The 62,052-nt window shown below is 41.8% G+C and overlaps 1 protein-coding gene across 3 annotated transcripts; it reads right to left on the bottom strand.

Moving 5' to 3' along the window:
• Window positions 1–32,928: 32,928 nt before the first annotated feature.
• LOC110341214 (hepatitis A virus cellular receptor 1 homolog) lies at window positions 32,929–53,597 on the bottom strand. Of its 3 annotated transcripts, XM_040747976.1 has the most exons (9): window positions 53,549–53,597; window positions 50,705–51,043; window positions 44,242–44,265; window positions 44,032–44,166; window positions 41,061–41,129; window positions 39,770–39,822; window positions 36,579–36,687; window positions 35,270–35,306; window positions 32,929–33,128 (listed from the first exon to the last, which is right to left on the bottom strand). In XM_040747976.1, exons 1-9 carry the CDS (start codon window positions 53,595–53,597, stop codon window positions 32,978–32,980), a joined length of 966 nt encoding a protein of 321 aa, XP_040603910.1. In that variant the 3' UTR covers window positions 32,929–32,977. The 3 variants fall into 3 exon arrangements, 2 of the variants coding, with proteins under 2 accessions (XP_040603910.1, XP_040603911.1); XM_040747977.1 differs by lacking the exon at window positions 41,061–41,129 and having other exon boundaries at window positions 39,770–39,819; XR_005878036.1 differs by lacking the exons at window positions 35,270–35,306; window positions 36,579–36,687; window positions 39,770–39,822; ... (3 more) ...; window positions 50,705–51,043; window positions 53,549–53,597 and adding an exon at window positions 33,327–33,418 and having other exon boundaries at window positions 33,051–33,128.
• Between the last annotated feature and the right edge of the window lie 8,455 nt (window positions 53,598–62,052).

Here is a 62,052-nt window from a genome sequence, read left to right as displayed (position 1 = left end):
GACCATTAAGTTGGAGATGGTACCGTGGTCAAGAGCACTTGCTGCTCTTGCAGAGGACCTAGGTTCTGTTCTCAGAACCAACATGGCAGCTCATAACTCTGTAAATCCAATTCCAGGGAATCTAACACCCTCTTCTGGCTTCTTTAGGTACCATGCATGCATACAACATACCATCCTCAGCTGTCCTGTATTCTTCATGTCTTTACCACCTCGCTTCTTCACGTTGGAAGATTTGTGTCTGGATTACATGCCCTTCCTTGTTTTCAGTAAACATGGTTCAATTGCAGTTGATTTTGACTGGGGTCATGGTGATTGGCTCAATGCTAGACAAGTAGCCCAAACTGAATTAATTGTGAGACAATTTGGGGGTCTCCTGGGAAGTTGGGATCCCTTTCATTTTCTGCTTGATCTTTGATCTCTGAGGATATGAGTCTAAAATACACACTAACCATTGTGCCACCAATGAGCAAAGCTGCCAAACAGAGAACTGGTCAAGCAGAGAAAAGGTGGTGAATAAAGCATGGCTGGTCTGATTTAATTCAGGCTCCTTAAATAAGGACTTCAATGAGCCAACAAATTCTCTTTAGAGTTAAGGCAATTTGTGATAGATTCTGTCCTTTGGAATTTCAGACCCAGAAAGTCCTTTGCACCAAATCCTAGATTTTCCAGGTATTGCTGCCATGTTTCTGGGCTCACTTCCCCTGCAGTCCTCTCCACTCTTGATGCTTCTGTGAAGGAGGAATAGGTCACTCATCATTTTCACCTCCTATCATTGCTCCTCTTGGGTCTGAGAAGAGAGTAGAAGAATGCCCAACCACCTCTGTGCAGGGTCCTTCCTGCAGGTTGTTGGGGGAAGTCCTGTGCATTTGTCAATAAAGCACTGTCTGGCCAATAGGGAATCTAGATAGGAGAGACTAGGAGTCCAGAAGGACTCTGGGTAGGAGAAACACAACGAAGTCGAGATGTAACCACCATGGGGTAGGAAGCCCGGAACTATTCTCCAGTAAGAAACATACTTAGATTAGCAATTATGGGGTAATTACTTAAGTCAGAGCTAGCCAGTAAGAAACAAGCAAGGCCTACAGCTTCATAATTAATATAGCCTCCTGTGTGTTTATTTGGGACTGATGTGGCTCTAGAACCAGGCTGGCTGAAAGGTTTCTCTCAAAGAAAAAGCTTCTCTTTACAGTATGGTGTCAGAAGTGGGATTGAATTTCCACATAGAATGACAAAAGCTTTAAAGGAATTTTAGAAACAGAAGAATGGAGAGAAGCACAGATTTTTGATAGCAGCATTTTTCTCAGGTGTTTTGCTAGCGACAAGCCGAGATTCACGCGGCTTGCTTACCGGAGTCTTCCTGACTCGGCATAAAAAAAAACAAAAAACAAAACAAAACAAAAAAAAAACAGCCAGCAAGGTTGTTTTAAGAGACTCTGCTAACGATTGAAAGGTGTGTACGTACAGCTGGAAGTGGCAGCTTTTGCTGGATGTCAGCATGGACTGAGGCTGTAAGTTGAAATCACGCTTACGCCCGCCATCTTGAAAAAAAAGGCAGTTTAAACTGCCACGGTTTTAACAGATAAGACACGTGGCCAGAAAAACATAAAGATTTACAGTAAAGTCAGACTTGGATGAACAAAACCTCTAAAGGTTTACAGTGTGTTTAAAAATATAGGATTGAGAGAGAAAAAGAATCGGGCATAGTGGTAAATATATAGAAAAGCCGGGCATTAGTGGTGCACGCCTTTAATCCCAGCACTCGCGAGGCAGAGTAAGATTTGCTGCAAAGGCAGAAGCAGGCGCATTTCCAAAGAGAAACCCTGTCTCAGAGAAAAAGAAATAAAAGTAAAAGAAATAGAGTAATAATAGATAAATAAGCCACGTAAAGATGGAAAATACACAGAAAGTCTGGATACTGTCCGCTATTGTGTTTTTCAGTTTTTTCATTGCTAAGGAAGGAACAACTGATAAAGTGCACTTGCTTATAAATGCTGCTAGATTAATTCAACTTATATCTTTTGAAAATACCTTGACTTCAAAATTTAAGTATAAGGACATGTTACTTGGAAAAGGACTTTTTATTTATGTTTCTACAGAAAATGAAAAGCTGAGGATTCCTTCCAGGCTTCTGTGGTTTGACGAACCAAGACCCCCGGAAACAGTGGACCAGGTGTTCCAAAAATTGAGACAGCTAAGATGATGCAGCTTTACAGACCCTGAAAATACGGACTTATACAGGTTTCTGAGTTTTCTCATGATCCCCATGGTATGAACAGCGCCCCCTTCCAGCAGGAAGCAGTTTAGAATGAGCGACGTCCCAATTCCCATCTTGTTTATAAATCTTTGTTTTCATTTAAATGGGATTGTTTATAATTGGTTAATGATCACAACCAATTTCTTTTTAATGGTAAAATGGGGAATTATGGTATGGGTATGGTTTTTCATTTATTGATACAAATTCAAGGTCAACTTTGTGATGTGTGTATTTCTCCTCTTGATTAAGTATTGTGCTTATACTGATCTTTTAAAACGTAATGCATAATTGAATACAGACTATAGATATTTATTGATAATAGAATTTATAGTTAGGTGAGTTAGGTTTTCTAGATATACAGAAATATATTTGAGATAGATAAACAGCCTTCAAACCTCTCAAAGACCTTCAGAAAATGGCATTTAAAATGGTTTAGGGTTTTTCTTGACAATGAGAAATGTCTACTCCTAGCAGTACCAATTACGTCTGAGAGGAAGATGGGCATCAAAGAAACTTTTTATGGAGTTTGCTTTCAACATGGCAAGATTAGCCATTTGGGCAAGAAACAGCTCTTGCCTGTACTGCTTGACTGTTGTTATATAATCTGGACATGCAGGACCCACAGGAAAGTGACTGCTGAACTCAGTCTTACAGGGTTCCTGCTTCATGGAAGAGTCTACCACACTTTCTACAGGACACAGAAAAATGACTGACAGACTGCCAATGCAGATGGACAGTTTGAAATTTCCTGCTTTGCTGAGAAGTGTTCCAGACACATTGTGGCCTATGGGCTGAAGATGGATGCCCCAACGTTACAGAGGAACTTCGGGTGACTGTCCAGGCAGTAAGATATCTCTGTCAATCCTAGTGTTTATATATTATCCTTCTGTGGTCTTTGATGGAGTTGAAGACAGATAGTTATAATTATAGTTTTCCTTAGTTATGATAAAAGATAAGCTACATATAGGACTTTGGACTCACAAGAATGAGATGGATGATATTTTCTTTAAATCTTGCTAAAATATTGTAACTATGTTCTTATTTGATAACTGTTCTGTTATATATAATTTGACTATGTTAGAGTTAAGACCTTTCTTTTTGTTTAAACAGAAAAGAGGAGATGTTGGGGAAGTCCTGTGCATTTGCCAATAAAGCACTGTCTGGCCAATAGGGAATCTAGATAGGAGGGACTAGGAGTCCAGAAGGACTCTGGGTAGGAGAAACACAACGAAGTTGAGATGTAACCACCATGGGGTAGGAAGCCTGGAACTATTCTCCGGTAAGAGAAATACTTAGATTAACAATTATGGGGTAAATACTTAAGTCAGAGCTATCCAGTAAGAAACAAGCAAGGCCAACAGCTTCATAATTAATATAGCCTCCTGTGTGTTTATTTGGGACTGATGCGGCTCTAGAACCAGGCTGGCGGGAAGGCTTCTCTCAAAGAAAAAGCTTCTCTTTACAGCAGGTAGAGCGGGGGAAGGGCCAGTTCAGCCAGCCTCTTCCCAGGGGCTGAGCTGAGCAGGATGGTGAGTGTCGACTCAGACCCTCCAATTAGTTACGTGGGGGGGGGGTGAGAACACACACTGAGTCAGGAGTCTGTCGAAGCAGGATCTCGATTTATTCCAACATGCAGGAACTTATATAGGACTGAGGTAGGATATGGGAATCTTAGGATAGGGTAAGGTGACGTGAGGAGTTAAGGGCCAATAGTATTCCACCAAGCAGGCAGATAGCTAGGCAGGGGGCAATCTTGCATCAGATCTGGCTGAGTCACCCCCATGTGGAGGTTACAGGTTAGAGACAGGTCCCTAAACTCTAGCCAGGCTCAGGAGCTTACACTGAGCCTTGCATCCAAGCCTTTCTTAGGCCCGACACCTCTGCAGTCTGGTGTTTGAGACAATATAACCACAGTCACCAGCTCCACTCAGCTATCCACTGTCTTTGTGACTCTTACCACATAGTCCATGTCACACATGGCCTATTGTACAGCCCAGCTTAGCCAGTCTACTTCTGCATGGCACAGGGGTCAGTCTCTGCCTCAGAAACCTTTAGGAGTAAGCACCCTGCTTTGTCTGGTGGGGCTGAAGATCTTTTCTCTCTTCAAACCCTGATGCTATCTGCAATACAGATAACACTCAGTAAATCTCTCAGCCAAAGGTGAACCATCTCCAATTTATTTCTGTATGTGTCTCTCTGACTCTGTCTGTGTTTATGTGTGTCTGTCTGCCTTTCTCTGCCTTCTGCCTTTGTCTCTTTCTTTCTGCGTCTCAGTCTCTATCTGTGTGTGTGTGTGTGTGTGCATCTCTGTGTGTGTAATATTGGGAAACAAATGCAACTAAAGGATTTACTTTAAACATCTATCCTAAAGCTTGATACCTACAGCCAGTCCTCCACTTGCAGACTTCCTCCCAAGGCTATCTGATCTACCTTCCCCAGACCTAGCAGCTAGAAAATGCAAAGGGATCTTGTATTCACTATGCTGTGGCTATATGCTCAACACAGTATCTTGTTTACATATGAGCCCCAAAATAAACTTGTAAAGGGTATAATGGCCTCTCCATTATACTTACATGGAAAGAGAAATCAGAGGAGTGGGCGAATGGATTCATTTTCTGAACCACTGGATGGAGGATATGTCAAAGCAGGAAAGTCAAGAGTGACTGCCAGGAATTTTGGCAAGGTTTGATCTCACCTCCAAAACTCACTTTATTTCAACTGTAAGATACAAATGAATAATCTCTTCACCAGAGAACCAATTTGAGAATTGGATGAAATTACTGATGGGTAAATTCGAAATCCTAAGGAATTGGGGAAATGTTTTGATTTATAGACAAAGGAAACAAAGATGTGCGGAAATGGCTTTGAGTCACGTGGCATTAAAAGCCAACTTCAGAGAACAGGGGCCACCAGCTGAAAAAGAGAAATGGAGCCTGGGTGGGTCCATTTCTGGGTGGTTCAAAAAGTCAGGGTTACATCTATTTTCCTCTCTGAAATGAAGTTTCTATTTGAAGGTTTCCAGAAAATGCTGAGATCTCAGAAACTGAACTCTGATTCTAGACTGCTTCAGGAAATTGGAAGTGGGAGAATAGTTGTTAAGAATGAAAAGGTATGGCATTCAGTTCCTTTGCTGTGATACTAGTTGGTACAAATATGGTGAAATCACTTCCCATGTCACACAATAGTGAGAAACCTCAGAATTTTAGAAACAGAAGAATGGAGAGAAGCACAGATTTTTGATAGCAGCATTTTTCTCAGGTGTTTTGCTAGCGACAAGCCGAGATTCACGCGGCTCGCTTACTGGAGTCTTCCTGACTCGGCATAAAAACAAAACAAAACAAAACAAAACAAAACCCAGCAAGGTTGTTTTAAGAGACTCTGCTAACGATTGAAAGGTGTGTACGTACAGCTGGAAGTGGCAGCATTTGCTGGATGTCAGCATGGACTGAGGTGGTAAGCTGGAATCATGCTTATGCCCACCATCTTGGAAACGGCAGTTTAAAACAGCCGTGGTTTTAACAGATAAGACACATGGCCAGAAAAACATAAAGATTTACAGTAAAGTCAGACATGGATAAACAAAACCTCTAAAGGTTTACAGTGTGTTTAAAAATATACGTGAGATTGAGAGAGAAACTGAAACGGCAAAGTGAAAATAAATAGAAAAGCCGGCGTTGTGGTGTGTGGTGGCACACGCCGGTAGGATTTACTCTAGAGGCAGAGGCAGGCGGATTTCCAAAGAGAAACCCTGTCTCGGAGAAAAATAAATAAAAGTGAAATAAATAGAGTAATAATAACAATAGATGAATAAATAAGCCACGTAAAGATGGAAAATACACAGAGAGTCTGGATACTTTACGATATTGTGTTTTTCAGTTTTTTGATTGCTCAGGAAGGAACAGCTGCTAAAGTACACTTGATTATAAATGCTGCTGAATTAATTCAACTTATATCTTTTAAAAATGCCTTAACTTCAAAATTTAAGTATGAGAATATGTTACTTGGGAAAGGAGATTTTGCTTATGTTTCTACAGAAAATGAAAAGCTGAGGATTCCTTCCAGGCTTCTGTGGTTTGACGAAACAAAACCCCCGGAAGCAATGGACCAGGTGTTCCAACAACTGAAACAGCTAATGATGCAGCTTTACAGACCCTGAAAATAAGGTCTTATACAGGTTTCTGACTTTTCTCATGATCCCCATGGTATGAACAGCGCCCCCTTCCAGCAGGAAACAGTTTGAAATGAGCTACGTCCTAATTCCCATCTTGTTTATAAATCTTTGTTTTCATTTAAATGGGGTTGTTTATAATTGGCTAATGATCACAGCCAATCTCTTATTAATAGTAAAAAGGGGAATTATGTTATGGGTATGGTTTTTCATTTATTGATACAAATTCAAGGTCAATTTTGTGATGTATATATTTCTCCTCTTGATTAAGTATCATGCTTATACTGATCTTTTATAATGTAATGTGTAATTGAATACAGATTATAGATAGTTACTTATAATAGTCAGAATTTATAGTTAGGTGAGTTAGGTTTTCTAGATATACAGAAATATATTTGAGATAGATAAACAGTCTTCAAACCTCTCAAAGACCTTCAGAAAATGGCATTTAAAATGGTTTAGGGTTTTTCTTGACAATGAGAAATGTCTGCTCCTGGCAGCACCAATTATGTCTGAGAGGAAGATGGGCATCAAAGAAACTTGTTATGGAGTTTGCTTTCAACATGGCAAGATTAGCCATTTGGGCAAGAAACAGCTCTTGCCTGTACTGCTTGACTGTTGTTGTATAATCTGGACATGCAGGACCCACAGGAAAGTGACTGCTGAACTCAGTCTTACAGGGTTCCTGCTTTATGGAAGAGTCTATTAGACTTTCTACAGGACACAGAAAAATGACTGACAGAATGCCAATGAAGATGGACAGTTTGAAATTTCCTGCTTTGCTGAGAAGTGTTCCAGACACATTGTGGCCTATGGGCTGAAGATGGATGCCCCAACGTTACAGAGGAACTTCGGGTGACTGTCCAGGCAGTAAGATATCTCTGTCAATCCTAGTGTTTATATATTATCCTTCTGTGGTCTTTGATGGAGTTGAAGACAGATAGTTATAATTATAGTTTTCCCTAGTTATGATAAAAGATAAGCTACATATAGGACTTTGGACTCACAAGGATGGGATGGATGATATTTTCTTTAAATCTTGCTAAATGTTAATAGACAAAATGTTGTAACTGTGTTCTTACTTGATAACTGTTCTGTTATATATAATTTGACTATGCTAAAGTTAAGACCTTTCTTTTTGTTTAAACAGAAAAGAGGAGATGTTGGGGAAGTCCTGTGCATTTGCCAATAAAGCACTGTCTGGCCAATAGGGAACCTAGATAGGAGAGACTAGGAGTCCAGAAGGACTCTGGGTAAGAGAAACATGAGAGTCAAGATATAACCGCCATGGGGTAGGAAGCCCGGAACTATTCTCCAGTAAGAAACATACTTAGATTAACAATTATGGGGTAATTACTTAAGTCAGAGCTAGCCAGTAAGAGACAAGCAAGGCCAACAGCTTCATAATTAATATAGCCTCCTGTGTGTTTATTTGGGACTGATGCAGCTCTAGAACCAGGCTGGCGGGAAGGCTTCTCTCAAAGAAAAAGCTTCTCTTTACACAAACCCATCTGGGAAAAACATCAAGCACAGCATCATCACGCCCCCCCACAACCCTTAAGGGAAACAAGAAAAACAAAGACAGGGCTGTGTTGTGGAATATTATTTTAAGGTGTGTTACCTTTCATTTATGCCTTGGAATATTTGTTTAATGATGCAAAGATGTTTTACATTCTTAAATGTTGCATTTGTTTAACTCTGCCTAAAACACCTGATTGGTCTAATAAAGAGCTGAATGGTCAATAGCTAGGCAAGAAAGAGAAATATGTAGGGTTAGCATGCAGAGAGAATAAATTGAATGAAGTAGGAGGAGAAAAGGACAGGGGAAGAAGATGCCAGGGGCCAACCACACAGACAGCAATGGAAGAAGAAGTAAAGAAAAACATAGAATAAACAAAGGTAAAAGCCCAGAGGCTAAAAGTATTTGGGGTTAACTTAAGAAAAGCTGGCTAGAAATAGCCAAGCTAAGGCCAGGCATTCATAAGTAAGAATAGTCTGTGTATTTATTTGGGAGTTGAGTGGTGGGTCCCAAATGACTAAAAGAGTTTCTAATGCAGGGCTGCAGCAGTTAAGAGCCTTTGCTCTTGCTGTTCTCTTGCCAAGGACCCAGCTTCTGACCCCAGCACTCACATGAGTCAGCTCAAAATTGCCTGTAACTCATATTCCATGGGATCCAATGCCTTCCTTTGGCCTCCATGAATACCTGAACATATACAGTGCACATATATGTTGCAAAAATATTTGTTTAGTGCCACGTCTGCTGCGCAGCCTGTGTCTGAGAACGTGCGGAGGGTGTCGGGGATTTACAACACAGACCAGAAGGCTCCTCAAGAAGGCTCTCTTTTATTCCTACTCTGGCTGGTTATTATATACCCTGACACCAGAGGGATATGGGTGGGTCTGAGGAGGCAGTTAGTCTTTGGAAAGGTCGAGGTCAGGGCGGTTCCCCTGGGCCAGCCCTTTTCAGGAACTTATTGCCCCGGGCATTGTATTGTTTTTAGTAAACATGTTTTTAGTAAACATTGTCTTACAGCTGCCTGGTCCCAGGCTAATGGGGAAGTGGGTCTTTGCTCAAGGTCTGGTGTCCCCACAATTCCCCCTTTTTTTATTTTCTAATGAGGTACTCCTGGCTTAGGTCAAGTAGGGTTACCCTCCCTTGCCTATCTTCGGGGGACCTTGAACCCCTGTCTTAGGTGGGAGGGGTCTTCCCCACAGGTTGCCCTTCAATGGAAGTACCTCATCCTTAAATCATCTGTAACCAACCTTTATGGCTATTGGGATTGCCATGGGCTAAGCTAAGCAATACTTGGTTACGGATCTCTTGCCTCTGGAACAAGGCACGTTTGAGCTCGGCATAAAGCCAGAATGCCTACCACCACTGCCACCATTTCCAAGACACCCATTGACATAGCGCTTCTCCATCACCAAGTCTGGGCCATAACATTCTACCAGCCTTCCTCTGTTACAAGGGTAACCTGCATGTAATTTACAGTTACAATTTGATGGTCAAAACAGTGATAAAGTTTACAATCGTTCCAAGATCTACTTAGGAAAGCATTAGAAAGTGCACTTGCACAGATACATTAGGGACAATCATTGATATTACACATGTAGCATTATAAAAAATATGAGCAATAGGCTTGTTGCACTATCCACAGAGCACCAATTTGTTCCTGTGGTGATGCAGTTTGTTGAAACGTCAGTAGCCTTAGCTGATTATGGATTTGAGTCAAAGTCTCCTTTTTGTCACATTATGACAAGTTGCATTTCTCCAGAAAAATACACTGGCATAGGCGCGATTCCAGAAACAGGAACCACCAAGTCTGATATTTCAAGTGACCATGTCCTGTTCAAATACTGAAAAGAGGCTTTTGCCACTCATCACAGTCCATACCAATGTCCAAATGTTTTAAATGGGTCCTTTTTTTCCCCAGAGGGAAAAACTGGCAAAATGAATTCTGTTGTTTCAAGGTGTGTCAAGGGCAGACAGTTAGTCTTTCCAGTTCTCTGTTGGCTTTGGGATGAAAACTCACGGGTCCAGAAGGTTGATGCAGCAGGTCTGTTGAGAAACTGGAAATCTCGAACCGACTGTTTTCTTTCTTTCTTGGGCTGTAGATTTGATGACATCAAGGGTCAGGAACACTGATTTAGGAGATCTCACTCAAACTGGTTTAGGTAGGCTCCCATGGTCTCAGGTCCAGTTTTTCTCTGCTCCATCCATCTCACCAAATGGTCTGACAGCTGCTGAAGCTTTCCTGCAAGAAAACACAAACATGCCCTTGACCCCAAATTAGGGTCTTCTCCACAGTCTAGTGCATGGATGTCTCCATTTGACCTGAGCAATAGTTGCTCAAGTTACATCATGCCAGATTGCTCACTGGCATTCACATTTAAAAAATTTTTAAATGAGGAGTGTATCATTTGATGAGTCATGTGGGGACTGGGGACATTATTCCCCCTTTTTTATTTTCTAAAAAAATTTTTTTTTGAACTGTTGAAGCTGGACGATAACAGTAGAATGATTTGTCTACCCTCCTTGGTTAACTATCTAGGTGAATTGGGATCACTACTTAGATTATTTGTAGATGCCCTTTAAAAAGGACATATCCATTAAATAGTTCCCAAAAAAACTTCTGAAAATCACTCAAAGATTGTAAACTATACTGTGTCCAAATAACTTTTGAAAATTATTTGAAGTCTATGAGCAGTCTTTCCCAGTCTAACCTGTAGAGCTCTCACTAGCTGACAAGGACTCATTTGTATCCTAACTTTTCTGTTAAATCATAAACAGACTGGCTGGATGTTCCTTTTGGCTATATTTAAAGCAATCTAGGTAGCTTTTTAACTATTTTTGAAGGGATTTAAGTATCCTTTTAATCATATAAGCAGTTCACACTCACACATTCACAATCACATTTCATACATACTGGTGTGGCCACACCATACATTCAGAATATACATGCTTCTTTCAGTCATCCTTTTTCCCTAGGTCATGATTAGTCTGTTGAAATGAAGCTCCCCTAATTGAAATCTCTGTAACAGAACAACTCCAGCCAATCCTTGAACTAAAAAAGTTAAAAAGTCCTGTATGCCCTTCATCATTCCTCCATTTGAGCTACAGTCATGGGGTACAGCCATACCTACTCCTTGTAACTCTGTAGATGCAAGGTGGAGAGGCCAGGCTTTTGGCCAAAAGTTTTTAGAGATGACTCACAAAATAGAACTTAAATGCAAACAAAATTTTCCATTCCATATACCTTTTTCTTTTTCTTTTTCTTTACTTAATACCAGTACCTCTTTACTGTTACCAAAAAAATTTTTTTGATTCACCCATTTTTTTTTCCAAGACAGGGTTTCTCTGTATTATTTGGAGGCTGTCCTGGAACTCGATCTGTAGACCAGGCTGGCCTTGAACTCAAGACATCTGCCTGCCTGTGTCTCCCGAGTACTGGGATTAAGAGCGTGCTGGGATTAAAGGCGTGTGTGTGTGTGTGTGTGTGTGTGTGTGTGTGTGTGTGTGTGTGTGTGTGCCACCAATGCCCGGCTATTCACCTATTTTCAACCCATCCTTCAACCCAGGACCTTCCCTCATAAAGGCGTGCTGGGATTAAAGGCGTATGCTGCTGGCAATCTCTTGGGTTCCCCTTTTTCCTGACCTTGGTGTCAGGCTAAGGACTAGAAATTTAATGTAATCCACCCTCTAACTGAGGGCAACCTCTCAATTTTTCTTTCTTACTGGAGATTTAATCCAATCCACCCTCCAACTGAGGGCGATCTCTCAGGGTCCCCTTACTTTCCTGACCTTTGTCAGGTGAAGGCCTGGAGATTTAATCCAATCCACCCCCCAACTGAGGGCAATCTCTCAGGGTCCCCTTACTTTTCTGACCTTTGACAGGCGAAGGCCTCGAGATTTAATCTGGTACTCCTAGTTTGGTACCCCTTTTTAATACATCTGCATAGCCTTACTTACTGGCTAGCCTTTTAGATCTCTCAGTTCCCCTTTACTTTCCTGACCTCAGTGGATCAGGTGAAAGACTGGAGATTTTTAATTTTATTTCTTATTTTCCCTTTTTTTTTTTTGAGACTGGGTTTCTCTCTATCCTTTTGGAGGCTGTCCTGGAACTCACTCTATAGACCAGGATGGCCTCGATCCTACCTACCTCTGCCTCCGGAGCGTTGGAATTAAAGGCGTGTGCCACCAACACCTGGCTCTCTGAAAATCATGGCGAACATCCTCCCAATCTGGGGCATTTAAGCCTTCCCCAGTAATGAACCATGGACTTGCACGTTCAATCCATTTTAGAAAGCCTTCCATGGTTGTAGTCCCTTGTTCTTCAAGTAACTTTTTTACATGATACTGTAATTTAAACTTCCAGGGACTATTTCCCATCATTTCTTTACCTATTTTCCCCCATCCGTCCCTGGCTGGCAAAAGGGACAACCCCGTCCACATACCTCGCTTTCACATCTCAGTGGGACCTCCAATTGCCGCTTCCGCTGCGCAGCCTGAGAACGTGCAGAGGGTCTTGGGGATTGACAACACAAACCAGAAGGCTCCTCAAGAAGGCTCTCTTTTATTCCTACTCTGGCTGGTTATTAAATACCCTGACACCAGAGGGATATGGGTGGGTCTGAGGAGGCAGTTAGTCTTTGGAAAGGTCGAGGTCAGGGCGGTTCCCCTGGGCCAGCCCTTTTCGGGAACTTATTGCCCCGGGCATTGTATTGTTTTTAGTAAACATGTTTTTAGTAAACATTGTCTTACAGCTGCCTACTCCCAGGCCAATGGGGAAGTGGGTCTCTGCTCAAGGTCTGGTGTCCCCACAGTTTAACTTTGTAAAGATAGGTTGCATTTGTTTAGTTATGTTAAGATGTTTTACTGTGCTGGCATTGGTGATGCACACCTTTAATCCTAGCACTCTGGAGGCAGAGGCAGGATGATTTCTGTGAGTTCAAGGCCAGCCTGGTCTACAGAGTGTGTTCTGGAACAGGCCCCAAAGCTACAGAAAAACCCTGTCTCAAAAAAAAAAAAAAAAAAAGATGTGTCACTGCTTGCCTTAGAGACCTGATTGGTGTAATAAAAAGCTGAATGGCCAGTAGCAATGGAAGAGATATACCAGGATTTCATGGCAGGGAGAGTAAGTAGGAAGGGAAATTTAGGCTTGGGGGAAGAAAACAAAAAGGGAGAAAAAGCCAACTACACATACACTCAGTCATACATCTACATACAAAACAAAAAAATCCTTATAGGAAAAAGTGTCTTAAAGATCTCCATTCCATTTTTCTTTGTAACACCCAAACTAGCACCATCTCTGTCATGCAGAAACAGTCATGGGGAAAGTAAGAATGTTCTTTGAAGTGATCCATTGTGGATGGGAAGTTCTGATGCTTACAAGTTAGTCTATATCCATGTGTCCCAGCTCTCTCTCCTCTGATCACCCAGAGCTCCAGAGCTCAGACACAATGTACCTTACCTTTAGGAGAGAAACTGCAGGTTCACCTCTGGATGCTGTGGTTTGTCACCACAATTTGGGGACAACACTCAAATACACACATAGAGGCAGGAACTCCTTCTCTAAGAATCAATTTTACTAGTTTGAGCTATCCTTCACCATTTAGAGTGTACTGTTCCCCCAAAGCCTTCCTAAATTCTAAGTTCCTACTTGCTATCCAGTGGCAACCCAGGAATACCTTATCCCTGTTTCTTAGGGTTTCTGTTGCTGTGGTGAAACACCATGAAAAAAAGCCAAGTTGATGAGGAAAGGGTTTATTTGACTTACATTTCAGAATTGCTGTTCATCACTTGAAGGAATTTAGGATAGGAACTCAAAGAGGGCATGATCCCAGAGGCAGAAGCTGATGCAGAGGCCATGGAGGGGAGCTGCATACTAACTTGCTTTCCCTAGCTTGCACAACCCACCTTCTTATAGAACCCAAGGACCAGCAACCCAAGACACCACCCACCATGGGCTGGGCCCTCCTCCATTGACCACTAATTAAGAAAATGCCTTACATCTGAATCTCAAGGGGACATTTCCTCAGCTGAGGCTCCTTCCTCTGATGACTTTAACTTGTGTCAAAATGACACACAAAACCAGCCAGTGCACCCTGTTACTTGACCGTCACATCAAGATCATCCATTTCAGCTGGGCATTGGTGGTGCACACCTTTAATCCCAAATCCCAGTACTCAGGAGACATAGACAAGCGGATCTCTGCCTTTGTCTCCTGTGTGCCTCCACTGTCTGCTCTCTATAGCTTGAGGCTACCTTTTCTTTCTGAATCCTCAGGCAACTTTTAATAAAAGATGTCTCTGTCAAATCTAGAGTTTATATATTATTCTTCTGAAGTCTTTGATAGAGTTAAAGACAGGTAGTTATGCTTATGGTTTTCCTTAGTTATGATAAAAGATAAATTACATATAAAATTTTAGACTCACAAAGATAGGATATAAAATATTTTCTTTAAATTTTGGCAAATATAAATGGACTAAACATTGTAACTATAATTCTTGCTTGATGACTATTTTGTTATGTACAATTTTGCTATGTTAAAATTAAAGCCTTCCTTTTTAGTTATACAGAAAAGAGATGATAGGGATATCCTTTTGTATGCTGTGAATATATGTTTCTCTTATTGGTTGATGAATAAAACTTTTTCAGCCAATGGACAGGCAGGATTTAGCCAGGTGGGAAATCCAAACATGGATAGATAAAAGTAGAAGGTGAAGTCAGAGAGAAGCCATGTAGCTGGCAAGGAATCAAGAGACCCAGGGATCACTGGTAAGCCAAGACCATGTGGAGATACATGGAAGAATAGAACTGGGTTAATAATTAAGAGATAGCCAGCCAATAAGAAGCCTGAGTTATTGGCCAGTTTATAGTTAATATAAGCCTCTGTGTGTTTATTTTGAACTAAACAGCTTTGGGAATAGGTGGGACAGAAACTTCCATCTTCGGTGAGATGGCTCAGTGAGTAGGACATTTGCTGTGCAAGCCTGGCGATCTAAATTTGATCATTTGAATTCACATAAGGGGGAGGGAGAGAACTGACTCCCCATAGCTGTCATCTGACTTTTACATGGGTACTTGGGCATATAAGTGTATATTCATAACTAAACATACACATACATGCACACACAAATTACACATATAAATTTATGTGTTGATTTGAAACATAGTACACAGTAAATGTAACAGTGTAGAAATAATTTACACATGATAAATAAAGAGCTACTAAAATAATTATCTTTTCCATTATATATTTTCTAAATACAGTGTGATCTCTTGAGTGCAGGAATCGCATTAGAATCACTCTGCAGTCTCAGCCCTTGGCACAGAACTACATATCAGGCTACATAGCAAGGCATACACCCAATAAATACTTACTAAGCAAAGAAAGTACCACTTAAGAGAACAGCTTTAAGGAAAGAGTGAAAACAATTGGCAATCATTCTAGACTGAGAAATTATTAGGAAAGTTTGAAGATGGAGGTTTCTGTTCCTCCTGGTCCCGCAGTTAATTCATCCCAAATAAACACACAGATTCTGTATTAATTATAAAACCTTGGGCCAATGGCTAGGCTGTTGACCGATAGCTAGCTCTCTCTCTTTTTTGGTTTTACGAGACAGGGTTTCTCTGTATTGTTTTGGAGACTGTCAGTCCAGCCTGGCCTCGAACTCACAGAGATTTGCCTGCCTCTGCCTCCTGAGTACTGGGATTAAAGGCATGTGCTACCACCGCCTGGCTTAGCTCTCTCTTAATTATTAACCCATTTCTATTAATCTAAGTATTTCCACGTGGTCTTATCTTACCAGAGAAGGGTCTGAGCCTGTTACTCTTTCTTTGGCTACATGATGTCTCTCTGTGGACTCCCTTTCACTCCTCACTCCTTCTTCCCATAGCTCTGCCTATGCTTTCTGCCTGGCTGTTGACCAAACAGTGTTTTATTCATCAACCAATAAGAGAAACATATATACAGAAGGACATCCCCCATTAAAGTTGTTTCCTCAAAATCTTGAAGACATTGTTTAAAGGTAAGATATACATAAACTTTTCATTGACATTGAACAGCCTCACAGGTGCCCATCAAGGAGCTGAGGAAGAGTTTGTTAGAAGATTGTATCCAGATGGGGAATGATTAAATCGTAAGCAACTTGCACACTGGTTTCAATAAGTGTTAGCAAATTTCCCCATGGATAATTCTAACCCATTTCATCCCTACCACCTGTGTGTGAGAGTGCTGATAGTAATCACTTACTGTACATCTGCCATGACTGTGGATGTAATATGCTTTTTCATTGCTGATCTCTTTGAATTTCTTTGTTCAGAAGCTATTTTGCTCATCTCTTTACAAAACTATTCACTTTTTGTTTCTCCTTCAATAAATTGATTTCTCACATCTTTACCTAATTTTCTATTGGTTGTTACCTATGATATCTTCATTGCCAACTTGACTAGATTTGGAGTCATCTAGGAGATATACCTCTGAGCATATCTGAGAGGACAGTTCCAATGCCCTTAACTGTGGGTAGAAGATCTACTCTGAATTTGAGTTAAGAACTGTAAAAAGAGAAACAGTTGATTGTCAGAATTACTCTTTCTCTCTACTTCATAACCCACTCAGCCATCAGCAAGCAATCTCATATTCTAGTCACCACAGCTAGGGAAAAAACCTTACCACCATGATGATCTGTACCCCCAAATCACAAGCCAAAATGAACCGCTCTTCCCTTGAGTTGCTTTTTATCAGGTATGTGGACACGGCTGTAAGAAAAGTAACTATTTCTTCCTCCTCCTTCTCTTGTTCCCTCACCTGAGAATCTAAATAGATTGTAGATTATTGATTGATATACAATACATGAATAAATAGATGACTAGATGACAGGTTATAGACGTATTCTCTAGACATAAAAATAATTTCTACTCTTCCATTATCCCTCTCCCAGTTTCTTCCATTGAGTACTTTATTGAATTAAAATCCTTAATGCTGTCATATTAAAATCAATGAAGGTCTGGGGACATAATTCCATAGTGGAATGCTTACCCAACAAGTACGAAGCCCTGAGTTTGACTCCCAGCATAGCAATTTTTTGTTTAAGTTCATCAAGATTCATTCTTATGATCTTCCTAGGAAATCTTGTTTAAGAGACATTTTCTCACTCTAGAATTATTATAATATTGCCTTTTCTTACAAACATTATAGTTTTACTTTCAACTGGGTTTTTAATCTCTCTAAAGTTTGTTTTTAATCTGTGCTGTAAGGGTCCACATCCAACATCAGTTTTTTTTCTATATAATCTAGCTTTCTACTAAAAAAGCCATCTTTCTTTCATTGATATGTAATACCATGCATTTAATGTAGAATATCGGGCAAGTAGATAAACATTGTGAATGTGAGAGTCCTATGCTGCTTGCTACACTGGATGTTTCATTCTTCTGCCATTATCACAATTTTTATTGTGATGGGACAAGACAATTCAAGGTTCTTCCATCTTGTATTCTTGCTGAGAATATTCCAGGTTTAATTAGAATCTGATCTACTTGATAGAGAATATCATGAAAAATTACCCAACCCTATTCTAGCAACCAAAGGTCAGGATGTCCTAACTAACTTATCTTACTTTTTGAGAAACTTTCCATTTGTGTGGAACCCCCTCCAGCTAACCTCTTGTCTTTGTTTCTGTTAAAATTGCTTGCTTCAAAATGCCTACTCTGCGAAGCCTTCCCTGCAGCTGCCAAGCAAGATGCCTGGACAAGGTCTCTGCCTTTAAAGACCCCATGTTCTGGGGCTATACCCACGTCCCTGAACACTTGGGTGTGGTCTCAGCAGCTGGAGCAATGACTTTCAATTGCCCATACACTATCTTTTAGTGGTCATCTCTGGAGAGCTCCCTGAAACATTTTAATTCTTTGTTCCATACTTTGATGTTAATAAGATGAGCCTAACACTTCTATTTTTAATTTTTTAAGGTTTACTTTTGTTTATATGTATAAGAGTTTTGCCTGCATTTATGTCTATGCAATGTGTGTACAGTGCCCTCAGATCCCAGCAGAGGGCATTAGAACTTAACAGATAGTTGTGAGCCACAGTATGAGTGAGGGGAACCAAGCCCAAAGTGGTAGTTTGAAAGAAAATGGCATCCAAAGAGAATGGCACTGTTGGAAGGTGTGCCTTTGATGGATATGTGTGGCCTTGTTAGAGCAAATGTGTCACTATGAAGGCAGGCTTTGAGGTCTCATACACCCAGTGTATCAGACCACTTCCTCTTGCTTGTAAGTCAAGATTTAAGGACTCTCAGTTCCTTCTGTAGCACCAAGGCAGGTGTCATACTGCCTTGCTTCCCACCATGATGATAATGGACTGAACCTCTGAACTATAATCGAGCCATGACAATGAAATGTTTCCCTTTATAAGAGTTGTCATGGCCGGGCATTGGTGGCACACGCCTTTAATCCTAGCACTCAGGGGGCAGAGGCAGCTGGATCTCTGTGAGTTCAAGGCCAGCCTGGTCTACAGAGCAAGTTCGAGGACAGGCTCCAAAAAAAGACCCTGTCTTGAAAAACCAAAAAAGAGTTGTCATGGTCATGGTGTCTCTTCACAGCAATAGAAACCTTAACTAAGACCACAAGTGCTCTTAATTGCTAAGCCATCTATCTCCCCAGACCCAACACCTCTATTTTAAAACCATTTTGTCCTTTGCAATTAAAAAGGTGCATTTATAAAGGATCCAGGCAATTTCTTCCATTAAAACAGGAAAGAGTAAACTAGGAAAGTTTTAAAGACACAGAAAAATATAACAGGTTATATGAGAGACATCAACGAGGTTATTCCTCAAGCTGAGATAGTTAAACCTCAGAGAAAATACTACACAGTTGGAAAAACCTGTCAATCATTATAAGTTAAGCATTAACTAGGGAACAACCACTTTCAAAAACACATAAACTAAGAATTGGGGAACTGAAGTTCAGAGCAAAAAGAAAATAGGGGAGATCAGAATGAAATCTAAAGATACATTCTCCTCCTACTTCCTCATCTGTACAAAGGAGAGGCTACGCTGAAGGATATCTAAGCTTCTGTCAGCTTCAAGCCTGAAAATAGTCCTCAATGAAATGGAAACTGCAGAGATAGAAAAATATGGATGTGGATTGATCTCCAGTCATGATATTCCTATCCTATCATCCCTCAAGACACGAGACATCAAGAACATTTATTCTTTAAGGGAACGCAAAGGGCATATTGGTTTGGATTAAAATATCTTTCAATGGCTAAGTGTCAAAAGCCTGACTGGTCAGTCTATGACACTATTGAGAAGTTGTAGAGATTTTAGGAGATGGGCCTCACAGAAGGAAGTTACTCAATTGAGGCCATTCTCTTGGATAGAATATTATCTTCTTGCCCCTTCCTGACTCACTGTTGCTTCCTAGGGAATCACTGTCATATCTTTCCTCCACCCTGCACTCCTCTGTGATGTTCTGCCTTGCGACAGAGCAAAAGAGATAAAGCTAACTGACCATGGTGGAAGTTTCTGAAGCCCTATGATAAAGTGAACCTTTCCAGCTCCATGTTGATTGCACACGTATTTTGTCACAGGAACAGACAGACATGTGACTGAATTTGGGGACACTGAACTGGCTCTTGTCATCACTCCAGGCCCTACTCTAGTACTGAAGCTCTTTGTTACTGGGTATGTGTATGTTAAGTGTTTTCTAGCTTGGAAGGAGGAGAAGTAGAAGTGAAACTCCAGGGTCGCATTGCTAAGGGATATTCATTTCTTCAGACCTTTCACTGCCAAATTCTTCCTCACAGTTTCTCCTTTGTAATAGAAAAGGAACTTTTTTAAAAATCCACATTCAAGTAAAAATACATTTGAGCTGAAATTCACAACTTTCCCGTTGAATATCTTGCATAATGTGCCTAGCTCCTTACTTAAATGACTTCTGTTTCCCCATCAACACACCATGTCCAAACCTTTCGCCAGCATCTCCAGGGAACCTGAAAACTCAGGCTATGTTTCTGAAGATCAGCAAATCTTAAGATCAAATGATTCCCTCAAGTGTAAAACTGTACATTAATAATAGCTGGAAATGCATTATATACACATATATGCATATGGATATATGTAATTCTGATATCAAAGAGTTGAAAGCAGCTTAAATGTCATGCACATCAATATGAAGATTCACACATAGGTATCATGGGTGTGACTCAGCAACCATTTAAAAGGATGTTGTATGTTTGGGATGGAACTCAATAGCAAAGCATTTGTATAACATGCAAGAGGGCCCAAGTTGATCCATAACAACACCACACACACATACACACACACACACACACACACACACACACACACATGAACACTGTAATTGCACATCTATTAATATAGAAATATCCTTAGAATAGGAGAGCCTTATAGTTAAATGTGGCAACCAATATACAAAAGCTTATGTACAATCTTAATTTATGTAAGAAGAACATTTATGCATTGACACAAGTCTCAGTAGACATTTCAAATAAGGTTATCCAAGTTTGGTAGCATGTACTGGCAACACCACCAGTCAGGAAGCTGAGATAGGAGGATCACGTGAACATTGTTGACCATCCTGAGCAACATACCAAGGTCCTATCTTAAATGACCTTACACAACAATTAACTTACATTATTTTTAAAATTATTAATTTTTTAATTTTATGTGCATTGGTGCTTTGCCTTCATGTACATCTGTGTGAGGATGTCGGGTCCCCTGGAACTGGAGTTAGAGACAATTGTGAACCACCATGTGGGTTCTGGGAATTGAACCTGGGTCTTCTAGAATAGAACCCAGTGCTCTTAACTACCGACCCATCTCTTCAGACCTCCTCAACTTATATTTTCGAATGAAAGAAAAAAAATGTTCAAGCATAAAAAAGCAGTAAATCAAAAGGGAAGTGAGCATTGGAGATCTCTGTCCCAGTCTCAGCATGTCCAAAGTTTATTAGCAGAAAAGTCTGAGTGTCACATTTTCCTTCTGCCTCAGTTTATCCACAAAATAGGGAGAGCTGCCTTCGTCTGGCACAGAGTTTTTGACAAAATACCACCCCACAGTTTAGCATGATGTTCAGCAATTTCACTGTTTGGTATTTCCTTGAGAAAAACAAAAGCATGCCACTCAGGACTTAGACCTTAATGATCATAGCAACATTATTCTAACTAGCCCCAAACTGGAAATGACCCAAGTGTCCATACAATCTTATGCCACTCACCAATAAAAGAGAACAAAATGCTGGTTCATGCAGTACCTCACATACATACTCACAAATGTCAATAAACATGCATACCATATGTTAATCGAAATAACTGTATTTTTAAAAACACCTGTCAATGAATACCCAGTCACAAGGAAAAACTACCTTGTGACTATTACATTCACACAAAATTCTAGAACATGGGATCTAGCTTAGTTGACAGAACACATCTATCATGCATCAAACCCTGGAGATTTTTTTATAAGAGAAATACTTATTTTATGTGTATGAGTGTTTTTTTTTTCTGCAGGCATGTTACTGAACTGTGTGTGTGTCATACCAGAGGAACCCAGAAGAGACTATCAGATCCTCTGAGGGTTGTGAACCACCTGTGCATTGTGAGAATCAAACCCAGGTTCTCTGCAAGAGCAGTTACTGCTCTTAACCTCTGAGCCACCTCCCCCAAAGGATGAATTTAAGCCCCAGCACTGTGTAAACTAGGCACACACGTGGGGGTTATAGTGATACACACCTGCAATCCCAGCTTTCTGGAGCTGGAGGCAAGGAGGTCAAAAGTTCAAGGTCATCCTCAGAGATAAAAATAAGGCCAGTCTGGACTATCTGGGACTCTGTCAAAAAATTAAACAAGTGAATGCATAAATATATGAGATTAAAGTTTTAAGCATGTGCACACACTATTCTTTTCTTAATACTAAGACAAGTGAGGGGCCGGGCGTTGGTGGCGCACGCCTTTACTCCCAGCACTCAGGAGGCGGAGGCAGGCGGATCTCTGTGAGTTCGAGACCAGCCTGGACTACCAAGCGAGTTCCAGGACAGCCTCCAAAGCCACAGAGAAACCCTGTCTCGAAAAAAACAAAAAAACAAAACAAAACAAAACAAAAAGACAAGTGAGGATTTCCTGTGAAAATACCTATTACATTTAGCAGCACCCCTGGTCATTGCTAAACACAGGCATGATTGCTCCCTGTCCCTGTCCCTTTCATTTCTTTTTTTTTAAAATCTTTTTTCATTTAAATTAGAAACAAGCTTGCTTCACATGTCAATCCCAGCTCCCTCTCCCTCCCCTCCTCCCCAGCCCCCACTAGCCCCCGACCCAATCTCCACTCCATGGGGGATCTCCAGAGTCTGTTATTTCATCCAGGGCAGGGCCTAGGCCCTCCCCCATGTGTCCAGGATGAGAGAGCATCCCTCCATGTGGGATGGGCACCCAAAGTCCATTTGTATGCCAGGGATAAATACGGATTTACTACCCAAGGCCCCATAGATTGCCTAGGCATCTTCACTGACACCCACGTTCAGGAGGTCTGGATCAGTCCCATGCTGGCCTCTCAGCCATCAGTCTGGGGTCCAAGAGCTCCCCCCTTGTTCAGGTCAGCTGTTTCTGTGGGTTTCACCGGCCTGGTCTTGACCCCTTTGCTTATCACTCCTCCCTCTCTGCACCCTTTCATTTCTTTTAGCTATGTGAAATTTGACTTCACATTCTAGGCTTGCAGAATACACATCTTCTAAACTGCTTTTATACCTCTTTCTGCTAAATATTTAGTTGAAAAGTAGAGAAAGAAGAAAAAAACCTTTTACTGTTTTGGCCTCAAATCCTTCCAGAAAAGCCTGGCAACACAAGCATAGATACTCAATATTTAGAAATCTTTCAGATTTAAGCTTCACATGACCAAGGGCATTTTGGGTCAATGAATGCTGGGATTGTGAATGAGGTGCCTGAGGATGTGTGCTAGAAGATGGCAGGGCGGACCCGCCCCCTGACTCAGACATTATCTACACAGAACAACATCTCCGGGCTGGAGGAGGAAGTGCCCCAGAAATAAGAAGTGGTAAAGGTGTGGCGGCCACATAAGAAGGAACCCTGGGAAGTGGCAAGATGCCAGGAGCCGGGGCCTCCCTTCACATCTGTTGCCCAGATGGCTTCTGATATTCCTTACCACAGACTGGGGGTGGGGTGGCCACATGACATAGTCTGCACTGTGTCTAGGGTGACTGCCCCGTGTGTCTGTCATGAGGTGGGAAGCAGGGGCTTCCTGGATGTCTGTGTTGGGGTGGAGCAGCCAGCAGTCCTGCTTGTTAGACTCAGACATTTCCTATTTGTCTAGACATTTCCTATGAGTCTAGAATGGATTTCTGAGCAAGAGGTAAAAAAGGAGCAGAGTGTGTAGCCACCAATACCTGCTTTGATACAAACTCACTTCCCCAGGTAAGCAATCCTTACACATGGAAGTATGGTAGCTAAAGACTCACAGACAGTACCCTGTGTAGGGTTTTGTCTGTCTGGTCTGGATTCTAAGGTTGCCATCATTATATTTAACTTAATGTGTTCAAAGATGTACAATCTAAAAGTCAGTTGAATTGTGTACTTCAAAAGACAAGCTGGAATTCTAATGCTAAAGACCTCATGATATGACCTTATTTGACAGTGGGGTTACTGTCGATATAATTTGTTGGGCTGAGGTTGTACTGGAGTATGGTAGCCTCTTGATCAAGAAAACCGAATGTCTTGGAGAAAGGGAAATGAAGGCCACCCTTGAATTTGCTGTGTATCCCAGTATGGTCTTGATCTTCTGATCCTTCTGCCTCTACCTCTCAAGAGCAGACACATCTGTCAACACATCTGCATTTAACCAGATTTTTTTTTCATTTCCTGTACCAAGGATATATTTAATATTCTTATAGTTTTAATTTAAACCTGTTTTTTTTTTTTTTGGCTACTGAACACTTGAATGTCTTTACGGTTGGTTGCACACTCTACTGGTGTGTCATGTGTTATTTAAATAAGTCTGCTCAACTAGATAGATTTCCCCAGCAATTTTTCTACAATTAGATTCGACACTTTAATAATAGCATTTATGAAGAATTCTCCCTGCAAACATTAAAATTGAATCTTAACAAGCTTCCAGTTTATAGGAAATGAAACCATCTAAAAAGTCCACAGTGGGAGGCATTTTAAAGAACTCACCTGATTTCTTCAACAAGCCAGTGCCATGGAAATATAGGGGTGTCACTGTTATAAATGAGAAGAAACATTTAAAAAGCACCCCAACACACACCTTTAATCCCAGAACTCGGGAGGCAAAGGCAGGGGGATCTCTATGAGTTTGAGGCCGGCCTGGTCTACAGAGCAAGTTCCAGGAAAGGCTCCAAAAAGCAAATAAACAAAAACACCCCAACACAATTTATCAGTTTTGCTGACACACTGGCATTGAGGAATGAATTACAAAAAGGTATCTGATGAGAAAGTGGACAGAGGAGAGAATGCATGAAATTTTGATAATGATCCATACTGTGGGCCCATGAGGTGTCACAGTGAGTAGAAGCACTAGAGTTCTACCATAGTTCAATCCCCAAACCAACTCTCAACAATTGTTCTCTGACTTTCACATTCATATCATGCAATGCATGTGCCTACAGTCTCTCTCTCTCTCTCTCTCTCTCTCTCTCTCCATAATAACAACCATAGTAATAATTCATATTAAAGAATTATCAAAAGAGTTGTAGCTCAGGGGACATATGCAAGATCATGAATTCAATCCTCAGCACCAAACATACAAAGTATTATTTTATGACTACTTTTAGTGAGATGCAGTGACAGTGACTATGTAAAAAAGTGTTCTAATACTTTAGAGATACATAACCCAGCACTTAGAAAGGAAATGGTCTTCACCTTAAGTGTCCTAGTCCTTAAAAATATATATCTACAGCTTGGTTTTCAATAAAGCAGAAAAAATGGAATCAAATTTAGTATACATTTTATAATTAACCAAAAGATAAATGACAGTATCTAGATGACAAGTAAGTTTAGTATCATTCCAATGCCCTCAAGTCCCTGCCTGAAAATATTACTTTGATTGTTTTCTTAACTTTAATTTTTATTTTGTTGTATGCATGTGGATACTTTGCTTTCATGTATTTCTGTGTACCATTTGAGTTAATGATATCTGCAGAGGCCAGAAGATATCAGCTTTCCTGGAACTGGAGTTACAGACAGTTTTGAGCCACCATATGAATGCTTAGACTAGAACCCAGGTTCTCTGGAAGAGCAGCTGGTGATTTAACTGCTAAGTTATTGCTTCAGCCCAAATGCTTTTTTAAAAATCTTTGAATGTCTGTTTATTTATGATGTATGTACTATATATGGGTATGTACAGGCACACACAAGCATGGCATACATGTAGAGGTCAGGAGACAACTTCAAGTATCAGCACTACATTCCATCATGTTTAAGACGGAGTCTCTTATTATTTGCTGCTGTGTGCCACAGGCAAGCTGGCCCTTGAACTTCCAGAGATTGTCTTATCTCTGCCTCCCATATCACCCAGAGAATGCTGGGAGCACAGAACCATGTGGCATTCATGTGAGTTCTGGGGGTGCAAACACAGCAAGCAATACACCCTTCAAGCCATCTCCTAAGTCTGATTTTTTCCATCCTTGTTTCTTGAACTATCAGAAGCATCAATGCTGTTTATAAAACATTTATAGATGCATGGTTTTACTTTTCTTAAAATAAAACAAAATTATTTCAAGCTTTAAAAACCTTGACTCAAGAAACCACATTCATAGATCAAGTGGCTACACACACCTTTAATCCCAGCACTTGGGAAGTGTAGGCATATGGATCTCTGTGAGTTCAAGTGCAGCCTGAGTTCCTAGGCAGCCAGGGCCACATACTGAGAACCTGTCTCAAACAAACAAAAAGGAAACAGTATGACCCAGGACTCTCTCATTTATGATTGCAATTATTTACATAGGAGAAAGAGTTACTAAAACAGATTTTGGACAAGGGTAGCTATATGGATAGCAAATTATTTTTATTTTTCAATACTTCTATATTGTATGAAATTTTGTGATGAGTGTACATTAATGTGTTAGTCAAAACAGTAAATCAAAATAGTATTTAAGTAAACAATTAATTGACAATCATCCTTGTCTCTAAAGATTTATATGTGATAGTTATGATTTGTCTTAAGATAATGCTTGGAGAGAAACTTACTGATTTAGTGTTCTGCATTTCTTTAGAAGTCATCTCAGTTCATCCTTTCGAAATCGTGTTGATGAAAGATTGCTTCCCAAACTCTCCCAGGTCACACTTTTTTGACTCAAGATCTTTTTTAAAGTTAAAGTACTAAGCTGGGAAATGGTAGCACACAGCTTTAATCCCAGCTCTCAGGAGGCAGAGGTAAGCAGATCTCTGTGAGTTGATGGCCAGCCTGGTCTACAGATTCCAGGAGAGCCAATGCTATGCAGAGACACACCAATGTGGTGTGGGCTCAATCCTACCAGAGCTTCCCCTACAGCTAGAAACCTTAACAGAGGTAACAGATTGATCTTCTCCCCATCCCATTATTCTGTATAAGCAGGCCATGAACACAATGCCCAGCAGAAGCACAGGGTGGATATAAGTCTCCTAATGAAGACATGGTAGGTCTGACCATCCATTTTCTACCTACGAAAAGCAGGAAGAATTTCTGTCTTAGTTACTATTACAATGCTGTCAAAAGACAGCATGACCAAGGCAACTTACAGAAGAGTTTCAGAGGGTTAGAGTGTCATGGTTGGGGGCATGGCAGCAGGCAGGAGGGCAGGACACTGAACTAGTAGCTGAGAACTCACCTCTGATCCACAAACAGAAGGCAGAGAGAGATGATTTAGAATGGCATAGGTTTGTAAATTCTCCCAACCCTCCATAGTGACACACCTTTTCCAAGAGTGGCACACCTCCTAATCCTTTCTAAACAGTTCCACTAACTAGAGAACAAGGATTTAAATGTATGGGGCCCATTCTCCCTCAAATCATCACAGTTCCAATGATCACTGGTACAAGTATGGCAACCAGCAGTCTCAAAATGTCACAAAACATTGAAGAATGAGGGTAATCACCATTGATTTACATCACCTGTCCCAATTCAGAGGGGCTTAGCCTCTACCTTCAAAGAGAACAAGGGGAGGGGAGGCAGGACTAGTCACCACTCCTCCCTCTCAACAAGTCCTTGTGAACAGGGCCAAGTGGCATGAGACAGCAGTGAAGAAATGACAGTCAATGTACCCAGTCTTCCTCCCTCTGTGTCATCAGCCCCCACAGCTACTTAGTCTTCACTTATACATACAATATAGAGGTGGTTGCTTTGCTTGTACCCTTATTCCCTGATGCCTTCATGGCCAGGCAGAGAGCTGATCTACATCATACATGAAGGCAGAGGGACTGGAGGATGATTCACACCCACACACGAAGGCAGAGGGACAGAGGTCTGATTTTACACACATGCATAAAAGCAGAGAGTCAGGGAGCTGATTCTGTACCTATGAATGAAGGTTGAGGAGCACTCATCATTTTAAAAAGTAATGATTAAATGATTGCCAAGTCTCTAGAAACAAATGAATGAAAAGTGTAAGCTGATAACTTAAATTTTCCTTTCAGTTTCTTCAATGAGTCAGGGTTCATTCAATAGCCCGTTGCTTATTTTTTATGTATTTGCACAATTTGTACCTTTAGTTTTATTGCATAATGGGGTAAAGGATATACGTTCTGGGATTTCAATTTTCTGTTCATATTAAAACTTGTTTTGTGACTTAATCCATGGAATATCCTTGAGGCTGTCCCATTAGGTGGCAGAAGAAAAGGCTGTTGGATATCAACTCCATTTGGTTGACAGTCTAGTTTAACTACAAAGTCAGCTGTAATGGGCATGGTCATACATACCTGTTATCCTGGCACTGAAGACTCTGAGGCAGGAGGATCATAAGCTAGAAGCTGGCCTACTATTTAGGAAGAAGCTATGTCAAAAATGTAACAGCCCAGAACTGGACAGATGGCTCAGTGGTTAAGGGCACTTGCTGTTCTCCCAGGAGACACTGATTCCAGTCTCAGCACCTATGTAGGTGATTCACAGCTCCAGTTTTGCCTCCTTGGGCACATGCACACACATACAACACAAAAAAATTTAATCCCCCCCAACAAGAACCATGAAGAAGGCTTCTCTCTCCTCTCCTCCTCTTTCCTCCCCTTCCTGCCCCAATTCGCTCTGCTCTTCTCCGTCATCCTTGCTCTTTCTCTCCATGAGTAAGGTTTGTGTGTGTGTGTGTGTGTGTGTGTGTGTGTGTGTGTGTGTGTGTGTGTGTACACGAGCATGCTCTTGTGCTCTCATTTGCATGTGTGGAATGGGGAAGGTGGCTTTGTGGAAAATCTCTGTACTTTCCACTTAGTTTTGCTGTGACCATAAAACTGTTCTTAAAAAACAAAATCTGTTAAGAAAAATGACTGGGTCATCATCAAGGTATTTTTAGGCTCCTGCAGGTGCAGAAATTGGTGAAGACAGTCAGTCCATCTCAGCATTCTGCAGTGTAGCATAGGGGTCACCTTCGAGCATTTCCCCAAAGCACAGTGGGGATTTTCTTTTTTGCCTTTTTAAAAAAATGGTTTCTGTGGGGAAACATTGAGTCCTTTGAAGGCTCAGGGGCAGAGTCAGTTAACAGCTGTGACCCAGCCTCCTGAGGAGCCCCACAATGGCATGGGAGCACTCAGACTTTCTCAATACTACCTCCTGGAATCCAGACACAGGACAGGTCTGATGTCATGGGCTTCATGCCCTTTCCTATGACTTGGTTGCACACCTATCCTCACCCATTGTTGATACCGTCCCATTTCATGTTGTGTGTTTTATGTTCCTCTGCAGGACTTAATTGAGACATCATGAAAGCACTCTGTCCTCAGTCCTCACTCTCCCAGGATCTTCAGCTCAGTGGGTTTTAGTACAAGCGGCACACATAAATCATCTAAGATGAAACACTCAGGACACCAGCCACTGACATCTGAGATCCCAGTGAGTAGATCGGTGGGTAGTGTTCAGCTTTCTAGGTGACTGTAGTTGCAAACTCCAGGCTTGATGAGCCCTTGACATGTCCCCAACCTTCTACACTCTCCTCCAGCTAATCACAAAAGCAAAGATGGATGTATAAAATAGAACCATAAATATGAACACATGGAAAGATTAAAACACAATGCCACTATAAAACCAAGTTACAGACCATCACAACCCCAGTACCGTCACCTCCTTAGAACTGGAAGTTTGGTCTCAGCTCCTGCTGGACCCAAAGTAGTTGGAACCAAGTTTCCTATCTCACATCTCTTCCTCTGGCTCCTGCTTAGGCTCAGATGACCACACAGGTTGTATATTTTTTCTCTCCCCTCCCTTTCTTTCTGAAAACCTATTATGATCCCCAATACAAGATGCTAAGTAAATAATTGACTTTCCCCTACTGCCCCATTACCCAATCAGTCTAGCTACCTTAGAACCATGCTGCTGAATCAAATTCTGATATTCTAACACCACGTGTACTAGGGAGCAGATATAAACCCATAATATATTAAAGTGCTGTTTTCTGAGAGTGGGAGTCCTCTCAAACAGATGTGCTCCTAGGTCCCTTATTCTCTACTCCTGTGAGACTCTGCCTGCCTCTCCAGTCTCACTCCTCCCCATCCTCCTCCCTCCCTTGATAGCAGACAGACAGAATCATAAGTCCTGGGGACACAGCTTCCTCTCTGAATACTCCAGCTTCTTCTAGTCCAGGGGCCTCTGTATTTGGTAGATTCCTTTCAGGAGACATTCAGTGGAATACACATGTCTTGGTATGTCTTGGTTTCATCTCTAATAAGCCTTTGTCCTAGGGACAGTCCCTGAGAATGAGCTAAAACTGTTCCCTCTGATATAGAAATTCTATGCAGCATTGTCACTCAGCAGACAATTCTAGCAGCCAAAGTTACAGGGTGTGATTGGTTCATAGTGGGGAGACTAGATTCTGCTGAGGTCTCTGATCATCCCTCATGCCAATTTCCTAGTCCCAAATATCATGATTGGGAAGCCAAGCGCTGTCACGGCATTCTCTCCTCGGAAGGAATCAGCAGATTAATGGACCAGAATGGATGTCTCTTTACATCTATTCCCCCCTGCCTCCAGCTTCTCAGGAGCTAGACTTCAGAAATGGACCCTAGGCCCAGCCTTAGAAGTGCACTTAGCACCTCCTTAAATTGTGATAAATTTTAACATGATAAGGAAGGTATATCTGGGCTGAATGAACTGGTGAGCTTGAGAAAAAATGACAAGCCAGCTTTCAAAGTGAGGAAATAATAGTTTTTATTAATGAAAGTATACACAGTCAAAGTCAGACAACCATTCACATCTGATTGCCCTCAAGATTATGACACAGCTCTCAGAGCAGGACTGGTTCTATTGCTTCATAAGATGTATGCAGTTTCATAAGTTTAAAGGTTTAGTCAAGGTGGGCATGAAGATGCCACACATCTTTAATCCCAGCTCTTGGGATGCAGAGGCAAAAGGATCTCTGAGACATTGAGGCCAGCCTGATCTACATAGGGGGTTTTAGCCAAGCTGGGGCTATACAGTGAGATCCTATTCTAAAAACATAAAGTATAATTGTTAAGTATTATAATGAACTATTTCACAGAAGGCTATAGATAACAGAATCAATGGTGTCCTGAAAGTCCAAGATTAAAAGAAAATTCAACAAAATTAACAAGACTGGTTTATCTGTGGGAATATTAACAAAATTCATCTTCAAACTTTCTATCATCCTCTCAATTGATGATTTTTTCTATAGTGTAACAAAAACACAAACACCAACTATATCAAAGGGGAACAAGTTTATCTTAAAAACCTATCAGACACAAAGAAAATAGATTCCTGGTTGCAATAATATGGAAATCATTGACTCAGCTCTAACTCAACATCTGCTATTACTACAACATCTGCTAGGGTAGAGACGTGCATTCTGGAATGTTTTCCACTGCTTGAAGACTGGTCACCCCTCCTTGTGATGATCACTGTCTACCAAGGTAAGTATGAACATGATAACAGCAAACAGATGGGGAAAACGGACATAGAGGTTACACTGTTGTTACTGTTGACACCTTGTATTGGAGCCAAATCCATATATATGACCTGTTTTCCACTGAGTCCCACATACTTTCACAGAATGTCACTTGTCACCATGTTCTTGAGTTCAAGCAAGATTTGGAAATGCTACGTGGGACAGTCAGACAGATTTGCAGACCCCTTCATGTCTATCATGCATCTTTAGGAAGACTGAGTAACAGAGCAGGCCCTGCAGTCACCAGGCAGGAATCAAGGAGGCCCGAAGAGGGCAGTAGTGGATGTCGCCCTCTGGTGGCCTCACCGCTATAGAACTATCTTGACAAGTATTTCTAGAAAAGCTACAAATCAGGGGCATATTGCCAAAGGCCTGTTTTTATATGTAGTTGACTCAAATTTAAGAAAAAGAAAATTAAGAAATTAAAAAACATCACTGTATTCCAAAGTCAAAAAGAAAAGAAAAAAAGGAAACAAGCCAGAGTAATTTAAACACAATCATTTTTAGAGCATAAAAGGGAAGCCCCATTTGGCAAACCCAGAATGCAACTTCCTAATATCTGATCTCACCAAGGAACCCCCAGTAAGACACATACTTCCTATAACTCTGTAGAACAGCAGGGAATGTGGACTGAGCTCCAGCATCCCACTCTCCTATGAGCTCAGGGCCTCTAACTGGAGTCAGGGATTACTCAAACTGAAATAAAAATTATTACCCTCTTGCAACTCTGCTCCTCTCAACAACTGGACTGACAATGAAGATACCAACACAACAGCCTTTGTTAACTTTTAACAAAACCACTATTTCATTGATTGTGACAACTCAATCCACTATGAAAAAATGCTTTGTCCTTCTGAATAAATTTAAATGTAAATATGATCTGGAGACAATTATACATTTAGACTCTGAATGAACCAGTGATATTTCCAAACTCTGTCACACCTGGACTAGGACTTCTCTCAGGCAGAGCCTGTGTCCTGCTCCCTCCTTTCCCCTTCATTTCTGCATGGTCTCCTTCTAGCACCTAGTTCAGAGCCCAGCAGGTGAGTACAGGAACACTGAGCCTCAAGTCAGAAGTATAGCAGATATAGTACTAATGAACTCAATCCTTTGATCCACTATTTTCTTCCCCTAATGCCTGCCTGAGCCATATTCACCATGGAAACTTCTCCTGCTATGAAACACCCATCCTTACCCAATGATCAACCACATATTAATGTATCATATTTCCAGAGTTATGAGAAAACATAACCAACTCTAATGGTGACATTATACTCACTTATATTTATCTATGAGGGAAATTAACACCTGCTTGTTTCCATGATCGTATCCCTTGGATAGGGGAGAGATAGTGACAATTCAAATTGCAATAAAATAGATAAAACATGATCATGAAATACTTCTAAATTCAGGATGCTCTGTGCACCAATCTCCCCCCCCCTCTTTTTTGTTTAACTTTTCAATCGTATTCCTCTCTTAATGGTTTTAATAGCCAAGGCAGGAGTCTATCTCCTGTATTAACAATGACTATGTTGACTAAAGGACACATAGCATTCTAAAATGTTCATGTTTGAGAGAATTGCTGCAGTGAGTGGAGAGACTGAGTCAGTGGTGAAAAAGAATTAGGAGCTAGGTGGTTGTGGCACACGCCTTTACTCCCAGTACTTGGGAGACAGAGGCAGGCTGATCTCTGTGAGTTCAAGACCTGCCTAGTGTATAGAGCTAGTTCTAAGACAGCTGTTACACAGAGAAAACCTGTCTCACAAAAAAATAAATAAAAATAATTAGGATGACATTAACAGTGAGTTTGAGTATAAACAGCTAAGAGTAGCCCTCTCCACCACTTCAGGATGAACGCACACAGAAAATAGTCCTGGAGCTGTAAAGGGTGTTTGCAATATCAAATCCAGTTGCGGTGTATCCAGTCTCAGGAAGAAGGCCCCTCAGAGTGCTCCTGAGACTGATTCTTTAGGGTAAGGACTGGGTCTTCAATTATGTAGACATTGTCTTCAACTCTGGACTGCATACTCGCTATGCTTTCCAAAGCTCCAATCTTAGAGACACGATATGCTACCAAGCTGCAGAGAGAGAGAGAGAGAGAGAGTGAGGCAGATGCAGAAGAAAAATCAAAAGGTCACCTTTCAGGTCTGAGCATAACATTCATTCATGATGTATGCTCAGGTCTCCAGGAGCCCCATTCACAAAAACAGTACCACACAGGGCCCTCCAATTCTATTAGGTCATAGAAAAGTTTGTTCCATAGGCATCAGACTAACCCAAAAAAATTTTTTTTTAAAGAAGCTCCTGTTGGAGTGGGAGATCTAGAGAGACAGATATCTAGGCTCCAAACCAAGATACCTAATCAGACTGGGCGTTTTGGGAGTGGTCTAGGAACTGGATGACACGTGTATTTACTTTGCATTGTGATGCTTTAGAAAGGCTTAAGAGGGCCTGGTGACCTGAGTGAGATCCCTGGAGCCCATGGAAAAAGCAGAAGGAAAGAGTCAGCTCCAAAGTGTTGTCCTCTAACCTCCACAGGTGCCAGGACACTTCACCACACACACACACACACACACACACACACACACACACACACACACACACACCATGTATACAATAATACAAAATTGTCTTTATTGAAAAAGAATGAATTTTGAAACCTGCATAGCATCTACATCCTCTAACATTAAGCATACAGTAGAAAAACATGTCAAGTTAACAAAGCAGTGTCATTTCACTGTAGCTGCTGGTGCATGTCACAATTTCAGAGAATACTGCATGACTCACAATCGCAGACACACAGGCACACAAACATCAGGCACTGGACTAAAAGGAATTTGGGGAGAGCACTGCAGGTGTTTGTGAATGGCCCATCCCAACAGCTGTGGGAGGGCCTTCACTTGGAAGGGTTCATTCTATGCCCATGTTAATCAGGGTAGGCACAGTAAACTCATATTTGAGCTTCTAGAACTCATGGAGGAGCAAATCAGAGGAGAAAACAGACTAATCCTGGGGTGTTGTTTTCACATAGTGGAGTTTTGTCATTTGTGGCCATTTCTACTCTGAAATGTAGACCAAAATGATCATCTGCAGTCAACCATAAGGAACACCTGTGCTGAGAATTACACAGAACAAGAGATGAACGTCCACTCTGTCCGGGACTGTTTCCCTACATGGGACTCTTTCCCTACATGAGGGTTAGGACACTCATGAATCAGTGTGATATAACTGACAGAAAAAGTCATGAGAGAATGCCAGGATGTGTTATGTAGTGGTAGTTTGGTTTTGTGGCTTTCTTTCTTGCAATTCACTCATCTGTTCATTTTGAGTTTGTCAGGGTCTCACTATGTTTCCCTGGCTATCCTGTTTCTACGTACATAGACCAGACTGGCCTGGACTCAGAGAGACACAACTGCCTCTTAAATTAAAGATGTTTGGCAGCATACCCGGTGTTATTTACTTAATTTCAGACAGAGTGGTTCTAGAAGTCTGGGCTGGACTTAAAACAATAAAAGTCCTCCTGCATTAGCTGGATAGGTGTTGTTGAGATAAATAGGTGTGTGATAATAGGTGTTGAAATAATAGGTGTGTGCCATCTCACCTACCTTCTCCCCTCCTGCTCATGTGTTGTGTTTTCTCCAGCTTTTGCTTTTAAATTAAATGATTGAAAAGTAACTTTCGGGACTGAAGAGTTGATCAGCATATAAGCATGCTTATTGTACAAACAGGAGAACCAGAGTTCAGATGCCACCCCCAGGTAACAGGTGGAACATCTCCTGCATGCTTGCAACTCAACACTAAGGGAGACAGAGGCAGGATTGTGAGTTCTAACCTGGGCTATGCTGTATAGCAAGTTCAAGGGCAGTCTGCACCACATAGGGAACCCTGCCTCAAACCAACCAATCAATCAATGTATCAATTAGTAAAAAAATGATTTAGGGACAAAAGAGAACATGGAGAAACAGTCTCCAGATTGTTAGTTCAAAAAGAATCAACACTGGGGTAGGGTCTATGCCCTGCCCTGGATGAAATGACAGACTATGGACACCCCCATGGAGGGCCTCACCCTCCCTGGGGAAATGAGGGGATAATGGGAGGGTTGGTGGGAGGGCATGGGAGGAGGGGAGGGAAAGGGAGAGGGACCTGGAATTGACATGGGAAGCAACTTTGTTTCTAATTTAAATTTAAATAAAAAAAGAACACAATCCATGCAGCTTACCTCAGAGACCCTGACTTCTTTTTCAAAAGGATGCTTCCTAAATTGGGATGGGAAGAGGTGGGAGAAGGGGTGTGAGAAATTGAAAAAAAAATTGAACATGTCATCAGAATTGTGATATTTTCTCCTAATCAAGAATATTGCTTCTGCTTACGATGGAGCCATCCCCAGTAACTTTGGGTAACTCCTTCCTGTACCTTGCAAGAAGGTTCTTCTTTCCATTCATTGTCTGCTATATCCATCCACATGACCTAATTTGCTAGAGTGGCATTGGTAAATTATTGTTCACTGAGACAAACAAAAAGTCCAAGTTTTTTTTTTCTAATGGGTTGTTAGAAAACAAACCCGTGAGGGAAAAATAAACAACTTTGGACTAAGAAAGGAACTCACTTGTGGTATTTTACTTAATTTCTAAGTAATCCTTTCTTTTGGACATGATCTGATATACACCCCAGGCTAGCCACAGACTTATAGAATTCTGACATGACAGTAGAGAAATCTTAAATAATCTTTTTTGATGAATATCTTTGAAATAATAAGAGGGAGCTTCCGAAATCTGTCAGGCACATTCTTATGCCCCATTTGCTGTGGATCAGGTTAGTAAGGTGCTTTATAAAGTCCATGGCTAACAGTTGTAAAGTCCATGAAAAGGGCCATGTAGGCCTGGGTTTCACCTTTAAATAGTCTGTCCCAGAATTAGCCAAGGAGCTTCCCACCAATGTTTCATTAGCATCTTCTACTAAGTACATTCCAGAACATTCCACAGTATGATCATGGTAAACAAGTGAGACCCTTGGGTAGGAAAAGAGAGAATACATCAAGGGTCTTATAGTGACCTAAAAATGTCAAGCCTATCCAAAATCTCTTGTGTCATAGTATTTTATTTCTTTTATGGATAATGTAAATAATGTTTCCTTTTTGACAGCAACAACTGAAAGACAAAGGACAGGGTTAGGAAACCAGTGTTGCCAAGGACTGCAGCCTATTCCTGTGAACCCAGCACTTGGATGCTGGAGGCAGGAGGATCCTGAGGAAGGTCAGTAGCAGTATGGACTCCGTGAGGAATCTTTGGACACATCACAGCAATGGTTCAAGATCACCGAGCAGAGCACACACCAAGTACCAGAAATCACCCGCAGAGTTTTGTGGGTGCTAATACATCCCTTGGGGAATAGAGTGGTTACCATGTGTGTCTTGGATCTGAAGACAAGGAAGTCATGTGGACTCAAAGCCCCTGTGGCATGTGCACGTGCCTTAAGGCAGTCAGAGAACCCTGGATCTCCTTTGTTGGGACAGTTGTGAAATTACTTACTGGTGATAACCACGGTGCACACAAGCAGCAGCAGCAGGGCAGCAATGGAGATGCCAACATAGAATCCCTTGGTCATGTTCTTTTGCCGATTCCATGAAGGAATGGATTCCTAAGGAAACAATGAATAAAATAATGGTAGTAATAAATATACAGCAGTAGACACAGGGGTACCAAGTGAGTGGAACAGAAAACACATGCTTGACATTAACCTAGACTCTAGGTCCTAGATTTCATCTTTAATGGCCTGTGGCTAGTCTGGAATGTGTAAGAAGACATAATGACTTGAGGTGGTAAAGGCAGTGGAACTCCTCCAAGATAATGGAAATCAGTGTCTTTGACAATGGTGGAAACCTGTTCTATGTTGAATGAGGTGATTACCTCAGTCAAAATTGTAACCACATACTTAATATGGGCTCAAACATCACGTATATGAATGTGTCTGCTTTAATTATTTGTAGAGTATTCTCTAAAAGCATCACCTTAGGTTATCAAAAGAGAAAAAAGAATAGCTCATCTCTAAGTTAACTTACTCTCAGTGTGCTCAGCTCCTGGTCTGGTCTTTTGTCACAAAACCTACTTATCTTGTAAATGTGTCTTTATAAACATCTGATACCAAATGTTCAGCATGGAAGAATGTACACACAGCTGGGCAGGTTATATGAACAATTTTAGGACTACATATATATGTGTGTGTGTATTAAATAAAAACATGCAATATAGTATTCATATACATTTTATATGTATATTAATAAGCTATGTTATATATTAACATTTTATAGATTATATGTGTTAATATATTATACATTTATTAGCAACTAAAGTAAAAGAGACTGAATTAGAAAGAAAGCAAGGTGAGGGTTTGTGGAAGGGTTTGGAGGGGGTTGAGAAGAAAGGAAACAATACAATTATATCTAATAATGTTCTAAAAATAGTAGGAAGACTGCTCCTGGATGCAGTCTGATTAACAGCCAGTGATCAGACAGAAATGTAGAATCTCCCATAGTGCCCTGGTGCAGGTGATCAGGGATCAGCACATACTGGAATAAGCAGGAGACAGGCTGGCAGCAGGTGAGGCCCCTCTAATAGCTTAGCATTAATCTACTAACCCTCACCAGAGCCCATGGATGGTTTAACTGCAAGGAAAGTGAGGAGCAGGGACCAGGTCTTAGTCTGTGTATGAGCCTCATCTCTGGACTCAGAATCCTGGCTCCTCTGCTTAGTCAGGGGGAGCATGGACCAGTTAGTTAAGCTCTGTGAGCCCTGACATACATCCTCAAACAGTGTGTTCAGTGGGTTCTCAGGAACAGGATTCTCAGGTATTTTTGACAAACACTAGGGAGAATATAGAAGAAAATAAGGTTTGTTTATTATTCTGACAGCGTCCCCTGATCCTAGGCTGGCCTGAATCTCACAAGTTGACAATGACCTCGAACCTCTGATCTTCCTTCCTAAACCTTTTGAGTGCGTGCACATTATGTGTGTCCACCATACCATACCACATGAACATTTACTTTACACCATTTTCCTGATTATGAATGGCAGAGATGCTTATCCTATCTCATTCATCTTCACAAAGTTTCTTCAATTTTTCTCATGAGATAGAATCCAGGAAGTTGATCTACTGGTTCCAGATGTGTGCTACTATTGATAGGCCTGGGAGTGCACACCCTAATCCTAGGATCTGAGAGGTGGAAGGAAGAGGGTACATTGAAGTGTCAAAGCCAGCCTGAACTCCAAGGGATTCTGTTTCAAACAAACAAACACCCTGAAAACAAACGTGTGCTCTCTGTGTATTGCTTTTGATGCACCTAAGCACAGCTTGACATTTTAAGAGTAAGATGCTCCCACAGCTTATTTTGAATTTAACCCTAAGTTATACCTCCGTGTTGCTAAGCATGACTGTGTCTGAGGTAGCTGAGGTTAAGAATGATCTTCATATGCAGTGCTGTTTAGCTCTAAACAGAACCAGAAGTTTTCTCCTTAGTAACATGTACCTAATGGTTTCTGATATTTCACTAGAATATACAGACTCTTTCCAAAACTGTCAGACCACTGGGTAATGATGTCAGTTACGTAATTACACTTTTAGTGTAAGCTGGGCATGTGACACAGGTCTGTATTCCCAGGACTCATATTGTGAGTTCTAGGCCAGCCAGAGGTGTGAAGTGAAATGATGTCTTAAAGGAGGAGGGGGGCAGTTATGGTGGGACTCACTCCTGTTATTTGAATTCTTGAAAGACAGAGACAATAGGTCAGGAGTTCATGGTTATCAAAAGCTCTTCAGTAAGTTCAAGGACAGCTGGACTACATGAGACCCCTCTCGAAAAATAAGCAAAAGAAACTGACATTCAGCCTATGTGCTATGTTCTGACTGGCAATAGGTATAAAAACCTTAGGCCTTTTGTCCCTATATAGACATCTCTACCTTGTATTGAAGGTTTTGTCGTTGCTTATTGGTTTTTGGGAATTCAAACCCAGGGTCTTGAATATGCTAATAAGGGCTCTGCTGCTTCCAACAGCCAATAATCCTTACAACCCCCTATCTGGCTTTTTTCTTACCACAACCACCATTTCTACAATGCTAATTACATATACTAAAACAAACTGGGTGTCTTCCTGCAGTCAAAAGAGAAAAGAACTATTGGTACATTTACTTCTATTTTAGAGACAGAACTCTGGCAAGAATCCTGGAAGCAGAACGCCTTACTATACAGAGAAATCTAGGAAAATTCATGCAAAATTAAAATGTCCAAGACCTCAATACCTTCTGTGAAGGTTTGTGTGTAGGAAAAAAATACTACCAGTGGGCTCTACAAAGAATGGTTATTGTAGAAAAACAATATTAGGGAACCCTAAATAAACACCTTGAATTCAAACATCCTTTGTAAGTATCAAACTCTCAATTTATTTATATTTATATATTTATTAATTTATTGCATTTTTTGAAACAGGGTGTCACTATATAGCCCCTATTGCCTAATGGTCCAGGCTGGCCTCAACTTCTGATATCTTGTATTAACTTCCTGAGTCCTAAGAATAAGGAAGATACCACTATATCTGACTCTTTTCTTCTTCTGTTATGATGCAAATATCTGTGAACTAAATTTACAGACAACATCTTTAAATACAAATAGCTTCCTAGAAGATATACAAATGAACATGGCTAATAGACTGGGGAGGAATATGCTTACAGTGTAATTATTCCAAGAGTCGTCCGAAGATGTCATAGTGTTATTCCAATCTGCTCAACAAGAGGAAAAATTAATTATAAATACAAGAATTTAGATATTTTTCTACATATGCAAATATTACCCACAAGGCCAAAGTGTCATATACTGTGTAGGGTGGGATTTAACATAGCAGGAGATTCACTGAACAGAAAGTTTTGAGCATTTATATATTCAAAGTATATTTGAAATGTCTATCTTATAACAAGGAATCTATTGTTTTCATTATGTCCATTCTCTGTGAATGAAGCAGACATATATAAGGCTAATATAAGGGTTGTAATGTCCTGACAAGGAGCCCTTCATTGCACTTTACAGATAATGGAGCAGATTAAAAAGAGGGAATGTTTCCATAAGTCACACAAGCATGAGCCAAGACAGAGATAGAATAGGTAAAAAGACGACAGTAATCAATGAGTCACAGAAGGGAAGCCCAAGTCAGGGTGCGGGGAATGGCTCATGGTCCCAGGATGGACAGAAGGGTCATTGAATTGCTTATTCTTTTGACAGAGACAAGAAACATTGGAGAAACACTGATACAAGACAGAATTTCCTACTGAGGCAATCTATGCCATTCACAGACATCTGCAACCAAGTTGGCACAAGCAACAACAAGTCACAATTGCTAAAGGTCAAATGATGTGGACACTCCTGGTTCTAGCCTTCTCTCCCATTCCTGACTATAGTAAATATCCCTCTGAAACCTACATCACAACATTGTTTGTGGAAGAAAAATATTTAAATATGTTTGTTGTAAACTACATCTTGGAATATTGTTTCCAAACTAACTAGGCAAGAGGGATGGGGCACTTCCTAGAAACCTCCAGAGATCCAACTTGAAAGAAATTGACATCACATGTATACTCAAGGTAAAGAAACCTAAGTGCTCTTCATGGGGAAATCCATATGTGTGCCCCAGTGTATCCTATTCCTTTCCTAAGCACCTCTCTTCCTAATGACCCCTGTGCTTAGGATCTGAGTTAAATATTGACACACTTTCAACACTCCATCAATCACATTGACTGATCCTGGCATTCTTTTCTTCAAAGAAGCCACACAGCCCAGTTTGGCCTGAATGGTGGAGCTTGTGCAAAGGGATCTCTGAAGGATGCTGAGGGCTGGGGGGTAGAATGTAGCCTCTGTCCCTGCCATACTTACAATGTCAGATCTGTATTGGTGCAGAGGGTGTGTGCTCTACAACAGCTTTATCAAGACCTGGGCCATCCAATGGGATCAGGAAGGAGAACATAGTTACCTGGGAGAGTATAGGATGGGGTTTCTGTCACCTCAGCTGTTGTCTGATGTGAATCAAATGTATTTGGTTCTGGAATGAGAACAATGCAAGCAAGCATTCTTTCAGATTTAGAGAATGGCCCCCACCAAGGAAAAGAGAAACAAAACTTACCCTCACCACCCCAGTGCTCCCCTAGCCTCCTAAGAAGGAATGGCTCCTTCCTACCCATTTCTGAATCTGCTTACTCCTCTGAAAAATGTATCCAAAGATGGTCACTGTGTGCCATTGTTACGCTGTCCTGAGCAAGTGAGATCTGTGTTCTAATAACTTGGACAGCTTTATTGATATTCAGCATTGTTTTAACTTTCCATTCTGTATTCCTGAACTCCTCTAAAACATAGCCAATATTAAAACATAGAGAATTAAAGACTCGGGCAAGATTATGATTTATCAAGGCAAGGGTCATTATACCTACTAGGAGAGGGACCTGGATGTTTCTCACAACCCTCTTCAATACAGGCCATATTCAAGTCCCAGATCACACTTCTTTCCATGGAGATATGCTCACTGAACAACATGGAATAAATGGACCATTTCATCACTGAGTCCTTCTCAAGGTAGCAGCATCACTCTGGTGATGGTTCTGACCCTACATCAGCCTGCCTTGTGCTATGGAATTCTCCTCTCTCTGTCTCTGTCTCTGTCTCTGTCTCTCTCTCTCTCTCCCTCTCTCTGTCTCTGTCTCTCTGTCTCTGTCTCTCTCTCCCTCTCTCATCATTGGTTGATTTGATTGACTGGCTGAGACAAGGTCTCCCTTCTTCCATCCACCATCCCTTAACTAAAAGAGATTTCCTGTTTCTTGACTCATCTTTCAGTTCTCTCCAAAGGCTTCCATGAGGAACACTTCATGCAGCCCGTGTTTCCCTCTTTCTCCTGGAGTCTCTAGGTTGTTCCCACCAATCCCTGACTTCCCATGTAGAACTGAGCACTTGCCTCTCTGAGAGTTCTCTAAATGCTTCCTTTTCAGAACAAGGGAGGATCTTGGAGAGGGTTGGTTGTGGCCAAACAGGAATTCCTAAATCTGCATTCCTCACAGCCCCTCAGAGTCTTTCTCTATCCCCTACCTCACTCCAACCTGATCCTTACATTTGAATAACACCCTCCTGTTCTACACTACTGTTCTCCTCCAGCTTACCCTGGCACTGAAACATTTAAGAGGATGTGACTGTCGTTATGGACTAATCATAGGACAACACAAATGTCAGACAGTTACATGTTACCCAATTCAGTTCTTGATAAAAGGCGTCATGAGTTTATTTGCTTCCACAGCCTGGGTCACTTTCTCACCTGTTCTTACAACCTCACACTCAATATTCCATGAGTACTCTCAGGGGAAATGAGGATGAAAACAAGAAGCAGATGTGAAGATATGTGTCCTTATCTTACAGTAGCCAAAGTAGCCTTCTCCCTGAAAAGTTTACTCATCCTCCACTAACAATAGAAAAATAAGTTTACACTAATTCACCAAAGAGGTCATATGGACTCATATACCAACACTTCCCTTCTAAATCTCAGTTTTCAGTGCAGTCAATAATCTATCCATGTTCTCCAAACTCAGCCCATGAGCCCATCCCCTGAAGCAGACTGAAACTAAGTATTGAAAAGTTCTCTCAATCCTGAAAGATCTTCACAGATCCTCCATCTGTGCAGTCACCTGGAACAAAGAGATTTTCTCACAAATCCTATGTGCCACATGACTAATTATAACCTAGAGGCACCTGCACACATGGGGTGTAGCCCAGTCCTTCAGAATCCTCCTGCTTGAAAGTACCTGAAGGCCACAGAGGGAAATAAATACCAGCCATCAGATTACTCACAACAAAAGGCTCTGTGTTTTTATCTCTTGTAAGAATCCAGCCCTACTCCAGGCGATGGACAAGTTTTAGGAAGCTCTGAGAACCCCTCTAACATCTTTTCACTCCTAGATGTAGAAGGTTTGAACCTAAGCTTGTCATCAGAATGATAAACTTCTCCCCATCTGTAAGTCAAGGTAGTCCCCATTAATATTAACTTGTAGGCAATTTGAAGTATGAACTACATGACCTCACTCGAAAGCATGAGCATGTTAAATCACTTCCTAAAGCCTCTGAATTTGGTGTGTGTGTGTGTGTTATCCCTACAAAGTGCACATATTGCACTTTTCACACTACGTGAATAAATTAAAAGATCCTTAAAGTAAACTTTTACAAGGCATTCACTGTCTCCTTAAAGGTTGGTGTCATGATGCCTTTCCAGTGAGGATGTGGGAACAGTACAAACCATCTCCACATCCATGCTCAGGGCAGCAGTTCTGACCCTGCAGTCAGAAGAACAGGTTCGAACTCAAGTGAACAGGGACAGAGTCTGAGCCACTTTCTATCTTCATAACTCTACCATGAACTTTCTGACTCTGTCAGTTCCTGTCCCTATAAAGTAGGAACGGATCACAGCTATATAGGGCATAATTATGTGACAATTAAGGATTGCATTATGGAGCCTGGAGCATACATCCTAATGTACAGGAAATGCTAAATGTTAGCTTCATTGAACTATGGCTTCAGCTGCATGGACCAATTTCAGAAAGATGCAAAGGGTCAAGGGTCTCCATACCCTAACCTTGGGTCCTTAGTTTTTCATCAGAAAGTCATGCCAAGCTGATCCAGAGTCCCTCCATCCTCATCAGCTGCCTTAGATCAATGATCCACCTAAGTCTGGCTAATAGTGAATCCCCTGGAAATCTCAAATAAAGAGATAGTATCCTCCACCTTTAAGCTCTTACACCCAGAGGGAATGTAAGTTAAGACTGGAAAATTACAGACTTTGTGAAGCTGTTGTTGGGACCCAGCTAAGAACTTTTCACCCATATTATACTCCTGACTTGACTTAAGTGTCTGTTTGTCCTACAGCTGCTGATAAGAGGGACTCTGGGTCCTTGGACCACATTGGGTTTTACCTGGTGTGTGAGTCTGTGTTTGTGTTGGTGTTGTAGGAGTCGAGGTGGAGACTCTGGGTGATGTTGGTACATGTGTGGGTCTCGTTGATATTGTCGTGGGTTTCACTGTAGTTGTGACTCTTTCTGTAGTTGTGACTCTTTCTGTAGTTGTGACTCTTCTTGTAGTTGTGGGTCTTGTTCTAGTTGTAGGTCTTGTTGTAGTTGTGGGACTTGTTGGAGGGCTTGTTGGAATTTCTGGATTTGGAAATCAAGATGAAACAAGGATGAGTCAACAAGAAGGGACAAGAGCTTCTGTTGTAGCACCAGTGAGAGGTTGTGGCTAGAGAGACTCCTCTCCTGAACTTCAGTTCTTTGTCATTGACCAACTAGGACAGGGCAGGGCAGGGCTGTGGGGACAGCTCGCCAATAGGAGACAGCTGCTCAAATGACATGGAGATGAGAAAAGAGCCAGTGTTCCTAAGGACACTTTATAAATGACAGCTGTCAGGTCCTCAGATCTCTCACCATCTGTGTGACACTGAGAGGGTATAGGGGGGCTGGGGCTGCTCTCACTGGTGACTCACTTCATACTCAGTTTCCAGGTCCAGCATGTTCACTTCTGTCAGTCCCAAGAGGACAGACATACCATATAGCCCCACATCTTAGCATGCAGATCCCACACAAGTCCCGACACAAAAGAGATTTGAACATTTTGGTAGAGTGGACATTGTCTTTTACGGTTCCTTCCAATCTAAGGGAGACAAGGTGAATACCCCTTATTCAAAAATGCTTGGTACTCAGAGTTTAAGAATTTAAATCTTGGGGCTGGAGAGATGGCTCAGAGGTTGAGAGCACTGGCTGCTCCTCCAGAGGTCCTGAGTTCAATTCCCAGCACCCACATGGTGGCTTATAATCACCTATAGTGGAATCTGATGATGCCCTCTTCTGGCATAGTCATACATGTAGATAGAGAACTCATATATAAAATAAATAAATCTTAAAAAAAAGAATTTAGGGGGCTGGAGAGGTGGCTCAGAGGTTAAGAGCACTGACTGATCTTCCAGAGGTCCTGAGTTCAATTCCCAGCAACCATGTGGTGGCTCACAACCATCTACAATTCGATCTGGTGCCCTCTTCTGGCATAACACTGTATATGTAATAAATAAACAAATCTTTAAAAAAAGAATTTAAATCTTCCTTAACAATTTGGAATATTTTCATATAGATAACATCTTATGGGTTGGGTTCACCTCTAAACATGGATTGATATAGCATTCATATAACTACACATTACATAGATAGCTTAAAAAGTAACTTCATAAACTGTGCATAATTCTGCACATTATAGTATCATGGCACTGAATTTTCCAGGTGCTTTATCAAGTCCATACTCAAAAGATTCCAGTTTTTGGATCACTATAGACTTGGAATTTTTGGATTAGTTGGGTTCAAACCGCAATTTACTAATCAACAGCATCCAAAGGGCATTAAGAATCTAAATAGCGCCGAGCGCAGGTGGCACACGCCTTTAATCCCAGCACTCAGGAGGCAGAGGCAGAGGCAGGTGGATCTCTGTGAGTTCGAGGCCAGCCTGGTCTACAGAGCCGATTCCAGGACAGCCTCCAAAACAATACAGAGAAACCCTGTCTCGGAAAAACCAAAAAAAAAAAAAAAAAAAAAAAAAAAAGAATCTAAATAGCTACCAATGGTCTCAGTATGCAGAGTTCCAAAACAGGAACTAAGGCAAAGAGGTGCTAGAATCGACCAGGATTTATACTGTCTGTAGCAGTAGACATATGTTCCCTGTAAGTAAGCTCCTTCGAATTTAACTGTGCTAACTATAAAATAAACCTCAGCAAGGAGAAATATTTGCTTTGGAATCTCCTACTTGTGGGGAATATAGTGTAATTCCTCAATCCAGTGTGTGTTTATCCTGAAAGGAAGAAAAAATGGTAGTATTCCTATTTTGTGTAGGGAAGCAGCCGACGTAGAGCTTCTCTTCAAATTCAATGCATGTATTTATTCACTTACTTGTGTTTGTGTGATGTCACAAACGTGAATGTCAGGAGATAACTCGTGAGAGTTCACTATCTCCTTCTACTGTGTGGGCTAGGGATTGAACTCTGGTCATCAAGCTTAGCAGTGGGCAACTTTCCCCACTGAGCCATCTCACTAGTCCTTGGGCCACCCTTAAGTGGAGGTTCTGCTGAAAGTATTTTGTTTCAGGAAGATAAAAATGGGAGCAAGTGCTCATGTCAATCGTTTTGAAAGTCATTGCTGACAACATAGTTAGGAGTGACTGTGGTTGTACTACAGTAAAACTGTTCACACCAGTGAGTGGATATGTTTATAACCTGGCCTGGCGAGTTTGCTGAACAGTCTAATCTGTGGGCAGAGGCTTGAGCACAAACCCTCCTTGGAGAGTAGAAATCTCTGAGGTGAGAGAAAAGCAAGCATGGGAACAGTCTAGTCAGAAGATCACTATGACAACAAAACCAGGAAAGAATCAACAGCTCAGGAGCTTTGCTTTTCTTGCTCTGGGGCTTTATTCTCCTAGATAGATGGGAAAGTCCAAAGAGCTGATGAGGGGTCTAGGACCACTGGAGAGGAAGCTCTGTGTGTTTAAACCAGGAGAAAGTGTAGACATGTTGTTAAGGATGAGACAGAGTGCTGGATCACTTACGGACTCACTGAGTGGTCAGACAGTGACTTTGTAAACACTGACCTGTTAACAAATTTCTACACCTCATGAAATCATCAATTAATGAATTAAAATTAGCAATTTTATGCTATGATGCCATGCCTAATCACTTTCTGGTGCTGAGAATCTAACCCCAGGGTTAGAGGCAGGAATGTGTGCTGACAAGTACCTTCCCAAGCTACATCCAATAACTTGGTTATTGTGTGTTTGGAGTCCTAGGAACAGAAGCCAAGGCTTCCGGCATGCTATACATCCCCTAACGCTTTTTTTTTTAATCTGCGTATGTGTTGTGTGAAGTGTTTATCCTCCAATAATTAGGTGCCCTTGGAGACCAGAATCATTCAACTTCAGGCAGGTAAATAATACAATTTCAGACCTGTGCTAGGCATTTATGTCTCTTTCCCAAAGCTGTCTATATACATCATTCTTTGCACACTTTACGACCATCTTCTTCTGGCTTCCCTACATTGTTTTCCAGTCATAGTTTTGTAAGGCAGGTCCTTGCCATGTCAGAATGAACTTCACCCTAACTAGGTGTGGTCACAAATTCTTATAATCCCAGCACTCAGGAGGCTAAGGACTGGGTAAGAAGTTCCAGGTCAGCCGGGCGGTGGTGGCACACGCCTTTAATCCCAGCACTCCGGAGGCAGAGGCAGGCGGATCTCTGTGAGTTCGAGGCCAGTCTGGACCAACAGCCTCTAAAACAATACAGAGAAATCCTGTCTCGTAAAAAACAAACAAACAAACAAAAAAGTTCCAGGTCAGCCTGATTTAAAAAGCAAACCCCAGTATCAAAATCGATAAATCGCTCAATAAACAGGGAGCCAGAATAATGGCTCAAGGGTAGAGGCACTTAGCTTACAAGACTGGACAGCTGACTTACGTGCCTAGAACTCACATGAAGACATAGAGTACCAACCCCACAAGTTTGCCCTCTGACAAAGTCATCATGGTATGCAAATGTACCACACATACTTCATTCACACACAGCCACAGAATAATAATGCAGTTTTAAAAATCCAGTTAAACATAAAAGTGAATTAACGGATGAATGAATATCAAAGTCTATAAGTTCATAAAATAAAGAATAATGTTCTTAATTTTAAAAGATAAAGAAGTTATTTCTATCATTTCTACTGTTGATCTCTTTTTCTTTTTGGTTTTTTCAAGACAGGGTTTCTTTGTGTAGATTGGAGCCTGTCCTGAAACTCATTCTGTAGATCAGGCTGGCCTGGAACTCGAAGATATCTTCCTGCCTCTGCCTCACAAGTGCTACACCGTGAGGCCTCTATTACTGATTTCTATTGTCAGTGTAAACCATTAAGGAAAAAGAGATTAGGAACACCACCAGAATCCAGTAAGTCCTCATGAGCCTACCCTTCTAGTCAATGCAAGGAGATCAGGATATCTACCTGAAGAAAGAAAAAGCAAAGCCTGGTGATAGTTGAACACTCCTTTAATCTGATTTCAGGAGACAGAGATATGTGGATCTCTGTGACTTCAAAGTCAGCCTGATCTAAAGAGCAAATTCCAGAACAGCCAGGGCTACAGACAAACATTGTCTCAGAGAACCAAAGGGGGGGGCAATGGAAGGAAGGAAGGAAGGAAGGAAGGAAGGAAGGAAGGAAGGAAGGAAGGAAAAGAAAATGTTGAGTCCAGATTTGGAGGTTTCATGAACTTCTTATTGTTAGAACATGGGCTTAAATCTGAGGCCAGATCCCAAAATCTTTAGGTCAAGCCCCACCTCCCAGATGCTCTGTGAGACAATTAAGATGTTGTCTGTTAGCTGCCCTAGCAGCAGCTCCCAACTTATGAACCTAAGCAAGATCTGTCACTTATGCTAAGGTGAACTAAATCACATGATAGGAAACTTTCCTCCTGAAGGAAAAAAAGAAATAAAAGGAAGACATGACTGCTCCTACCTATGGTGGAGGAGATGATTTATTGTAGATAAGAGGGAGAAAACAGAGGCATCCAGAAGGGTCCAGAGTGAACATGACCAGCAAACTGAACTGGCCCTGTGAGGAGAGGAGCCAAGAGTGGTGGCCAAGAGGCCATGAGCCCAATAGGCAAAAGGGCCTGTGTAGCCACAATGACTGGGTTATATAGGAAAGAGAAGCTGAGGGAAGGGCAGCCCAGCCCAGCCCCTGGGCTGGAGAATATAGGAAAGGGGTAAGGTGTGCCAGGTACTGGCTTTGCTGAGAGAATGGCAGCCAGTGTCTGCTTTGATATATTAACAACTTTCTTCCTGAGACCTAGCTTCTAGGACCTTCAGCACTAAAAGATCCTATCAAGCCAGTCTTTCCCTTTGCCCTGGGGACCAGCCTGAGTCTCCTCAGTGAGGAGGGAGGCTGAGAAGATTATCGTGTAGACCTGCTCTCTGAGGAGGGTCCTCTGTCTGCCCTGCCATTCCTGTCATGGCAGCTCTCTCTCTAGTCTTTCCTATTTCTCTTTAGTCCTCCCTATCTCTCTCTAGACCTCTCTAGCTCTAGTCCTCCCTCTCTCTGACACACACACAGATTCTTCTTCTTTATAAATCTCCTGTCCAGGTTGTAAAGAGAAGGCTCTCCTTCCCTGGAAGCCTCTTCATACCCCATGAAGGGATGAGCCTCACAGATTGTATTGTTTGTATCTAAAGATCTCCATCCCAGCTGGAGGTGTGATCTTGGCCTTGAGGCCTCCTCGTTCTAATCAAGCTCACTAGAGGGAATTGTGTGTCAGGATCGTTCATGGACTTAGCACTGCTGCTCATGTGACCACACTGCAGAGTGACTATGGACTAACCACTGCTCATGTGACCACACCTCAGAGTGACAATTGACTAGCTGCTCATGTGACCACACTGCGGAGTGTCTTGTGAACAGGTGATGGAGGGAACACAATTCTATCAGGACATTTCCATTGTTCAGACAACAAATTGTGTGGTGTGTTGTGAGACCTATATCAAATGCCCAAGGCAGGGCAGGCAGGGAGTAGAACTCTCCACCTATTCATGTGGCATGCGCTCAGCAAGGTCATCGATCATTGTTGAAGTAAGCTCATCAGCTCAGTAGCACCATGCATTGCCTGCTTTTCAGGTTAGAACTGTAGTGCTTTAACAGTGTTGGGGACGGGTGGTTAACGTTCTAAGACACAATCATAGAAAAGAGGCAATTCTTAAAGTCATTGACTTGCAGTTTAAATCCCCATTGTGTATCAAGATGAAGAATGGATGCAGTCTCATGGACCAACAAGACTGTCCCAAGTACAGTTAGGACATGAATCCTGATGGTCTTGAATTAAGATTCATTTTAGGACTTCATCTAAGCAAATAATGTTGTTCTGTGCCTCAAAAGAGATATTTAAGTCTGGGTTTGGTTTGGTTGAGAATACACACCCACATTCTCCACACTGGAGTTAAGAGGCAGGAGGATCAGGATAACATGACTATCAGAGGACAGCCTGAGATACACAGCATTACATCTTTAAACAACTCGAAGCCAGTGTTTAAACAAACGTGTTTATAAGAACTTTCTGGGCCACGTGTAGGTGGCTCATGCCTTTAATCCCAGCACTTGAGAGCCAGAAGCAGGTGGATCTCTGTGAGTTCAAGGACAGCCTGGTCTACACAGTGAGTTCCAGGACAGGCTCCAAAGTAATACAGAGAAACCCTCTCTCGAAAAACCAAAATAAATAAATAAACAAAAAATTTTCTAGCCAGGCAGCGATGGAACAGTCAGGCAGTGCTGGATGGTGGTGGTGCATGACTTTGATCCCAACACCTGGGAGGCAGAGGCAGGCTGATCTCTATGAGTTCAAAGCGAGTCCTGCAGCCTGGTCTACAAAGTGAGTTCCAGGACAGGCTCCAAAGCTACACAGAGAAACCCTGTCTCGGGAAAACAAACAAACAAAAGAACTTTTTGTTTCCTTGCTCTAGGAAAAGAAGAAATTACTAGCAAACAGAGGACTCAGTTCACTTGCAAGAAACAAGGAAAGGAAACAAAGAAAGCTTACCTGGTTTAACTTCCAATGAGAAGGTCACTTTGAGATCATTGAACCATCCAGGGACCTCTACTCGACAACAATACAGACCACTGTCACTCTGGACAACATTCTCTATTGTCAAGGACACATTTCCTCCGGAAATATTCCCCTTGAGCTGATATCTATTGTTCCTCTGATAGGTGACTCTGTGTCCATTGGTCCAGATAAGTGTGTTTACACAATTAAAAGATGGGCACTGCCCTCGGCCCCAGCATGTAGTAGAGACTCCCCGAAGTGTTGGGTAAGTACATGGCAGTGTGACAGGGCGACCCAGCACCGCCTTCACTACTGTGTAACAATCTACAGCACCTGTGATGTAAAAACGTGGGGAAGAGAAAAGTGGAAAATTAGTACCAAACATTTTCCTAAAATTTTCTTGTTGTTTTTAGGGAAAACTGGGGGAAAGGAGGACTCAAGTGGAACCACAGCTGTTTACTTTGTTCTGTTTGTCTTATTGTTTTTGTTTTGGTTTTTTGTTGGCAGTCATAAAAAGGAATGACAACTAAATGTCTGTATCATTTGGTTTTCTGCTCCAGTGTCTCACCTTGTAGCCTTGGCTGGCCCTGAACTTGCTGCATAAACCAGGCTGACTTCAGACTCCCAGAGCTCTGCTGTCTCTACCTCCCGAAGCCTATGGTTACATATCCAGTCTTACAGCTTGAATTTGAAGACTGGAACCATTTTTTCTGTTAACATATTCTTCCTCAGTGTGACCGCTTAATGGATACATTGTGAACAAAACAAATTATTCTTTGGTAGGATATTAACACAGATACTTTTCAATTCTTTTTTCTTCTTCAGTGTGTGTTAGCCTCCAGGCACACCTTGGCCCCACCCCTTGGGGCACATGGCAAGCAGTACCCTGACTCTGTCAGCAGGAGCAAAAGGTCCCTTTAAGCCACAAGGCCCACTCACTCCTCCTCTCTCTTCCCCTCTGTTCCTCTGAAAAGGCAAGCAGGTCTCCCCCTCCCCCTCCCTCTCTCTCTTGCTTACTCTCTTGCTCTCCTTCCCTCCCTCTCCTCCCCTCCCTATCTTTCTCTCTCTCTCTCCCTCTCTTCCTCCCTTTCCCAACTCCTGTCCATTCCCCCAATAAAACTCCCCACATAAGCTGGGTCTTTATGTCCAAAGGGTTTGTCCCTCACCTGCCATGGGGCTTCCTGCCAAGTTCATTCTCAGTGTGTGTTTCTCTTGGAGACAGGGTATTGCTATATGCTTCGAACTGACTGAAAATCACAATCCTCCCATCCCTGCCTCCTGAGTGCTGGGCATTTAGCTTGTGCAACTCAGACCAGATCAATTGTTTCAGTTTTAAACATTTAAAATTTTATTTCAGAAGCCAGGCCATGGGTAACACTTGTAAACCCAGAACTCACTTGTATTCCCAGAACTCACTTGCATACTCAAGAGCTCAACTTCTATACCGAGAATTCACTGTATACCCAGAACTTGAGAGGTAAAGGGAGGAACATGAAGAATTCAAAGCCAACTTCAGCTAAGTAATGGGTTTAAGACAGACCTAGAATTTGGAGACCCTGTCTCAAACCATCCCTCCTCCTCACCCACAGTGCTTTGACAACAAAATCACTATCTCTTCCCACCTCATTTAATCAGAACAGAGCCAGGGCTTTGGAATAGCTTGTTGGCTTCAAGGCAAAACTTTAGTACCTTCAAAGTCAACTTTCAGCAAGGGTTTTAGAAAACCATAAGGAGGAAGTAAGGGTTATTCTGAACTTTATGAGTAATGCTTTACGAACAAAATACAAAACCCCAAACCAACCAACCAAACAGAAAACCCTAAGCAGAGGTCCCCTCTTACAAGTTGGTGACATTCCAGAACTTGAGAAAGACTTACTTGTGAAGACCACATAACCAGAGAAAATGAAAGCAATAACTTAATGATTCAATTTAAAAAACTGAAATAATGAAGTATAATTCTTTTGAGGATGATGGGATAAAATTTCTAATACCAGTTGCTTCTACCGTGGCCTTTAAAGGAACTCTGAGGGCTAAGGATGGAGCTCAATAATACAGAGCTTAGATAGCCCATGCCAGGCCCTGTGTTGGATCACAGTACCAAAAACAAACAAACAAAGGCACAAAATAATGAACTGTGATACTCTCTAACTAGCTACCTATGTGCAGGCCTAGGCTGTGATTATGGGACATGATCAGAGAAAGCACATTCATAATTGTACAAAATGAGTCTATTTCTTCCTGGGATACATATTACTTAATTTTACCAAATACCCTTTTTAGGGTCACATATAAAATTCATGATGCTTCACTAAGGCATAGAAATGTATTTTAGTTCTCACCAGTGATCTCATCTCTTGGGAGAATCTCGGATATAGAGGCAGGGGATCAAAAGTTTGAGGTATTCCTCAGCTAGCTGTGGAGTTAGAGGCCCTGTCTCAAAGACAATTAGGGTGTTTCTTCTTTCCCCCTTTCATAGAATGCTTTGAATTAGAACGTTTTTAAGATAAATGATTGGAAATGGGTGAAATATAAAAAATGCACAGAAAACTCTGGTTCTGATTTTTTTTTCTGAACCATTGACTATCACAGGCACGAGTGTGCACTCATCCTTACTTGTCTGTCACATGTATCATGTGTTCTCACCTCTTGCCTGACGAGTTCTTGGGGATCATGTTTATTTAGCCATGCATTTTGAAATTCATACAGATTAAGAAAGGAGCTACAATTTGTTCTGGTTCTCTGCTCACTACATAATGCATAATCAAAATATCACAAGATGGTCATCACTCCTGCCACTTCTAGATTCCTCAGCATCCCCAAACTCATCGACTCACTTACCTGGGAGAAGCAGTAAGAGGCCTGAAATGAAGACTTGAGGATGCATCATGGTGTTGACCTGAAGGACAGTGAGAAGATGCTCTGTTGTCTGTAGCACTCAGCACACTGTATCTGAGAAGATCTGCATTCTGACTATGAATCACACAGGCCTCTCTGCCAGGGACCCATGTCCTCCTGAACACTGTCCCTTCCTCACACATAGTGATCAGTCTCACTCCTAGTCATAATATAAATAAGGCAGCAATCAGAGAGAACTGAAGGCAGATACAAGAATATGTTTTCTTGGTAGAACTCTACGTAAAGACGAGCCTTCTAATGGCAAAGATGCACTTACCTCCCAATGGACACAGGACTATTTCTGCCCAGTAAATACAGTGGTTAATCCCTGAATCTCAACCACTTTAATCATTGGCAAGATGGCCTGTACCAGGAAGCTCACACATGGTGCCTAAGACCACATCCACCAGGAGGAATGTCTAGATATACAAAGAAAACTATAACTGGGTACAGATAAAAATTTCCATTGCTAGATGCCCCCCACACCTAAATTTCTTCCTAGATAAAACAGCACTAATGTTTGCTCAGATTTTTGGAGAATCTGCTGTGAAGGACGCAATGGGCTATTTACTCACAGTCACTGAATCCTCATGGAACCCCCAAGGCAGCTACTTTTAAGCAATTTATGGTGGAAGGTATGTGTCTTCAGAATTCAACATCTGTATTTCAATGTTTGTTTCTTAATTGGTAAACTATAAAAACATGAGTAAGCCTGCCCAGTACTTCATTAACTCCACTTCTGGTCAGAAGACTCCCAGACTTCCTCTCAGAGAGGACAGTGTGTCCTGTTACCAGTCTTAAAGATAGTAATGGCTTTCATGAAGCCCCCATAAGCTCAGCATCTTCAGGACTGATGTCCTGCACTATTACACTAACAGTCCTTGTACTTAGAAGAGATCAGAACACTAATGCTGCAAACTGGTGGCCAAACAATGATTTTAATGAACACCTTAAACATCTCATTTCTTTATTATAAGACAACTGTAAAACATAAAACCAAAATAAGATACAACTATCTTTCTTTTTAACATGGTAGCAACCATTCTGTCCCTTTAGAGTTCTACTGAGGAAGGATCAGGTACTTGGACATTTGCAGCCTCATACAGTGGGCTACCTTCTTGACATACACTCAATGTCACAGAGCCATCTCACAAGATGTCATGTGGCCTACTCACTCATAAAATGAAGGGAACAGACAGCGATGGTTAATAGCTTTCCAGGTTCCCAAAGGAAACCTTCTCCACATTCTGGAATTCAACTGAGGAACTAGGTAAGATCTACCATGGAGTAAGCACCTTCCTGGTGGCTGGAAATGCTTTTATTGCCTGTCTTTACATGCTTGAGAAGAACACTCGAGTCCATCTCAACTATTAAAATTGAGCTGTAGTTCCTTGTAGAATCCACACATGTGGAGATCCTGCAGGATGACTGTGGAGGGATGGAAAGTTGAAGTTCAGGAATCACAAATAGCATAAAATATCTCCAGTCCCTCAGTAGCCATTTACTATGAATCTCTGCTTCTGAAAAAATCCTGTGATGATCAGGAACAACTTCTGGAACATATCACTACATTTTCACACAACTTCCCCCAACCCTGTAGCTAAGAATTATAAGATATCAGCAATCTATGTAAGAGTGTTCTGTGTTCTGTTGTGTCCCAACTGCCTGATGTTCCCACCAGGTATATGCATTGATGAAGGTGCCAAAGGACACACATGGTCAGAGGACAGCTGTGTGGACGAGGCTTGTCCTTCTATAATGCCAGTTCTGAGGGTTGATGTGAGGTCCTCAGGATTGGTTGCCAGCACCTCTATCTACTGAAGCATCTCATGGCCTCAAGGGCTCTTTTATACCAAAAGCTAGGAGAATAAATGCTAAAGTGGCTCACATAGAATTATTTCTTCATTTGAAAAAATGTTTTAATGTTAGTTTTACTGTGACCTCTGATCAGGCCAAATCCCAATGTCTGTAAGAAGGATTTTGAAAAGATTTTTATTTCATTGCAGTGATCATTAATAAACTAAGGATGGGGGAGTATGATTCAGTACAATAGGGATGTAAAAACTCCAGAGTTGTGCAAGCAATGTACAGGGGAAAGTGACCAATCAACAGATAAATTCACAAGCAATGAGACAGATGGTAAATGTGTAATCAGACCTTGTCATGTCCCACTGACAACGCTACCTCAGTTCTCTCAAGGAGTAGGGACTCAATTCATTACCTGGAGATCTTTGCAAATGTCCCAGTTATCCAGACACTGCCTAGGGCTCAGATTTTCTTTCAAAGCTTCTTGTCCCAGAGCTACCTGGGCTTTCTTTCCAATTCATTTCCTAAGGTCCTTGTCCAGGTGGTCTTCTGTCTTTGCTCTTCTTCCTTAACCCCACAGTTATCACTTTTTCCCCTTTCTTAGTATCCCTGCTTAAGAGTCTGGGACATTTCCTGGATCATCTGTAGTCTAAACAGCCATCCAGCCTCTGTCCCAGATCTTAGTTGATCATGACTATCACGTCCCGGTTTCCCTGAGCATTCAACATCGTAGGTGTGATATCCTGGTCTCTGCATCTTCCCTCTGGTCCAGTGCCACCAAATAGAACCTTATTTGTTATATCTTTTTGTTTTAGCAGAGCTAATATGAGTTTATTAGTGAAAAGCAAATAGAAGCTTCCAAGATTAGAGAGGCCCCAGTTGAGGTATACTGGAATACTCTAGAACTTCCCCCTTTTTTGAAGTAGGGTTTCTGCCCTCTTTCATTCAATCTCTCTCCATCTCTCTGTTTGTCTATCTGTCTCTGTGTGTGTGTGTGTGTGTGTATGCACGGGAATATGCATGTGTACATACACACTATGTATGTATGTATGTATGTACATATGTATGTATGTATGTATGTATGTGTATGTCTTGCCTGAAACTCACTGAAAGTTCAGTTGAAACTCATGACAGTCTTTCTTCATTCATCTCTAGAAAGCTGAGATTACTGTGTTTGTCACCATGTCCAGTTATCAATAGAATTATCTCTGATGAGGGTGTCATTATGGATGAGCTCTGTGCAGTATTGTAGCTACCAGTGACTGATCTAACACTGGAAATGTGTCTAGTACAAGTGAGTAAAAACAGTTTGTTGAAACAGCATCTCTATATGTAGCCCTGGCTGGCCTGGAACTCACTCTGTAGAACAGGTTGCCTCAAACTCACAGATATGTGTTGCCTCTGCCTCCTCAGCACTGGGATTAAAGGTATGTGTCATCAAACCCTGCCAGATTGAGAATTTTTTTTAAAGATTTGCTTTTATTATTTCTTAAGTTATATATTTCTCTGTGTGGCTATGTGCACCTAAGTGCAGGTGCTTACTGAGCCAGGGGACAATAGAACCTCTAGAACTAGCATTACAAGTAGTTCTGAGACAACAGAGGTGGTTGATGGGAACTGAACACACCTCCTCTTAATTCCTGAGTCATCTCTCTGGCTTCCATTTGAGTAGACTTTATTTTAATTTTTCATCTAATTGGATTTTAATTATTAGTTATTAACATGACTTCAGAGCTGTATGGCACCAAACTATAGCTTATATATTTCTTTGAAGTAATTTAAGTGTGGATAAAAGAGATGAACAAATGGAAATTTAAGGGTATAAGAAGAGACAACTCAGGGCCGGGCGGTGGTGGCGCACACCTTTAATCCCAGCACTCGGGAGGCAGAGGCAGGCGGATCTCTGTGAGTTCGAGGCTGGGCTGGACCGATAGCCTCCAAAACAATACAGAGAAACCCTGTCTCGAAAAACCAAAAAAAAAAAAAAAAAAAAAAAAAAAAAGAAGAGACAACTCCCTCATTCAAGGTTAGCAAGGTAGGAAGATAGGAGGCAATCTTTTAAAAATTGACACGTGAGACTCAGGAGTGATGGCACCTATATGTGATCCCAGCACACATAATGCTGATGCAGGAGGATTGCCATGAGTTTAAGGGCAGTCTGCTCTACATAGTACATACTAATCTATGCAAAACTAGAGAGTAAGATTCTATCAATAAAGGAAAAAGCAACATGTGAGCCAGACTTGGTGCACACTTCTGTAATCCCTGGAGAGGCTGAGGCAGAAGGATTGGTGATGATGGGCTAGCCTGGGCTATATAAAGGAAAAAATATAAAGAAGCAAAACTGAAACGAGTGAGAGGTGAGGCTAAGATCTTAAGGAAGACGGGTGAAGGACAGAAGGTGTCAGAATTAAGGAAATGATGAAGATGGGAGCTGAAAAACGGAGGCATTAAATAACTACAAATCCTTAGGGTTCAATTTCCCCACACTGTCCCTTAGGCTTCACAAGACAAGCACTGTATCTTAACATTAAAGAGAATGTAACCCAGTAGAGTTTCTTGCTATTTATCACTCTTGTAATAAACTAACTACTACTGTCTGTGAATGTGGGCATGCCATGGAACTCATGGAAAGGGGAGATAACTATCAGAAGTTGTTTCTCTCCATTCACCCGTTTTAGGATTCCAGGATGAAAATCAGGTGTCAGGTTGGCCAAGCACTTTGATCCCCTGAGCCTTCTCAGGGATGATAGGATTTTGTTTGTTAACTTGAGCTTTGCAGTCTTCCTGAGCCACTATAGTTTAGGGTCAACTTTGGCATCCTATGAAGGTTACTCATCTGTTGCAGGGAGTTCTGCGTGATGCCAGGACTCAGGTGTGAGAGCAGAATTCCTAGTTCCTTACTAAAGAGTTCATCTGTGGAAAAATGGGGATAACACACTGCCCAAAGCCACCTCAGCTGAGCCTCTGTTCTTTCTTGCTGCCACCCTCTCTGAGATAGTTCAACTGCTTCATGTTATATTCATAAAAGTAAGACCCCACTGGTCCCCTACACTACCGGGTACTCATTGAATCTCTCCATTGCTCCCAACCCCACCACTTTATTTTAGGATTCTACCCATAACCAGATTCCTGAAATCCCCTCCAGGGCCTCCTTATGTCACAGAGCCCTGTGTCAACCCTGCTTTCTCTGTAAACCATGTGTTTCCCTTCACTTACTGCTCACACTAAAATGCTAATCCTGGGACTGGAGGCTGGGCGGTGGTGGCACACGCCTTTAATCTCAACACTCGGGAGGCAGAGGCAGGTGGATCTCTGTGAGTTCGAGGCCAGCCTGGTCTACAAGAGCTAGTTCCAGGACAGTCTCCAAAGCCACAGAGAAACCCTGTCTCAAAAAAAAAATACTGGGACTGGAGAGGTGGCTCACAGTAAAGAGGGCCTTCTTCTCCTGCAGAGGGCCTGAGTATGGCCTCAGCATCAAGCTCAGATGGGTTACAACCACCCTTAACTCCAGCTTTACAGAATCTGACAGTTCAGTTGAGAAGGCTTCTATATACATATAATTTTCAATAATTGTGAAATCAGAAAGGTAGATGATAGAAAATTCTATAAGGTATTCATGTTTACTATAGCAAACACTTGGGCTGGAGAGATGGCTCAGCCATTAAAGGCTAGGCTCACAACCAAAAACACTATAGCAAACACTCCTAAAATACTAAACTTCTCCGGATTTTTACATTTATTTCATAGCTACAATGTATTATATACGACTATATGAATTTTGCATGTAACACTGAATCAAAGATGCCGGGTATCCTGAAATTTAATTATGTAGAATATTAATATGCAAAACAAAACATTTAAAAATTTTAATTCAGCAGGTAGCTCAAAGATGTTAAAAGTGCTTACCCCCAGTCATATAGGAGGAGAGCTGCAGACAGACAGCAGTATTTTTTTTTTTTCCTCTGAGACAGGGTTTCTCTGTGGCTTTGGAGGCTTTACTGGAACTAGCTCTTGTAGACCAGGCTGGTCTCAAACTCACAGAGATCCACCTGCCTCTGCCTCCCAAGTGCTGGGGTTAAAGGCGTGCGCCACCACCGCCCGGCTCAGACAGCAGTCTTAACCATCTCACTCGTGGAAGAGCAAGTGAACAAAAAGGGAAAGGCACAGAAAACACAGCAAGCTAAGGAAGCATCGCCAGAAGGACTTGGTTTGTCAGGTCTGAAAGGACTTTCACAGAAAAGGTAGGACTTCAGGGAAGCTGAAGAAGAGTTAGCCAGCCAGAGAGAGACGTCACAGGAGAAGGAAGAGGGAGGGCAAAGGTCCAGGTGCCACAGAGTGCCTGGGGCAGGGGAGAGGTACAGGGAGGGACTCCAGTGCAGAACAGGGGAGGGAGGAGACACGGAGACAGGACTCAGGAATCACTTTGTGAGGACTGCTCTTTTCACAAGGAAATATAGAGTCATTGCTGGTTGTGAAGGTGCCAGAACCCGGTGCTCTTTGATGACTGGTATGACTACTGGGATGACAAGCAAGGACACTGTAGTGCAGGGGTTCTCAGCCTGTGGGTCGCAAATCTTTAGTGGTAAAAGGACCTTTCCATATTAGTCGCATATCAGATATTCTGCACATCAGATATTTAAACTACAGTTCATAAAAGTAGGAAAATTACAGCTACGAAGTAGCAATGAAATGATTTTATGGTTGGGGGACACCACAATACGAGGAATTGTATTAAAATGTCACAGCATTAAACAGGGTGAGAACCACTGCCTTGGTGTCTGGTGCAGGAATTGATTGTGGAAGAGATAACAGAAGGCAACTAGATCAGTGAAGATACCACAGTGTGCTCTGCCTTCTGAGCTCACCAAGGATTGTTTGGTTTCATTGATCACATTGCCTTTTGTTAGAAGCAAGAAGCCTGGCCAGGAGGTGGTGGTATAGGCCTTTAACCCCAGCACTCGGGAGGCAGAGGCATGCAGATCTCTGTGAGTTCAAGACCAGTCTGGTCTACAAGAGCTAGTTCCAGGGCAGCCTCCAAAGCCACAGAGAAATCCTGTCTTGAAAAAAACAAAACAAAGAAACAAAAAGGAAGAAGCCTGGACTAGGAATTCTGGAGATGCCTGTGCTCATGGGGTATGCCTTTTCAGGACTTTTTGTGTGCTGAGGTAAGGCTCTGGGGCTCCTCTGAGGCCTTCTTTCAAAAGGGCACCAGAGAAGAGATGCCCACACACAGGCAGAATCAGTCCGAGGAGCAAGAAGTGCATAGACAAAGAGGGCCTGAGAGTCAAGGTCAAACAAATACAAAGGCACTGGCAATGCTCCCAAGTCAGAGTTGCAGACATGGGGCTAAGGTTGGTCCAGGGGACCTTGCAACTGCAGGGCCAGTGACTTCCCATATGGAGACATCAGTGAAAATGGGTGTAAGGAAGAAGAAAACAAGTTGATACCAGGAACCAAGAACTAAGGGTCTGTGTGTCTAAGCAGCAGCTGGTGTCTAAGCAGCTGAACATGGGCTCAAGATCCCTAAGACTGTGACCAGAGTAGAAGGTCATCCTGATGGTGGAGGGATAGAATGCTAATGATCAGAGTCAAAGTTATCTCAAGGTATCTTACATCTCGGAACAGCCATTAGCTGCTAATCCCAGCTTCTAACAATCTACTATCAGGTAAAAGTTGAAGTGCAGGCTGGGGTGGCTTCAGCTAGCTTTACCTACTCTTGAGTCTGTGAAGGAAATAAATGCAACATCTTATGGCCACAAATCTGTTTGCCTTGCTGTAGCCCCTGCCTCCTGACGCTCCAGTGTGGTTGCTTGTTTGTTATTTTTTCCTTTATTTAGTTATTTTTGGGGTCTTACTGTACCTGCAGCTTGTTCTCTCTCAGGGTGGTCTGTCACTTACAGAGACCCTCCTCCTGAGAATGCTGGGAACACAGCATGACCCAAACCACCCATCCCTCCTCTGTGCTTTGTATAAACACTGACACTTGGCTTTCATTTCTGGAACTGTCAAAGTCCGCATTTGGCCTGGAAGTACAAGCTTGAAGCCCCAATTTCTAGGATGCTGAGGCCAGAAGATCATGAACTTAAGGCCTCTCCAGGCTCCCTGAGTAACTTAGTAAGACCCTGTCTCAAAATAAAAAGTGGATAGATGAGTTTGGGAAAATGGAGTTCAAGGTGAGTGCCAGAGAGACCCTGGTTTCCATCTCTGGCACATGGAAAACAGTCACAACAACAACAGCAACAAAGAGCCAGGCACACGACTTTACTCCTACTACTTGAAGGCAGAGGCTCACAGATCTCACAGATCTCCGCGAGTTCCAGGCCAGCCTGGTCTGCAAAGCAAGTTCCGGGCTACCAAAAGCTGTAGAGTGAGACCTTGTCTCAAAAAATAAATAAATGAATCAATCAATAAATGAAATTGTAAATGAAAAGGATGTTCATGTAAATTTTTCCATTGTGGAATGTTACTCAGGATAAATTGGTGTCCTAAAGCCAAAGTCACTCAAATTTGTATCATAGTGAGCTATTGTATTACCATCTAAAAAAAGTCTGTATTATTGTGTAGTCAGAGTTTGGTAACAAACACACACATGCATATATAAACATGGAAAGAGACAAGAGGGGTAGCATGATAAAGAG

The sequence above is a fragment of the Mesocricetus auratus genome, unplaced genomic scaffold (assembly GCF_017639785.1).
Source record: "Mesocricetus auratus isolate SY011 unplaced genomic scaffold, BCM_Maur_2.0 Super-Scaffold_100007, whole genome shotgun sequence".
Taxonomy (NCBI): domain Eukaryota; kingdom Metazoa; phylum Chordata; class Mammalia; order Rodentia; family Cricetidae; genus Mesocricetus; species Mesocricetus auratus.
Note: the sequence above shows the minus strand (reverse complement) of the source record. Positions and strands in the feature narration are given on the sequence as shown.

Bases quoted from the DNA above. Each gene is read 5' to 3' on its own strand.
- LOC110341214 (XM_040747976.1), bottom strand. From the start codon at position 53,597: ATGATGCATCCTCAAGTCTTCATTTCAGGCCTCTTACTGCTTCTCCCA. The intron at 41,130-44,031 runs GTAAAACCCAAT...TTCTCATTCCAG, and splicing joins AACACAGACTCACACACCAG to AACCAAATACATTTGATTCA. The intron at 33,129-35,269 runs GTAAGCTGCATG...CTCTCTCTGCAG, and splicing joins AAGAAGTCAGGGTCTCTGAG to CTTGGTAGCATATCGTGTCT.